This window comes from Glycine soja, chromosome 7 (genome assembly GCF_004193775.1).
Source record: "Glycine soja cultivar W05 chromosome 7, ASM419377v2, whole genome shotgun sequence".
NCBI lineage: Eukaryota > Viridiplantae > Streptophyta > Magnoliopsida > Fabales > Fabaceae > Glycine > Glycine soja.
The window spans coordinates 39,265,182-39,337,270 of NC_041008.1; the positions used below are offsets into that span (position 1 = coordinate 39,265,182).

A 72,089-nucleotide genomic window follows, 5' to 3' on the forward strand; every position below is an offset into this window, starting at 1 on the left:
ACAAATTTGTGCTCTAGAGATATCCAACTTGATGACTCTGAACTCCTTTGTACGTTTTGTCATTTGTAGCAAGAAACAATATCTCGTGTTTTACTCTCTTGTGACAAAGTTTATCCACTTTGGCTACTTGCTTATCGTGGCTGAACATTCACTCGGCCCTCCCCTGCGATCTGGTTCTCCATTTACAGCAACATCTGATTCCGCTGCCAACAAAGTATATAAACAAAGATGGGTTATTGTATGGTGTGCTTGCGACTGGAATATCTGGAGATTTCGTAATAGTTGCATCTTCTCGGATGGGTCTATGGACTCTCAACATCTCCTGCAGGATGTCCAGTTCTCCTTCTGTTCATGGTTGAGGAACCTCTCTAAGGACTTCTCGCTATCGTTCAATCAACGGATATTAAATCCATCTTTGGGCTTTGGCATTTCCCCGGACTAGTAATTTCCTCATTATTTGTGAATCTCACGTGGAACCTATAGGCTGGACACATTCTTCTACTTTGGTCGACAGCTGGGTATTTATGGTTACAAGAATTTATTCTTCAAAGAAGTCCTGGTATCTTTGTATATGCCTCTATCTTATGGGATATAACAGGATTCTAGGAGTTCACTTTCCAGGGATTATGTTATGAGCTGTATCTTGGGTTTTAGTACAAGGTGGTATCTACAGAAAATTGTGGGTTTTGTAAAACTGAATTTACGTTAGGGTCTGTTAGGAGCTAGGATACGAGTATGGAAACATTTGTTTTCATTTGATTGTACCAATTTGACGCATCTTGTGCACTTAACTATATTTTTGCTTATCCAAAAAAAAGATTTGAGAGACTCCACTATGAAATTTTAGTGTCCAGTGCTTATGCAACGTGATTTAGTGGGGTATGTAAAACTATAATCATTATTTTTTATCGCTTATAAAGTCCTGAATTTGAGTTTTGTATTCTATTTTATCATTATTAACGGAGCCCCAAGTCTTAACTTGTAGAATCCTCTGATTTTTGTCTTAGATTTATTTTTCTGAACTTATATGAAGCATTTTGAATTCTGTTATATTATGAACTCTATTTTAAAACTTGGTTAAGCATCTTCTAGTTCTGTTTCGTATTTGGTTTTAAAAATTCTATAGAGTACCTTAATACTGTTCTGGGTCATGTTTTAAAAACCACTGCAATCACACTTTTTTCCCCCCAAAGTAGAGCTTGAATCACACACTAAAACAAAGAAACATCTTATGAACGATCCAAGTCATCCAATCACCTTAGTGCCTCTTGAAAAGAAAGTACCAAGTAGAAGATCAAAACCTCCATGTTGACTTTTGGAATATTCTGGTCAAATGTCATCAGTACCAAGGGATCCACTTTAAACAAACTCCATTCGGAAGGAAACAAAATCATGCTCCTATCACACAACTGTAACTCATTCTTACCCTAACTTTATGTAACATCAAGCTTAATCCATCTCAATATTGTATTGGGATTTAAAATACCTTGAACATTAGGGCATTTTCTTTTGCAAGTACCATCTCATTGGTTCACCGCTTGAAGTCACTATCGAAAAGTTAAATTACCAATTGCAATGATGTACAAGGAAAAAAAAACTTGAAAGACTCAATTGATGTAATTAGAATATAAAAACTCATGATTATAAAATTCTATAATCATGATACATAAAAAACTACAAATACAATTAAGTCATTAAAGTATGAATATATCTATATTTATTTTTCTCATAAGTTAATTTATTTTAACGGAGTCAAATCAAGTGACACATTAGTAGAAATTCTAGCGTATCATTTTTTTTAAAATATATCTTTTGCATATGGATGTATAAAAAAGAAAAAAATAAATAAATAGGCCATAATAAGCTAAATAATATTATTTTTTTATGTTCAAACTTCAAATAATGCAACTGCAACGAAGTACAGTCTTTACAGAATGAGTTCACAAGTGCTTATGTAATAAACTAATGCATAACCCCCCACCCCCATAAAAAAAAAAGAAGTTACATAACCTTTAAAAAAACATGAGGTGTCTTAATCTAATAAAAATAGAACCGGTTAAGAAAATGGTTGTGACTTTTTAAGTTGTGATTTTTCAAACATTCTCTACGTTTAAGAATTATCTTATTAGGGTTGGCCTAATAATGAGTGAGGCTTAACGAAAATTTTAAGGGAATTTTTGTTTACGTTAAATTTTAAGTCTTTATATTAATATATGTGACTTTTTTTACTTCAACAAAACTAAAAAAAAATATTTCACTGATAGACCTAAAACATAAATTTTAATTACTTTATCCTTGCATCATCTTGTGCCACACCTATCGGTAATGCTCTGATAATGTTTTTTTTCCCTTGTTTTTATTTGATAGGCATATACTGTTGACATAAGCTGCAGCTAGATATTCCTTGCTTAAAAGAGATAGTAGTGTATCCCTATGCTGGCTAGTATTGGTCTAAATTAGTGAATTTTCCAGCTGCGTTATTGGTCTAAATTAGTGAATTTTTCAGGTGTTGGTCTAAATTAGTGAATTTTCAAATTCAAGACAAAATTGGGCTGGTCTGATGATAGCTAGTAACAACAACAAAGTCTCCATGTCATTTTGTGAATGCTCAGAAGAGACGGTTCAAAGTTGAAACACAACCATATTAAACCATGCACGCATCATATATTTTGTTTTGGCTTACATGAAATTTTTTGCCCTCGAATTTTGATTTTGTTCTGATTTTTGTTTCCACTTATTTATTTTTGCCAATTTTACTCTCGAAAGTTTCAAAAAGTGACAAATTTTAAATTTTCGTCATATGTTAAATTCATTAGTTGACCATCAAAATATGAGGGCAAACCTTAAGTGCTGAACCTAATTTTTCTTGTAAAACCAAAAGGCTTAATTTTTGTCCCCAAAGATTGACTTGGTTGTGAATTTTGCCCCCACTTTTTTATTTTGTAAATTTTCCCTCCAAAGTTTCAAATTTTAACCTTCATTTAATTATTGCTAAATTCGTTTATTGTTTTCCTCACATTTTATTTCCAATGATGTTACGCATTTTGCCTTCATATTTTGACAGTGTTACACATTTCTCATATTTTCACAACATTACACATTTAAATTATAGTTAAATGTTTTAAATTTCCACTGTATGTATGTTATGTATGTATGATCAAACACAAATTTAACACATTTTGTTCGGTGACCTTTCAAACATAAACTTTTAAACTTAATATTTATTTACATAATTTCAAAATAATTAAGAGACTTGATTCATTACTCAAGAGAAAGAGAATATTATCGGTACCAAAAGCTTTACCCTTATGGCCTTATTCATCCTTTTAAGGGCTTCTTTAACCTGGTCAATTCGAATTCTATGGTAATAATCCAAATTTCTTTCCCCCTCTTTAGTTTCTAGCCTCTCCACATTAATATTTGAACCTTGTCCATCATAGAAAAGCTCACAAAAATAGTTCTCCCACCTTTCTTTGACATTCTCATGTGTGACCAAAACTTTCTTTTCTTTATCCTTAATGCACTTAATTGATCCAAATTCCTTGTCTTCTTTTCTCTATATTTCCCAAGCTTATATATGTTATGTTCTTCATTCTTTGTTTCTAGGTCCTTATAAAACTCTTCAAATACTTTAGATCGTATTTCATGCACCATATTTCTTGTCTTATTCTTAGTATTCCAATACCTTGACCAGTTTTGTCTCTCAACTCAAAACCTTCTAATTTACTAAATAGAGATGAACAGGCAGGAATATTATTTTCATAGGAATTGACACGAAGATGCCCTTAAAATTGACAACTGTTACTAAAAAGAAGCCTCAAATATTATAAAGGCAAACATAGAATAGTATAACATAAAGAGAGTCAAGGGAGCTAGAGTAGGCACATTAATCTTATGCAGGTGAAGAAATGGAGACCCTTCTTCTGAATACCATCCATGTCCAAAACCTATTAGTTATCATCAATAGGTTACACATGCTACTCCACTCCACTGCACTAGCCTTCTTGTTCTATTACAGACTGTGCTTTCTTTTCCAACCCTCAGAAACAATAGAAAGCCACTCGTTACCATGGCTACTTGTTTTTGCTTCAGAGATCATTCTCTCCTTCATTTGGATCCTTGACCAAGCTTATCGTTGGCATCCCGTTTTGCGGTCCATTTTCCAGGAAAGATTGCTGGAGGATCACAAGCTTCCTTCTATTGATGTGTTCATATGCACTGCTGATCCAACCAAGGAGCCCACTTTGGATGTGATGAACACAGTTCTATCAGCCATGGCACTGGATTACCCTCCACAGAAACTTCATATGTATGTTTCGGATGAAGGAGGGTCTCCTTTGACTCTTCATGGGGTGAGGGAGGCTTCGAAGTTTGCTAGGAGTAGTGTGTACATGGAAGATAAGCAAAAGATCAAGGTTGACCATGAGGGAACTTGGTTTCATTGATTTTTCCGGTTATTCAAAGGCTTAATATTTTTTTTGGCTTAAACATGTTTTCAATTTCTCAAATTTGGAGCTTTATTGCTTTTAATCCCATAAATTAAAATTTGTATTTTTTAGTCTCTTAAATTTGCGAAGAATTTTTTTAGTCCCTCTTACAGAAAAAAAAATGCTACAAAGTGTGCATTCAAAGTTTCAAACCAACAAAAGGTTTGAATATTACAAGGATCACAAAGAAAGTTTTTTTTTCTTCTTTCTATAAACAGTTAAACAATAAAAATTAACTAAAGTAATATATTTGTATGGATGAAAAAAGTATTCAAACCTTACAGACATCATTATAGTGGCATCACTATATGCAGGAAAAGTACGAGGCTTTTAAAGAGGAGATAAAGACTTTCAGAAAAGATAGGACATTTTCCAGAGATCACCCTTCTGTCAATGAGGTGTAATAGCGTTAGGCTATTATCACTAGTGCATGGAGTTTAGTTATGCATTTGTCATTTTGGCTTGAAGATTGGACTGGACCAGCTTGACTAGAGGAAACAGAATTCGTGGTTATAAACCATCTTCTATCCTCTAACTCTAACTTATCCAATCTGGCTTGGTACACACGTTATGCTTCTCTAGCATGTTTGATAGAGAATTATTAAACATGATAGGCATAATCTTCTTTGAGCTACTAGTGTTCTCAATAAATTACTATCATATATATGGAAATAAAATCAATCAATACTGATGTGGATTTTCAACTTAGGTGCTAATTCAGTGCCATGAGAAACAATTCATTTAAGCAATTTGTTTAATTAATCGTATTTTTACAGGTGATGCAAGAAACTATCATTGATGATGCAGATAATGTCAAAATGCCTCTCCTTGTCTGTGTTTCTCGCGAGAAAAAGCCTTCTGATCCCCACCATTTCAAGGCTGGAGCATTCAATGTCCTTGTATGACTATACTTTTCTTTTATCTTCCAAACATGTATATACAAAATTTGCTTTAACAACACAATAAATGTAATGTTTTCCCATATTACATAATAATCTTGCAGCTTCGTGCCTCTTCCGTGATGAGTAATTCTCCATACATTCTAGTTCTAGATTGTGACATGTTCTGTAATGATCCAACTTCAGCTTGATATGCATGTGTTTTCACCTCGATCCGAAGATATCATCCTCATTGGCTTTTGTCCAATTTCCTCAGAAATTTCACAGCATTAGCAAGAATGACATCTATGATAGTCAACTGAGATCACTATTTACAGTAAGGACATCAGAACATGCCTTTAGAATTTTTTCACGTCCCCCATTGTATAAGATGGTGTAATGTTTTCTTTGGTATAACTAAATTTGTTTGGACAATTTCGGCTACAATGGCAAGGTATGGATGGGCTTATGGGACCAGTTATTTCAGGTACAGGCTTTTATATAAAAAGGGTATCACTGTTTGGAAACTTGCAAAGGTATTAAACGCTATTTTCTATCTAGTTGCTTGCAAATCACAAGATTTCAATGACATTTACTAATGAGCATTTCCCTTATGTTGAGTCAGGCTTACCATATAACTGTTCTATGTTTTGAATGTTAGGAACTGATCTGCTGCAACTTAAAGAATACTTTGGTTCATCAAATGAATTCATCAGATCACTTGCACAAAACTGTACAAGTGATTTGGTATCTGGTCAGAAATATGCATTGCTAGAAGAACCTCACTTTTTGGCTTCTTGTAACTATGAAATTGGCACTAAATAGGGCCTAGAGGTAAGTAGACTTTTTTATTTTATTTTATTTATTCAGCTATTAATTACATCAAAATTCTTTTAGTAAAAAAAAAATATGTGCATATTTTTTGAACGGTTGCAGGTTGGTTTCTCATATGGTAGTGTAGTAGAATACTACCTCACTGGATTTATGTTGAATTGTAATGGATGGACTTCAGTTTTCTGTGAACCATCTAGGCCACAGTTCCTAGGTTCAGCTACAACAAATTTGAATGGTGTACTAATCCAAGGCCCTAGGTGGTACAGTGGTTTGTTTGAAAATGGTATAAATAGGTTTTGCCCCCTTACATATGGGCTCAGCATCAATCAAAGATATATTTGCTCAGCATCAATCAAAGATTTTCTTTGATTATATTGATTATAAAGATTTTCTTTGGTCATTGAGCAATGGAAAATTTTAATTCCAACGGATTAAAAACAACTAACAACAGTAAAAACTATCCTAAAAGTAAAAACAATACACATGTAAAAGTTTTAATATAGATTCTGTTTCCTTAATTGTTTTGTATTTTTTATCCAATTTGTTTTTATAAAAAAATACGCAACAAGTTGTGCACCGTTTTTTTTACAAATTCAACTCTTTCCAACGTTATTGAATCTTCTACACAGCGGGAAACCATTGTTGAAGGTAAGACACCTTAAAAAAAAATTACTACTACCAAATGCAATTTAAGAATTGTTACACTTAAACTGTTGTTCTTTCTTTGCTTTTGAATCATCTTTCTTGACGTTGTTTTAATTATTTAAACTTGGTTTAAAACTCTTGAGTCCTTTATTTGAACAATAATTTCCGTAAAACATCCTTTATTACATGTTGATTAGTACGTATCATGTTTGATTCTCTTTTTTCCTTTCATTTAAAGAACCTTTCATTAAAAAACTGTTGATAATAGTGAATTACTTGGTTTGTTGAATTATCTTAATGAATTAATTCTTACAAATAATGATATCTCTCACATTCATCGAATTCTGTCTTTTTTTCTTAATTTTCTTTTCTCTCGTGTAAAAAAAATAAGATAAAAAAGTAAAGACCAAGTTCTGTTTTATTGACTAATATAGGACAAAATATTATTGACGTGAAACGAAAAAGAAAGAGAGAATTAAGGAATCGAGATGAGTTTTTTCATTTATATGGTAAAAAGTGAGAAATAATCATTGTAATTCATATATCAGCAATAATTACCTACTACATCAATGATAAGAAATTCAATCGATATTTTATTAGTCATTGTAATTCATGTTTTTTTTTATTGAATCATGATTAAACTAACTAAAAAATTTAATTTGTATTGATTAAAACTCAAATAATTTACATTAATTGATTTGTTATAATGACATATTTGCATTTTAATTTACTTATGGTCAAATTAAAATTAATTTATAGCACTGAATGATTTAATCTCTAGAAAAATAGGTTATATTGGACATCCACCAAGCATTTTCCTGCATATATATTACTTAAGGTTGGGAAAAGAATCTTAAGAGAAGAGAACAATGACCCACTTTTCCTCTCATTTTATCACTCTTTTTTTATTAGGCTCTCCGTTTTCACTTTCTCCTCTTTGTTTATTTTTCTTTTATATGGTGAGTTTATTTAAATCTAAAAAATAAATTTTAAAATAAATATTTTTTATATAAGAAATTTTTTAAGAAACAAATGAGATTTACTTCTTAAAATAAATAAATAAATTGTTTTTTAACCAATAACAATTTAGACAAACATACTACAAAAATTACTTATTTTATTAAAATAAATATTTATTTTAAAAAATAAGTTTAAACAAATCATCTCATAATTTCTATTTTTCTCACACAAAATTATTATTGTTGATTCTTCTGTTGTTTATTAATTTGTATTTTAGAAAATGGATCGTGCAAGAATAACCTTGAAACATATTTCAAATGAGAGATCTCGCAAGACAACTTCCATGCAAAGAGAAGACTAATTAAGAAAATCTCTAAATATTCCACCATGTTTGGAGTTGAAGCCTGTTTGATTGTGTATGATGATGGCAGTGGTGATGTTGGACCAGTGACTAGGCCTTAAGACCCCACAATGGGACACTTCATTCAAAAGTATCATGAACTTCAATTAAATACTCAAATTGGAATTTCTTAAACTCCAAAATATCTCCTAAAAATACTTAATAAAGGATAAAGACTCAAATTCATAATATATGAAATTTCTTAAACATATTTATGGAAATATATTTAAAATAAAGATATTTTTAATAGCTATTTGAATATCATCAAGTTGAATAAATTCATTTTAATATTTAAAAGGGTTGTACTACTATCAATTACATAAAGGGCTTATAAATTAAATTAGATATTTTAAACTTTTTTTTATCAGATTATCCTAACATTTACTTAATACTATCTGAAAATAAAATTAAAACGACTAGAACTGTAAACTCATCCAAATCATTGAATCAAAATATGGATTATAAACCAGATTGATTGAAAAAATGAATTAAGAAATTTAAAATGATTGTATATGATGATAATGTTTCTTTTCGAGACTAATCATTCCATAAAGTTAGGCACACAGAAGCTAAATTTAACTCAAAAAAATAAAAATGAAAATCTAAATTTAGCTCGTCTAATATGCAAACAATGTTAATACAAAAAACAAAACTATACAGATGTATTAAATACAACTGACTCAAGCAATCAACAAATAAAAGACCGGGCCATCAAAATTTTCTATGGCCTGTATGATAATCATTGCTAGTGAACTCAAGCAAACACACAGCAAATGTAAAACCACTCAGAAAGCTACTATCACACAATATTTCTAGTCTCTTGTCAGCAACCATGGAATGAATGAGATTTAGACCAACATGCACCATGCCAATACAAGTGCTTCTCAAAATTTGCTATGACTTGTGAAGAACACATTTCTCATACAGAGCAATGATATCTTTCTTGTTGGGATTCTTCAACCGAAGCAGCTGATCACCATAGTTGTGCTTTGTCAGCTCTTGCTTAAGCCTTTGTACGGTAAATTTTCTATAATCATCCTCACTTGTTCGCTGACTAAGATTTTCTTCAGCACCCTCAAAGATGGAACCACCATCTTCTGGTTGTGTGTATGTACTCCTTGTTCTCTTGGTTCCCTTTACAATTCTCGGGCTTACATCCATGTCATCACCAATGTTGTCATCTACCCTCATTCGTTTACCATGGGAAGCAGTGTTTAGTTTACTGTCCAATGCAGTTTCATTCAGTCGAAATTTAGTCAGTTCTTGATGGAGAGAATCAATTTTGGCTTGTGCAGATTGTAACTGTAGAGAGAGAGCCTCCGCCCGGTTATTTGCCTGTGCATGTGCTTCACGTTCTGTTTCCAGAAGCTGTTCAAGAATCTGGGCACTATTTCGCCTGTGTGTCTTATCTTTGTCCAAAAGGGCTTCTAAATCCTTCTCTCTCTGTTGCACCTTCTCCTCTAGTTTCACAGCTCTGGTAAGTGCATCCTTCTCCGAATCCCTTACTCTCTGTAATTCAGCTTCCAGATTATCTTTCTCCCTCCCCAAATTTTCAATTCTCCTCTCAGCCCTCTCAATCTGTGCCAGCCTTTCCATTGCCAGTCTCTGCATCTCACTCCTCTCCTTCTGAGCCATGCCTGCTTCAGCCCGTGCTTTATCAGCCACTTCAGTAGCCCTTGCAGCTTCTTTTTCAGCAGTTTTACACCTTTCTTGGACCTCATCAAATCTTTTGAACTCAGTATGATACTTCTGTTCTAGATGGTTCTTTTCCTGCTGAAATACTATCGCTTCCCTTTCATATGATTGAGCCTTAGCATTTTCAGCTTTCAACTTCTCAGTCAACTCTTTAATTTCAATCCTCAGTGATGATATTTCTGTATCATAACTCCTTATCTTTGATTCAGCAGCCTGCATGGTCAGATGCAGCACTTAGTCCCAAAATGACAGAACATGCATATAATAGACAAAAAAAATGCAGAGAATTCAAATTGACTTGAGGCATTAAAAGAATTCCTTCTGAATGGTGGGTAAATTGTTTCAACCAATTCCAGTTAAAAAATCCACCACAGCATTTCATAAAATTAAGTTTAGAATTCTAAAGTCTTAACAACCATCTACAATTCACAGTCAAACAATTGGAGCAACACAAGACAAGAAATCAAGAGGGAGAAAAGACAGAAAAGCTACAAAGCAGGAAACATGTATTAGTTCAGGCCTCCATCCAAGTGCATGGCCGGCACCACTATAAAAGACATAAAATAAAATAAGAAATAAACAATATGTATCGAGAATATAAAACAGAATTCATTATACACATGCATAACATAAATCTTGTCTTGCTGAGAGCACTTGATAATAGTGCTCTGTGGAGAACTTCTTAGAAGCCAAGAATCTCACCTTCAACTCTAAATTCAGGGTTGTTAAACACTTCTCAGCATGCTCAATTTTTGCAGTTTTCTCTTTTATTTCATCTTCCTACATAGTTAGGAAGGAGGAACAAATAAGAACCGAAGTTTGAAACTATTACAGATCATAATGTAATAGCAATACTAAGTGAAAGATATTTTTGTAAAAGAAATGAGCAGGAATATCAGGAAGGCAGAGCTCACTTTTTCAGCCAAAGTTCCAGAAAATTCTTCTCTTAAAGCATCTTCCCTCAATTGTGTCTGCTTGTTTGTGCGCTCCTGCACATTAGCTGCTTTCTGCAAAGCAGATTGTGCTTCTCTCCGGGCGATATCATACTTCCGCTTCCACTCCTCTGCCTCCTCTTGAGCAGACTGAGCTTGTTCCTTTGCTGCTGCCAACCTTGCTTCAGCAGCACCACTCCGGGACTTGAGGGCTGCTATTTCAGAACTAGCTTGATCTTCTTCAGCTTTCTGCCTCGATAAGACTTGCTCATATTTTCTTTTCCAATCCATGGATTCCTGCTTGGTAGAGTCAAGTGTTTTCAATAAACTAGAGTACCTCTCGTCCAGTGAGCGACGATTAGCTTGCAGGTCAGTTATGCAATTCTTATATTCATCCATGAGTTTCTTCTTATCATTGATGGCATCCTCGTATCGCTTAATGTAGTTCGATTTTTCACCTTCAGTGGCTTCCAGCCGTTTTGTCAGAAGGTCCACCTTTTCTTCAATGGACCGGCATTGTAAAGCATGAGACCTCTTCTCTGATTCGACGGTTGCTATTAGCCTCTTGACAAGGTCAAGCACAGGGCCTTCAAAACTATTGACAGCAATATGAAATTTAATTTAGAAAAGTCACAAAAAAGATCCCACACACAAAGAAAACTTTGCAGAAAGATATCTTCACAAACCTTTGTTGTAAGAAGACAGCAAGTTTTTGCCACTTCCCTGGACCTTGAATAGTTTTTTCATATTCAGATAAAAGGGCATCAAGAACCTGCATCCGACAGACATAAAGAAACTTATTCCAATAAAGCCACCTTGATTTTTGCACAAGGGAGGACCATGCACTCTCTAAAGGACATATTTGGAATGGGTTTGGGGGAAGTAATTTTGATTTGAAATAATGGTTTAATTACCCATTTAGTCCCTATAATTTCCAAACTATAGTTAAAAAGTGAATTTTTTAGTCCCTGAAGTTTACATTTTAATTCCCAAAAGGTTCCTACCATTAAAATTTTTTAACTTAACAGCAGAGACCTTTTGGGAATTAAAATGTAAACTTCAGGGACTAAAAAATTCACTTATTAAACTTCAGGGACTAAATGAGTAATTAAACCAAAAATAATAATTAAGATATTCTGCTCTCACATGGGAGGGAGGGAGGGGGGGGGGGGGGGGGGGGGGGGACGGTTATTTGGTAAATAAAAGAAGCATTGCAACAGGCATACCATTAGGATCGCAACAATTACCTTAGCGACATTATCAATCTTTGCGTCAGAAGCATTACAAGCTGCCCTCAGCCTCTTTTCCATAGACTGTATAGCATTAGAGCACTGCAGATCTGCTTCCATGAAAGCATCTTTCCTATAATCCTGTCAACCAATACACTAGTAACATCCAACATGACATACTAAAGTAGATAAGCTAGATGGTTCTCTCAACAAGACCAGCGGGATAAAAATATATATATCAGAAGAGGCAAAAATTATCTTACAAAATCCTCCAAGCACTTACTCATAAGCAAATGACATCGTAAGTGAACACATGCGTCAAATAATAGCAAAAAAAAAAAACTTCATTGCAAGTAATATTACTAAACTGCCACCAACCAACTACCACCAGGCTATCAACCCAACCGGGGGGGGGGGGGAGACAAAGCCAACAAATAAATGTTTTTTATACTTACTAACATGCACATAACTTTTTCATATTAAGTTTTATCAGTTAATCCCACTGAATTGAAATATACAATACCTCAAATGCCTTTTTGAAGAATTTAAGAAGGAGGGCCTCATATGTCTTCCTGGCTGAACCAACTCCTATGGCAATAGCATTAAAAGCAGCCATTGATTTTTGTTTTGCTTGTTCATGTGCTTCCCTCAAAGCAACCTACAAGCATTGCAATTAGAAAGGAAAAGAATTATAATCATCATCTACTTCAAGCAGATAGGATTACTCACTTCCTCAGGTGGCGATGAGCGGTCAAAAGAAGACATATAAACATCAGTAGCAGAATCATATGCCCGATGACACTCAGCTTCTTCAACACTCTGCAAGCAAACAAAATAAAACCAGTACTGAGCAAACAAAAAAGTCAAGCACAAATGACATGCTATAATATTATCAAATTTCTTTCCCATATTCTAGCAAACTATTTGACAAAAAACCTGCATAACACCATGTTTCTGTAGATGCAATTGGCTTTGATGTTTTGATGATGATCATGATGATGTGTTGCAATTGATGCAAATGGGCTTTTCAAGATTAAAATTCAAGACAATACTTCAAGATTACAAGGCACAACATCAAGATGATCACTAGAAGATTAGGAAGGGAATTCCTAATTGAATTAGCAAAGGTTTGGCCAAGTGATTTAAAATAAAAAGTGTTTTTCAAAGGTTTTACTCTCTGGTAATCGATTACCAGAGGATGTAATCGATTACCAGTGGCCAAATACGTTTTATAACAGCTATAAAAATTTGAATTCGAAATTTTAGACTGTGTAATCGATTACACAATTTTGGTAATCGATTACCAGCAGTTAGTAAACGTTTTAATTCAAATTTTAAAAGCTGTAATCGATTACACAATTACTGTAATCGATTACCAGACAGGAATTTCAGAAAAATAATTTCAAGAGTCACAACTTTTCAAAGGCTTTACTCATGACCACCAATGGTCTATATATATGTGACTTAAACACGAAATTGCTCAGAGATTTTTTTTGTACAACAAAGTGTTTATCCTCTCAAAGAGCAAATTCATTTTATCCTCTTAAGAATTCCTTGGCCAACTTGATTGCAATTCTTTAAGGAATTATTTGAGTGCTCAATCTGTAAAATCCATCTCTTTCAAGAGAGATTTGTTCCTCTTCTACTTCTCATTCTCTAAGGGATTAAGAGACTGTGAGTCTCTTGTTGTAAAGGATCTCTAAACACAAAGGAAGGATTGTCCTTGTGTGTTTAGAACTTGTAAAAGGAATTTACAAGTTAGTGGAACTCTCAAGCGGGTTGCTTGGGGACTGGACGTAGGCACAAGGGTGTGGCCGAACCAGTATAAAACTGAGTTTGCATTTTCTCTTCCCTTAATCTCTTTTATTTATTATTGCTTTATATTCATATTCAAGTTGCTTCGTTTGAATTAATATTTAAGAAGATTGTCATTAAGGGAATTCATAACTTGAGTAAAAAGTGAAATAGATTTTTAATTAGGGGAAACAGTTTGGAATATCTTAATTCAACCCCCCCTTCTTAAGATATCTGAGGCCACTTGTCTAACAGTTTCTCCTTTCATTAATAGATAAAGTATACTTGGTAAGAACAACAAATGGCATTCTTGTGTATAAACTATAAAATAACTTCCAAGTGTCACAAAAGAAGTAATCATTCATATTAAAAAAGAGAATCAAAGCAGCATACAATTTAGAACAATTAATAAAAAGAAATTTCCTTCAACTGCTAATTGAACATCGACTTCTGGATACTGCCAATTATGACAAGCAACATCAATAATCAGTGTTTTATCAGTCATCTTATTGCCTTGATAGGCTAAATCTTTAAAAAAAATAATCTCAAGCATAATTCAAGGGAAGTAAAATGCAAAATAGGACATTGGATGGCTGAAAATTATATTATGCAATTGCAACAAGCCACGAAAATGACATTTTATTACCACATATGGCCAAAACTAAAATCTTAAAACATGTCTAAAGAATTCTTTAAAGTTAAATCCATTCCTCTCTCACTCAAGTCAGAGTCATAATTTAATGATTTAATATTAACCTGCCAGGAGGAAGAAATTGTAGGCACGGCACCTTCGTTGAGCGCTTTCAGATAAGATTCAGTTATACCAACCAATACAGGTCCAGTCATCATAGTTGCACCAACTTGTTTTGGCCTAGTTCTCTCGAAAACAAACTTTGTCAAAGCATCAAGGCCCTCTCGAAATCCAGTTCTTAATTTATCCATCTGCATATTTAAGATAAAATATCAAAAAGTTAAGGGACAACAAAATGACTACAAAAGAATATGCCAGCTGATAGGTTACTTACTGATATCTGGTCCAGTCGCTGTAGATCATTTTCGTTGTTCAAAGGTCGCACAAGAGTGAAGCATTCCCTGTCTGGGAATAAAGCCCGAATGGAATCTCGAATCTATAGTATAATTTTGTCCAAAAATTAATGAATCTGGATAGAAAATGAAGTTCATATTTGCCACTTTTCAATGTGTCATAAAAGCTTGCAAAATGTATTTTCAAAAACGTTTGCAACTCATGATGACAGGAAGTAAAAGCTGCAGAAAGCAATCAGAGCACAACATATCTTGTTGGACAACATTTCAAATATGGAAGCACGCCAAATTAATTGAATTTGTAGCATAGGTTCAAGAGTAAAAGATTACGAATATCCTAAATGATCAAAGTGAAGAAATTACTTTCAAGGTCCAAGAACGTATCAAATATTCCATATTCAGTTGTCAATTTTACAGGGTTTGATATGTTGTGCTCAGATTTTGTTTAGGATTTATTATTATTAAAGCAAATTAAATCAAACTGGCCAATCAGAGCCAATCTTAATTACTCAAAATTTGTTGAAGTCAGTAAAGAATTTCAAGATCGTCATATATTCAGGCATTGGAGAGGCTCTAAATGTAAATTTGAAAGAGGTTATGTCTATATTAACTCACTAATTGGACCATGAGCATACTAGAGAAGAACACCTTTTGATGAACATGCTGTCAATTAAGCGTTGACAACGCCAAAAACAGTAAGCACACACAAGTATAAGAATTGATGGAGTTTCTGACTAATACGCATTAATCACTGGAATCATAGTTTAAAAACCCAATCTGACCGGGATCCGGTGGCATAACCGGACCGGTCTGGTTATTGGACCAGCCATGAATCTGGCCCAGGATAACCCGGCCAGACCCAAGCCGGTTTTTAAAACTCGTTTCGCATAAAAAAAAGAAAACAAAAAAAAACACTCAAAAAAAAACTCGGGACTTGTGTAATTGTGTTATTGAATTATTATTTGTGGACTTGTGTTATCAACTTTAGTACTTCAATTGTTATTTTTGATTTTGGAGTATGAATGAACTTTTCTTAATCAAATAATGTTAGTTATATACTTATATATAATAGATACATATATAATTTTGAATTTTTTAATATATACCGGGCCAATTACCGACCCACCGGTTGGACCATTGACCCACTACCTCAACTAGGTCAATGACCAGACCGGGTTTCATAACTTTGAATGGAATCAACATGAAAAATGTGGGTATATCTAAATGATACAGAAGCATTCTGCACTGCATGCATTAGCAACACCATACTATAGCAAACTCACTCAGATCTTGACATCTTTTGACAGTTGGACTTCAAATCTTTCCCTAGATATCTCTTTCTCCAAGAAATTGGGACTTAAGGAACTTCAATCTTTATTTCTTGTTGCTTGCTTGTATCTGAATCTAATGCCTCTCAATGAGCTTACCACTTATAGTAGATACTATCAGACTACGGCATTATGTTTCTAATGACAATATGAAGATTGTGTTCGGCATTGAAATGAAACAAAGTAACATAATTACTCTTGGATCCAACTTTTATTAAGGTTAAAACCTAATTTAAAATTAAAACTCAAAATAAGAGCTTTAAAAATAGAGAAGCTATTCAGCAGTTATCATTTCTTTTAGCATAAAAAAGAATAGGAGAGAGGGAAGTTAGTTTTTCCTAAAAGCTTCTTCACCTGAGAGAAAGAGAGAGAGAGAAGAATAGTTAGCTTTTTTCCTAAAAGTTCCTTCACCTAACATTTTTAAATAGCTATCTGTTTCCCTTTTCCTTCATAAAAATTAAGCCACTTAATTTTTAAGAGCTTTTCAAAAAAAGTGTTTGGCACATTTTCTACTTTAAGGAGAAGAAAAACTCAAAAAAGTAGAGCAAAACACTACCTAGGACTGAGATTAACAATTATAAGATTTTAGGAATTCTTGAACATAATGCTTGCTCTAATAGGGAATTCTAAGGAATTAGGGTTTCTAATGGAAAAGGGTTGATTTGTCAAGGAATTAAATCAAACTTTAATCATAATTATGAATCTATTCTTCAATCATATTTCTAGGACTTTGAATTAGAATGAAACTGAGGGTTATATAGGGTAAAAGCTTAGGAGAACTCATACACTGTAACCCTAACACTTCTTACACACAGAAAATATCCACTCATTACAATCTTTCTTTAAAATTCTGTGATTTTTTAATTGTTTTGTTTATTTTTTTATTTGGCATTCATAATTGACCGTAATCCTATTTCTTAACTCAAATAGAGATAAATCCCCTAAGACAACACTCTTTACTATGTACAATTTTGTATACTTGCCCGTCTCTTATCAGTCTTATTCCTTTGATCTGCCCTGTTTAATAATGTTATTATAAAGGGAACTATAGAAAGAAGACAGGACAAGTCATGCAAGGAGAATGAGTATACTACCACTGAAGGCCAAGCACATGACACTACTAACCTAATCAATAAGATCCTAACATTCTCACATTAGTGATATATCTCAATTGCTTCTTGGAGGTACAAAAATAGGGAGCAGAATAATACCTCATTTTTAGCCTTTATATCTTTTCCACTCCCTTGGACAGGCCTCAAGGCAATTTCCAGATAATCACGGGGTGTTATTTTTCTGTTATCTTCTGTTAGGTCCAAATAAAAGTCCTGCAAGCAAGAGGAATTGACGAATGAAGTAAAAAAAAGAGAATAAACAATACAGTCAAAGTATGCTAAGATACCATCACTACAATTATGACATTTTTGTCCAAAGAGTGCAATTGTACACAACCTACCCTTAAGAGCCAGACAAAAATTGGGGAAAACTGTCCTAGCTCAGACGCAGAAGTCTTTCCTCCTGATGCTCTAACACGGATGTGCTTTGTCATTTGGGTGACAAGAGAAAGGCGATCGAGGGAAGCCTCATCGATACCACCCATCTGAGCAAAAGAAATAGCATCAGCATTCCAATTGCAGCAAGAAATTCACAAAAGTTGCGAGAAGAAGAAGGAATAAAGTTTCACGCTTGCTCTATAACAGACTCGCAAATAAATCATGAGATGTAAAAACCAAGAAACAAAAAGTAAAAATACAAGCAATTATACAACGAAAATATAGACTTGAATAGGCTGTGCCAACCTGGTTATAAATGAACATGCTAGACAAAAGAACTGCCAATGAGAATATCTGGGTGCTGTATGTTCCCTGTATAGTAAAACAAATTGCAGAGCCAGACAAGATAGCGATGATTAGAAATTGACTACATACTTGTGCACAAGAAAATAAGGCATATATCTTAACACTTGGAAAACTTAAAAACTGACCGTTTGATCATAAGCATCTATTCCTTCACTGTCTAATAGCAGGAGACTGTACTCTGTTCCATCAAGAGCGGTCTTCTTCAAAGGTGCACTCCACAACCAAAGCCCTTTGGTGCATGGCCGATGTGTTGAGGCTACTTGAAATCCGCTACTCTTTCCTAAGAGCTGAAATGCAAAAAGCCACAATACAGATTATAATAACAATCTAACAAAGTCTCACTTATTTAGTAATTGTATTTCAACACCAGCAGAAAGTCAGTGGAAAAGTTACAACAAAAGTAAAGATTACAGAAGAATAACGTTCTCAGTGACTCAGTCAAGTATCAAGTAAATCGAACAAAAAGAAGCCCCAAAGCACTTCTCTTCCACAAGTGCTAGAAACTAGCAACAGAACTTGGCACCCAAATTTCCAACTCAAACTAAAAGAAAACAAAAATCCACAAACTAATTGTTGAACACAGATAAGCAAACGATAGTTATCACAAAGCCACTAGCCTATTAGACAGTCAAGAACAGCCCCCAAACCTTCCAATTAGGTTTCGAATTTCACGTTCAAACCATAGTTATAACCAAAATCACACCGAGTAAAAAAATTCACAATAACAGCAAAAAAAAGACGTTTGTCGCAAAATTTAATCAAAACCAGTGGCACATTAGTCACAGAAAGCCACATTACCACTTAACAAACCATCCACGTAACAAAACCCTAGTTACCAAACCCAACACTAAACTCCAAAACCCTAAACTCCCCAAAAAAAAACGAAGGAATTTCCAATCCAATTGCGAAAATCACCTGGTTGAGGATGAAACTCTTGCCCTGGCGCGCGCGGCCGCAGACGGAGACGACGCCGATGGGCTCCTTGACGAGTTGGAGCGTTGCAACGGCTTCCGGATCCATCTGGAACTTTCCCTTCTCGTCGCAGTAGACTAGGCGAATGGGCCTCGCGGGGCCGGTCACCGGAGACGCCGACGGCAACGAAGACGACGGCGTCGCAGGCGCGTGGGAGGGCGGTGACGCGTCGGCGGCGGGGCTGTCCCGACCTCGGTTGAAATACTTGAGCATCTTTCGCTGTTTTCTCTGGGAGTTTGCTTTTTTTTTCCCTCTTTTCTCTTTTTTCTTTCAGTTCAGTGCTTCTTCCCTTTATGCCTGGGTATTATTATTGTATTGATAATTTGATATAACTTTTTTCTTTTGAGGCGGTTTAAAATTGGCGAGGGAAAACAAAAGGAAAGATCACAGAGGTGTGCTTTGTTTCTTCACTTCTCTCTCTATTTCAGTATTTCTAGTTTGCTTCCTCGGGACCACAGCGTCGTTATAAAGCAAGCAATTAAAAAAACAAATTAACGGGTTTAACTTTGACCTTTGAATAATTTTTTATCCATTTAAATTATTTAATAAAAGTTATATACAGAATATCTTTTAAAATAATTTTTATAAAAACTTATATAATATATATAATAATTTATAATTGAAGTATAAAAATATTTATCCTATCAGTAAATATATTATTTATTTATACTATAACCAATCAAAATTTATATTTAGAATATCTTTTAAAATAATTGTTATAAAAAATTATAATATATATAATAATAATATTTTACAATTAAAGTATAAAAATTATTTATCCTATCAGTAAATATTTGTTTATCCTATCAAATATCAATTTTTTAAAATTATCACTTTTGTCCTTTAAATTTATAATAATTTCCACTTGATCTTTTATATATTTTTTAAAATCACATTTTAGTCTATTAAGTATGCAACAATACCTAAAATGGTCATTCTATCAATTTAAGCCTAACGTCATTAGTCATTATTGGTTTAAATTTTAAAAGTTAACTTTAACGTAGTGGCGCAAAATCATCTCTCCTTCCTCGGCAATTCACTTTCAAGAAAGAATTTTCCATCTTTGGGATTGGCTCACTTCCTACAGAATGATCCTCACACGATAATTTATTTTCACGATATAATTTTATACCTAAGATATCAAACATACTAATATCATGATTATGCACTTCACTTTTATTTCCTCCCTGAAGTGTAGAATCAACATAAAAAAAATATGCTCATTAAATGTCACATCCATAGAGATATAAAATTTCTTTGACAGTGGTGGTAAACACGATAACCTTTTTGAGTTGATCCATACCCAACAAAAACACATTTGATAGCTCATTCTTCAAGCTTTGTACGTTGACGTAGGTGTAAGTGAACAAATATAACACATCCCAAAACATGAGGTGGTAAATAAACCCTGGAAGGAAGGATACAATGACCAGACAATACATCTAGAGGCCTTCTAAAGTTAAGCATACTAGAAGGGGTTCAATTAATCAAATAAACTGCAGATCTCACAGCCTCACCCCATAAATGAGATGGGACATTACCATCTATCAAAAGTGATCTTGTCACCTCTAATATATGTCTAATTTTCCTCTCAGTCACTCCATTTTTTTGTGGTGAATAAGGACATGTGGTTTGATGCAAGATTCCATTAGAGTTCATAAACTCTATTAATTCAGTCTTGAAATATTCCCCTTCATTATCTGATCTAATGACCTTAGTATATGTGTTAAATTATATAGCTATCATCTGATGAAAGGAACGAAACACATCACACACATCACTTTTATGTTTAAGCAAATACACCCAGGTTACCCAAGTACAATCATCAACAAAACTAATAAACCATTTTTTCCCATTATGCGTAGATTGTGGGGAATGTTGGACCTTGTGGCCTCAATAATCTTAAGAGGGATAGGCTTAGAATATAGAAGAAGCAACAACAATCAATTTAACAATGTTCTTTAAACATGCAAGACACAATTGATTGCAACAAAATAAATAAGATAAGGGAAGAGAGAATGCAAACACAGTTTTATACTGGTTCGGCCACAACCCGTGCCTACGTCCAGTACTCAAGCAACCCACTTGAGATTTCCACTATCTTTGTAAAATCCTTTACAAAGTCTGAACCACACAGGGACAACCCATCCCTTGTGTTCAGATGCTTTACAACAAGAGACTCACAGTCTCTTAACCAATCTCATTGAATAAGAAGAATAGAAGAAGAATTCTCTCTTCAAGAGAAGAATATTACAATGAAAATCATGTAAGAATCCTTATAGATTTTGCAAGTGTTTGGTCAAGGATTTCTTTTGAGAGAGCATTTGACAATGAAGTTCTTTTGGAATCTCTCTCATTGTCTTTTGAGAGGATAAGACATTTTGGACCAAAAATACTCTCTCTCTCTAAAATTCGTGCCCAAGTCACCTATTTATAGGCCTTTGATGGCCATTCACAAATCTAATGAAAATATGTGACTGTTGGCAAATTTTCTGAAAACTTTCCACTGGTAATCGATTACAATGTTTGTGTAATCGATTACACAGTTATAATTTGAAGGGTTATGACTTTTGAATTTGAATTTCCAAAGTTTCGTTGCTGGTAATCGATTACAGACATATGGTAATCGATTACATGTTGAAAATTCAAATTCAAAACCTTTTTCAACAGCTATTTCTCAACCCTGTCTTCTGGTAATCGATTACACTTCCTGGTAATCGATTACCAGAGCCTTGCATGTCTTGAAAGCACTTTGTTTTAAGGCAAGGCTTGGTCTTTAGTGAATCTTGAAACAAGGCTTTGTTTGTTGAAGCAATCTTGAATTATTCTTGAAGCAAATGCTTATCATTTGAAACAGCCTTGTTAGATTCTTCTTTGACATCATCAAAATCATGTATACATACATTCACATTCTCCCCCTTTTTGATGATGACAAACATGTGATTTCTTCTTGACACCATCAAAGCTTGCATGATTTACATCTCCCCCTTTCTCAAGAAAATTCTTCTTGATATCATCAAAATCTTCATGATTTACATTCTCCCCCTTTTTTATGATGACAACCACCTGTAGGTTAGGAGCAACAACAAAGAAAATATCTATTTGCATATAGTTTACTCCCCCTTGGTTTTACAATGATTGCTTATATGAGACAATTGAAGATTTCATATTTTTCATATATAAAAAGTTGTCTCATAAAACAATAGATAATTTTTCTTACTATTTTATCTTTTATCTTTCTCTCCCCCTTTGTCAACATCAAAAACAAATCATGAATAGAAAGGAGAAAGATGTTACCACTTGTTGCAATGTATGAGAATAAATGATACCAAAAGGCATTAAAACAATCATTCAATATTAATCAAGCAAAAACAAGTACAATAACACATCAATCAAACACAATCAAACACAATCAATCATCAAATATTTCAAATCAAATTAATTAAATTAACAATCAACTAACTATACACAATAATTTCTATTATTAAAAAAAATTCAAAATTCAAAATTCAAATTTCAAATTTCAAATTTCAAATTTCAAATTTCAAATTTTTAAAATTTAAATTTTAAATTTTAAATTTTAAATTCCAACTTCCAATTTCAACTTTTAGTAACTTCCCCTTCCAACTTCCAACCTCCATTTTCAACTTTCAACTTCTAATAACTTTCATTTCCAACTTCCAACTTCCAGTAACTTCCACTTCCAACTTCCAATAACTACTTCCAACTTCCAACTTCCAACTTTCAAATTTTAATTTCAAATTTCAAATTTTTATTTTCAATTTTCAAATTTAACTTTTCAAATTTCAATTTTCAATTTCAAATTTCAATTTCAAAATTTCCTTTTCTAAATTAAATAGTTTTCTTAAAACATGAAACTAATTTGAAAAGTTTAATAGATTCTTTAAAAACAATCAAAAACTCAATCAGGAACAAACATCAAAGACAATCAAACACACAATAAAAAATACAATCAATCAATCATCAAACACAGTCAATCAAATTCAATCACAATCATCAAGGACAGTCTAAACTCAAGTAGAAAACAAGCATCAAAAGTAATCAATCAAAGACAAGTGACCTGTTGGTATCATTTGATATTACTTGTTGGGGTTGTTGATCAAGTGGCCTTTGTTTGTTGTCTCCATAAATCGCATATTCACTTTTCTTGGGGAGAAATGTGGCATTCGTTTGTTGTCTCCATAAATCACATATTCATTTATCTTGGGGAGACATATGAATAAACTTTGATGCATGCCATGTGTTTGGAGAAATTGCTATCAATGTATCGACTTTGTTCTTCTCCATTTTCATAGTCTTTCATCATGATACCCAAACTTATGATTTTCTTCTCTGAATCACTTGAATAATTTATGACATTATCTTCCCAAGTGATATATCCTTTCTTTTCTTTCTTCTCTTTGAAATTCATCTTGTCGGATTTTTCCATTCTTCTTTTAAACACAGGACAATTGAATCTCATGTGCTCAAGTTGATCGCACTTAGCATTTTGGGGCTAAAGAGGAATCTTCTTCTTTCTTCTTTCATCATCATCTTCTTTCTTCTCTAGTTTTTTTTTTATATAGTTGCATTTCTCTCTACCATTGTAGGAATAAAGGAATCAAATTCAATGGCTTCCCATATCTTTAGATCTATGGCTTCTATAAAGATCTGCATTCGGGTTTTCCAATAATGATAACCCTCACCATTGAACATAAGAGCCTATTGATAGAATTTCCCTCAGAAAATGGAAATTTGGATGATGCCATATCTATTCTTGAAGTTTTTAAACTTTATACAAGAATCCTGCTCTGATACCACTTGTTGGACCTTGTGGCCTCAATAATCTTAAGAGGGATAGGCTTAGAATATAGAAGAAGCAACAACAATCAATTTAACAATGTTCTTTAAACATGCAAGACACAATTGATTGCAACAAAATAAATAAGATAAGGGAAGAGAGAATGCAAACACAGTTTTATACTGGTTCGGCCACAACCCGTGCCTACGTCCAGTACTCAAGCAACCCACTTGAGATTTCCACTATCTTTGTAAAATCCTTTACAAAGTCTGAACCACACAGGGACAACCCATCCCTTGTGTTCAGATGCTTTACAACAAGAGACTCACAGTCTCTTAACCAATCTCATTGAATAAGAAGAATAGAAGAAGAATTCTCTCTTCAAGAGAAGAATATTACAATGAAAATCATGTAAGAATCCTTATAGATTTTGCAAGTGTTTGGTCAAGGATTTCTTTTGAGAGAGCATTTGACAATGAAGTTCTTTTGGAATCTCTCTCATTGTCTTTTGAGAGGATAAGACATTTTGGACCAAAAATACTCTCTCTCTCTAAAATTCGTGCCCAAGTCACCTATTTATAGGCCTTTGATGGCCATTCACAAATCTAATGAAAATATGTGACTGTTGGCAGATTTTCTGAAAACTTTCCACTGGTAATCGATTACAATGTTTGTGTAATCGATTACACAGTTATAATTTGAAGGGTTATGACTTTTGAATTTGAATTTCCAAAGTTTCGTTGCTGGTAATCGATTACAGACATATGGTAATCGATTACATGTTGAAAATTCAAATTCAAAACCTTTTTCAACAGCTATTTCTCAACCCTGTCTTCTGGTAATCGATTACACTTCCTGGTAATCGATTACCAGAGCCTTGCATGTCTTGAAAGCACTTTGTTTTAAGGCAAGGCTTGGTCTTTAGTGAATCTTGAAACAAGGCTTTGTTTGTTGAAGCAATCTTGAATTATTCTTGAAGCAAATGCTTATCATTTGAAACAGCCTTGTTAGATTCTTCTTTGACATCATCAAAATCATGTATACATACATTCACAGGGAAGGGCCCCAAAAATCTGTGTGAATTAATGAAAAAGGAAAATCAATTTTTTTATTGTTTAAAGGAAACACAGCACGATGACTTTTTGCCTTTACACAAGTTTCACAAAGAAAATAAAAAATATTGCATTTATGAAATAGCGATGGAAACAATTTTTTTAGATAACCAAAAGAGGGATGTCCCAATCGTCTATGCCATAGCCATATTTCCTTTTTGTTTTTATCTTGTATGTGTTCATTCGCAAGACAAGCCAATGCTCCTTTATGGGTTTGTTGTGAGACATTTTTCAAATAATACAGTCCTTCACTCTCTCTACCACTGTCAATCTTCTCCTTGTAATGGATGGTCTAGAAACAAATAAAACATCAAAAATCGATAAGGAGGGCGAGAGGCATACAGTACCTACACCTTCAATAGGTGATAAGACCCCATTGGCATTAATAATAAAAGTTTTAGAACAATTAGAGGAAAAACTAGTAAATTTATAAGGATCACAAGTCATATGATTAGTAGCACCTGAATCAATTATCCACTCACTACCCCTAGTAACAACAGAAAGATTAAGAGCAGAGTTAGATATACCTAACTTGGCCATAAATCCAGCAGCAGTAGAAATATGGCTCTTGGAAGTAGCGTCTACCTTGGTATTTGGAGTAGTTTTGCCTTTTGGATGCTAATCCGAATATCCATGGAGTTTAAAACATGTCTCCACGACATGATTATCCCCATTGCAGTGTGGGTACACTAGCGGATTCCTTTCTTAGAATACTTCTTAACAGCAAAGGCAGTCCTCATAATAGACTCACTATCAAGCATAGCCTGGCAGTTTGCCTCGGCACAAACAGTTGCATAAACTAATTGACTTTTATCAGAAGGAGCCATCAGAAATATTCAAAGAAATAAAGAAGCACCATTCCTATATTGGAGAGGATGTCGATGTTCAACTTTGATACCATATAAAAAGGTTTAAAGAATAAGTCTGATGTATTTTATTCATAGAATAGTGTTGTGTGTGTGTGTGTGTATATATATATATATATAAGGATCCTATAATTCCTCATCTATTAAAGGAATGACAGCTACACAAATTAACAAATAGTGGCGAGCCTAATAATAGCTAATAGAATATTTGACATATCTTAACAATGATTACTGGTGTGTTTGTTAGAAAATATCCGATAGGTATTCTTAAAGTCTGATCTTTTATGTAAGATGTAATCTTGTTAAGATTTATTATTAAAGTAAGAAGATTGATCTCCACCATAGAGATTCAATAAATAAGATCTTTTGTGATGATTACTTAAAAGTTACCAATTAACAAATAGTTTATGTAATTAAAAACAAACTTCAACATTTAATTAATTGAAAATGTCTTATAACATAATTATTGATAACTTAACACAAACAAACTACTAAAATAATAGGAAAAAAAACTAATTAAAAACAAACTTAAACACACAAATAATTAACGATAAAAACTAATTACTAAACTTCTTTAAATTTACAAGTGATTTCGTGTTTCCTACGTTGATTTTTAGTCATGTTAGTTATGTCCTTCATAAGAATATCATACATCTTCACAACGCTATCAGACGCCACTGCCTTTGTTATTTGTTTTTGGACAATATTTTTTTCCTTCATTTATTTTTCAAAGTCAAGCAAGTCTACAATCGATGTAAAAGAATATGTTTTTTTCCCTTTGATCTTTTGTTGGTTGTCTTTTGTCTCATTGGGTGAGCAAGTGGTGTAGGAGTATCACTTTTGGAAAACATCAATCGATGCCTCTAGATTCGATGACGATGAGTAATTCCAATTTTCATTCATCTTTGTTCTTTTGGAAGGAACTTCATTGCATTCATCTTTTTCATTTTTTGTAGAACTCTCTCCCCTTTTCTCTAGCCCAATTTGGGTAAAAAATTGTCAAAATTGTGTATCAACTTCCTAAATTAAAGGAGTTTGTGTATACTAGAACTATTGGGAGGCTTACTAAACATGGTGGAGGTGTTTTGTGGCATTGAAGGAAAGATTTGAGAACTTTTAGAATTTTTCGTAAAAAGAGATTGATTATAAGTTACTGGTGGTGGGGTGGTGGTAGTGGCAAATAGCTAGGGAATGAAATGAGCAAGGAATTGAGATTTTTCATTCATTGATGGTGGTGGTCATGGCAAGAAAGGAATCAAAGGAGAAGGATGTTGCGAACTTTTATTTGAATGAGACATTTGGTAATTTTGCAACAAATTGATATAAATTTACTAATTAAATTGATTTGGATTCATTATGTAAGTAAGAAGGAGAGTAGGTGATCAATGACTGAATTTATAGGAAAAGAGAAGTCCAATTTTATATTATTTTTTTCTTTCATCGGTATGCAAAATTTGTAGGAAATAGTTCAAATTGCAACTACATTTGTAGCAAGCGGTAAAAAATACACCGACTTCATAGGCAACAATTTAATTGTGTTAAAAACAAATAAAAAATTAAAACACCGTTTTTTCTTCACTTTCCTCGACCCCTTCTCCTCCCTCCCTATTTCTCTCTTTTTTCTTTGCCAACTCGTCCTTCCCTTATGCCTCTCCTCCCTCCCCTCTTTCTTTGCTCTCTATCGCGTCCCCCACCCCCATCCTTTCCTCCCTCCACCCCTAATTCCCCTTCCACTAAAACCCACACAAGGACACGATTTGTCCCTTTCCTCTCCTTCTCAAATGTGCCACGTCTAAAGGCATTGCCTCCACCAACACTGATGCCTCCGTAGCGGCATCTGGCAGCACGTTCCTATTGTCAACATCATAACCTAGATCTTCCTTCAAAATGTTTAAAGAATACAACCGAAAGCATGAACATGGAGCAAATCTTAGATCTGCAATTTTTTGTTTTTTCATTTTTATTGTTTGTGATTTTTTAGACAAGTTGTTGATGTTGAATATGTTGTTGTTGTTCATTTTCTTCTCCTCCCTTCTTCATTTTTCTCTTCCTCAATTCTATTGCTTCCTACGACTTGTGGAGAAAGACATTAAAATATTATCTTCTTAAAACACATGCAAATCTTACTTGTTCTTGTATAAGAACATATCTTCATGATAGAGATTAACCCTTTTGCTTCAACAACAGATCTTAGCAAGATCAAATCTTGCATGGAATATCAGGTTGTAAGGATACCAATTGGAGATGCTCTTAAGAGGGAAATAGGATGGATGAGGAGAAAAATAGAAGGGAAATTATGTGAAACTTATACTTTCTACACTTTATCTTAATTAAAAAATCTTCATTTTATTTTTATCTTCTCTACCAAAGGGAGGGTATATGGAGTAATATATATCGTTGTGTAACTTAATTCCACATTTAGTCCTTCACAATTACAATACTATAAGTATCAAAAGTGTAATTAAATCTTGTCAATATATGTATATGACAATACCTCATGTTATGCCATTATCGAGTGTCACGTAAATAAACTTTATTAAATACTTAACAAAAGATTAAAAGAAGGATCAAAATAATAGAATTGGGATATTTAATGGACTTAATTCACACAAATGGAAAGCATGGATCAAAATTACATATGTACGAAAGACCAAAAGTATAATCAAGTTTTTATCTCTTTTTTTTCTACCACATTATATTATCAAGAAATATATATTATCTATACAACAAATTTTGCAATTGAGAAAAGAAAAGAGAAGCTTGACTAACAAATATTTCTCATTAACAATGTTGGATACTTCACACATATAATATAATAACAAAAACTTAAATAAAATTAATTAGGGAACATGGAGTTCTAAGCATATCTTTACCATATTGATCGAGAAAATGAATATAAATAATTAAATGGAAAAATATTAAATGTTTATAATGTATTTAATATTTAATTAATTAATAAAACTTATTTAAAAATATTGATTAAATATTTAAGGTATTAAATATTTTATATTCAACTTCAACTATGAATAAAAAAAATTATTCAACTTCTTTTTATATTTACAAAATATGACAGTTCTAAAGATATTTTTTCATAAATATTCAAGGTAAGATATTAAATATTTTATTGATAATTGGTTATATATTTTAAAGTTTTAAACATTTATTGTGAAGCAAACAACACATTTTTTTATGAATCAAAGAGAATTGGAACATCTTCATTGTATAAAATGAGAATAACTATTTTGAATGATAATATTTGTAATATTATTCTTCAAGGAGAGTGTTATTAAGTGTTTTCTTAAATAGCAATGTTTTTAGGATTGTTATCACTTTCAGTGAGACACATGTTTCATTCTAATACCATATATTGGGTATTTAATTTAATTTTTTAAATTTTCATTTATTTGAAATATCTTTTTAATCTTACTTTTAAATTTATTTTGATCTAAAAGCTAGCTCAATTTTTATTTCCAAATTGAATTTCAATATTTAAAAAATAAAAAATAGTTAAAATCTTCCTGTCACGATAATTTAAATTATTTATTGTAAATATAATATATAATTTATATGTTAAAAATAATTATTCTTAATTATAATATAATTTATATATTCTAAAATATTTATTGTAAGTGAAATTGTCCAACAGGACTACCAGTGATAGTGTATTATTAGAAATAATACTTATGTTTTGACAAAGTCACAAAGATATTTAAAAAAATTGATTTAATTTTTGAAAGTTTAATTATAATTACATTGTCATAGTAGAGATTATAATTAGAAATTACCATAATTATAGATTTAAAACAATTAATATAAAAACTAATAACTTTCATACAATTACATAATCATTTATGACTGAATGAGAGTAAAAAAAGTGCATTGCAATTAAATTCTGATTTCTGTGTTATATTTTACTATCGAGATAAATAATTTATTTTATTTAAAATGTGTTGCATCCGAAATGTAAAATTTATTTATTCTTTTTAACCAATATTTGATGTGTAACAATTGAATTTAAAAGACAAACATATCTATCCGACATTAGTAATGAACTTAAAGTTCAGATAACTTACCCCACAGACAAGTGTTGATTCCCAAATAAATTCTACAAGAAGTCGAAGGGAATTTTGAAGGGTGTATAAAGTATTTGTAGAAAAACAATAACAACGAGCAAACAATTCTTACACGAGATTCAATAGATAGAAAGGCTTTGGGTTGTAGCTTCAAATGTACCTTCAAGTTTCTCCCAATCCCTACTTCAATTGAATCCTAGATTAATCTTCTATTGCTAATCAACCCTCTCAAAATTACCAGCAGACATTGACCATGGGCTATCAGTAGTTCATCCTCTAATTCAATTCTTGTTTGTTTGTCCATATAGGGTTTAAATTAAGGGAAAGATAAATTGCAGAGGTTGGTCCAATATTATTAACTGGATTAGAAATCTAGATGACAAGAGTGATCATGCAATGGCACCATAGACCAATTATTTACAGTTTGGTTAAGAGTAGTACATTTGCCAACAAATAACTAGGGTACAATATGATGAATTAGTCATGGCAACGGGCGGGTTGGGGTCGGGTTTTGCTTACCCTGCCCTCGCCCCCGACTTTTCATTTTCCTCCCCGCCCCGCCTCCAAAACCCAACGGGAGTGTATATTTATCCCATCCCCGTTCTCAACAGGGTTGGGTTTTTCCCGCTCCGCCCTACCCCCAACATATTTATAAAATTTTATTAAAAAATATAATTTTTCATAAAATGAAAAATATAATTTTAAATAATAACCATAACATATTTTTATATTGTACATGACAACATAAAATCCAATCCAACACTAACATAAAATTCAATCTAATAGTTTCATGTTTTAATGTGTTATATATATGTAATGATATTTTTGTAAATTAATTATTAACGGAATGGTTTGGGGCGAATTCAGGACGAGTATTAATAATCACATCCCCGACTCCGAACCCAATTTTGGCTATCGGGGAAACCTGACCCCGGTCAACTCGGATTTTTCCCGTCAAAATCGGGATGAGTCCGGGGTGGACCCCACGGGTTCGGACCCGTTGTCATGCCTAAATGCAATGAACCAAATAATTTAATTATCCGGATAAAAAGAGTATTTCAATCAAAATAGAGAATTATGCTATTCACAGGTACATTTTACATCGCAACTCCAACATAGGAATTATATTTCGAGTTATACTATTAATTTTTTATTGAGTAAAATTATACAAATGATCACAAAGCTTAATGGATATTCTCTTCCAATCGGTAATTTTTTCTGTTCACAAAACTTAAGCATGAGACATCCACTTAGATACTTCACCTTAGAGTCATCCATGGTCGGTAAAAAACTAAGTATAATATTTCCACACGTATCCTTAGAAACATAAGGTCACAAGAATATGAAGCCCACGACCTTTGGAAAAGTTGAGATAACACAGAAGGTATAATCTATTTAGTCTAAAGTAGCTGCCATATATGAATTCTACATACATACAATATTTTCGTGTTTGATCAAATATAATTACACGCACTGTCCTTGTGAGTTGTGGAGACCTACCTTCCAGCATTTTAATGACACTTTCTTTACTCTTTACGACAATCAATTAATTTCATGACTTTGTTACACGGTAGCTACATAGTACATACTCTTTTCTTAGCAAATGATTCTGAAAGAAAACCTTTTTTTTCTTCTTTGTATTGTTTTGACAATTAAGGATTCACAAAACTGACTCGGTTCGATTTTCAAGTACTTTTTAAACGTCATCTTCATGAAAACATCTTTTGACTATTGGCTCACAAAATTTCTAATTAGCACGTAATAATGATCCTATTTCTGTTACTGGTATGTCCTTCCTAAATAACTAATTGAATTTCTTTTTTGGAAACGGCATTGTCTTTCTAACATTTTGTCAAGCGGCTATGTATATAGGAACTTAACAAATCTACATGAATGTGGTTTCATCATTTGTGATGTATTATTCTCACCATCCCAACCACAATATTTGCTCCATGTGAAATGTATCCCATTTGTGTACTTTTGGGATACATTTTACCATAAACACTTATTAAAAAATCAATATTCTTTCACAAGTTAAAACAACTTAGAATTATTAAATAAAAAGGAAACAGTGCAACTTTAAAGTATACACAAGTTTTTTTTTTTTTAAATCAAATGAAAACGTCGTGGTGATAGAATTTCAAAATAAAAAATCACATAAATTAAACATGTGATGAAGCTTTCGTGATTATACTATTACATATCGCATCTTCACCTGTGATCTATGCAGTTTGCATATAATGTGTAAAGTTACGGTTTTATCTTATACCCGAGTTCGCAAAGCATAAAGAGGTAGAGTGGCAAAGTCACATAGGATTTCTGCAGCAACCCTTAAGGTCCTAATAAGATTCTCGATGACACGCATATTGTATGCATAACAAATTTCTGATTGAAAGAATTTTCGTATGGCACAAAACCTTCATTTATTAAAATAAAAAAAAAAACATGTTTTGAATAATAAGAACCGGAGTAATGCTAGTTTTAGTGTTTGTTTAGAGTGCCAACTAGACTTGAAAAATCTGATTGAGTCTTTTTCTCACACTAGTTGTAACTTAGGTTCAATTTTTAGATTTTATGCCTGAATAGACAAAATGTAAATTTTATTATAAATTTGTCTTCTCTAACCTTATAAGAGGGATTCTTTCCCTAATCTAAACTTTACACCTATAAAACCATAATGTTTGTTTTGAACCGGTGTCATAGATTTCTCTAGGACATTAATTATGGGGTAGTCTTTGTCTGCAGCATCTACTTTTATTTTTTGCTGCTATGAGTTAAAAGTCCATTGGAGGGTGGATTTACTCTGAACCATTAAATGGGCTTCAGCAAGCAAGTGTATTTTTCTTTGCCTACTACACCTTATGCTGAAATGTAGGGCATTTTTTTATTATCAAGATTTCTTTGTTTAAAAAACATGTTTGTTTGAAAACATGTTTACATCTTTAGAATCACGTTGAATGGATGTAAACTGCTTTAATTATTGTATCAACATGTTTAGTTAGTTTAAAATTGATTTTGCCTTTAAACTCAAATTTTAGTAGACTTGATCAATTGCAACTTTTTTGCGTTCAAGTTAAAAAACTTACATTAAATTTTATTATAAACTCACTTTTAAAAGAAAAGTTTCCAAAGATAAATTACATCATTTTAAACTCACTTTAAAGAAAAACAGTTTTAAAAAATCAAATCCATTCAACTAATCCAAGTTCACAAGTCAAACATTCACCCACAAAATACACACTTAAAGATTAACAGGGTTAACAAAATCAATGAAGATTAACAGGTTAAGAGCAACTCCAAACAGTGGTTTCTCTACTGACGGAATTGACGGGCACAGTAAAAAACTCCAAGAAACAAATTTCAACCGTCGGAGACAAACCATACGGGTTCTACTTTTAAGATTGTGTTGCTTTGCAAAGAATCCGTTTCTCTTCTGATTTTGTGGGTCCATGCTACAAAAGTAATATTAAAATATTGTGTATTTTGGAAAATTGTGTTTTTATCCTTTGTAATGCGTAAATGTGGGATCTATTTCAGAAATTTTAGTGAGCTTTTTGATTGGAATAAAAAGTTGATCGAGTTGTTTAAAGTAAGAAATATAACGAGACATAGGAAAGTAAGAAAGAAATATAACGTCATATAGGAAAATATTATTAAACAAGTAAAAGAGAAACTTTTATGAATTGTTGGTTGGAAATACTCTAATAACATCTTTATAGATTTATCTTAAAATGTCATTTTAAATTATTTTTATAGGTCTCGCAATGTTATATGTGATTTAAGATTTCTCTTATTTTGTGTTCTATTAATAAAATTTATTTTAGGATCTTAAATTATTTTTTTAGGTCTCATAATAGATCTCACTTTTAAAAAAAATGAAAGAGATGACCATTAAAAATGATCCCACCTTTAAAGAATGAGATTCTTAACATAGTTACATAAGAATTAGGGTTAAGATCCAAGCAATAAAGATTTGTAATAAGAGACTTGATCTTTAATACAGGTATACATTTTAGTATTGATTAAAATTTATTTAAAATTACAAAATTATGAAAGAACATGTATTAAATGAAAAGATTAATTAAAATTTATAATTTCTAATAAATTTTAGTTAATATGAAAAAGTGTATATAAAAGAGTATGTTAGTGAATATATAATTAAACTAGAATAAAATAAGCTCATCCAAAAGAAGAAGAAAAGTACTCTAAGATGAAATACAGTGGCGAGAGTCTCGTGACTGTCCAATCTGCTGCTATTATGCCTTGTAGCCTTGTTCACGTCAAGCACAGTATCCGAAGAACTTGAAATAAAATAACACCTGCACATTTATTCAATCTTGTAGCTCATTTCAAGTGTATCAATGCAAAGGCACTTTAAGGCTATGACCAGCAACAAAAAAAGCAAAAGTGCAAGCAGCTTTTTAATCCTGCAGAAGGAAAGAGGAAAAAATAAATAAATGAAACTTAAGGTAATTTTATGCCATCTTTAGATTGGTGAGAAGTGATGAAATTAAATTTTAATGTTTCATTATTAGGATATATTAAATTACACTATAAAATAATAATTTTATTATGTCATTTAATTATAAATTATTATGTACAATAAATTTGTTATTTTATATAATTATTATTTAAAAGTTATATTAATAATGATTTATAATTAAATAATATCATAAAATTATGATGTACCTAAATAACCATTAAACTCTAAATTAAAACTGAATGATGAATATTAGAATGAACAACATTTCATTTCATCCTTAATATACTTTGGTATTAAGTTTATTTCTCCTTGTTGGATCTACTTCATATCATTTTCCATTTGCATTGAATCAGAACAATCTGTAGGTTATAGAGAGGATCCGTTATATACTCTCCAGGCTGCTACAATATACCCAGTAAATATTTTTCTGATAAATTACAAAAGAAAAAATACAATGAAAAAGACAACTGGTAAAAGGTTCAGTTGCGTTTAAAATCTCATTATTTACCTTATTTTTAGGACCACTTCAACATTTTTCACTAGTTTCCCATCTTACATATGATATTTCTGGGACTTCCTTCTAAGAAAAAAAAGAAAGAACCAGAACGACAACGGCACTAATACCCCAAAAGACAAGTAATAACGTAAATTTATTATCAAGAAAAATTGCGTAATGAATCCACATCTAAGAATGACACCATCAGCTTTTGGAAACAATTTTTTAAAAAAATTCTTTATAAAAAGAGAACAAGGAGAAAAGAGTAACAACACATTTTTTTTTTAATATTTTGAAAGGGAGAGTAACAATTAGGTGAAGTTTATAATTATAATAAAAGTGCTATTATTTACCCATATCAACATACAGAAAGCAATGAGACAAGGGAGGAAAGAATATAACAAGTAAAAATGAGTAAAATTGGAGACAACATTAAGGACATGAAACATGAAGCGTTATTGCTCTCTAATGTAATCAAATGCCCAATTCAAGATAAATGAAGGGTTATGCACAACCACCTGGCTTACTTCGTTCAGCATATGGCCAAAACGGTGGATAAACATGCATCGTTTAGAGGTTTTTCCCCATACAAGCCAGCCAATAAAGAGAACATAAAAGATTAATACAAGAACTAGAATGTGGTCATAGCCTAATTAAAAAGTATCTAAATTAGGCAAATAGTTACAATATTTTTGTCTCCAATACTCCAAGTTACTAGAGCAAAGCACACAAGTACAACAACTGTGGACATTGTATTCTGCTACCTTATGCCAGCATCAGTACTAGCGTACATCGTGATTTCATAGTCAATATTGCAGCACACCCTGCATACAATAAGCAAATTATTTAATAACACCCGAGTCAAAAGAAAAAAACAAATAATCAAGTAAATCAAAGAAGTCAAAGAAGTCAAATCCGTTGGCTACTTCAATGGATGGCTATTTCTTAACATTTTCATGCTTCTAATTGCAGTATTAGAACCAAGACCAAAGAAGTCAAATCTCGTCTATCAATTTTCCAGCTACTGAACATGCAGATTCTATTCAAGAGAATTGCACTAGAATACTCTAACAGATACCATGTGTCTTAAAGGATAAAGATTGCTTACCTTGGTGCAATAACTTGCCACTGCCTTGCTCCTAAGTGAATGCCCTGGATGGAAATCATCATCAACGTGTCTTGTAAAGGAAGGTCCAGAACATGCTACAGAAGATGAGTCAGCAGCCTCTTTATTTGCAATGGGAGCAACCTCAGTTAATGAAAAACCAAAGACTCTGCAACTACTTTTACACGAGGGAACCAACTCTTGATTAGCTCTCAGTACTGATATGGAATCGTGTGAACGTGAACTATCCAGCTGATTATGAAAGTTTGAAAGACCAAAAGAATTTGTGCCTTCCTTAGCTAGTCCACAGAGAAGAGGCTCATAGGGGGTTGATACAAATTTTCCACCTTTAACATCAGAAGCATATGGAACTCGTTGATGGAACTTACCTCCCATCACCTGACTAATTTTGTTGTTATAATCGGAGTTTGAAACTAGATTGACTGCTTGCTGGAACATTAACACAGATGATGGAGATGAAACTTGCCCAGATGGAACAGGAGGATGCAAATTTGAGGAATTGTTACTCATGTCGGAACACCATCCATTTCTGGATCTCATCACCTGGTAACCATCAAAGAGTCCACAGCGACTATTTCCACAAGCCTCATCAACAGACAGGGCCCTTCCATATGGTTGGCTTGGAAATATTTCTTGACCTTGCAAGACCTTCTGGAATCTGAAAGATTCACTAAAGCCTATGCCATTGCTGGAAACATTGGAACTCACTTGTGGGATTCCAATGTTATTTCCTGTTGCAGCAATCCTAGGATAGTTTGAGACAGGATAGCACCTCCTCAAATCAGATACCTGGTGACTCTGAGCATTAATACTATCATAAGTAGGATTAACACCCAACATTTCTTGACCTTGCAAGACCTTCTGGAACCTTAGTGATTCCCCAAAGTCTGATGTTCCAATCACATCTGTCAAAAGAACGGAACAACTCATCAACAATGTTGCATTTGGTAGGACAGCTCAAAAATAAAACTAGAAAAAAATGAGACATACTGGAAACTGGAAATTCTAGCTTGGCTGAAGGCAATCCAATCTTGGTCCTCTTCAAACCAGCTGACATCAAGTTATTTGCAGTAGAAGCAGAACCAGATGGCTCAATCTCCCATGGGGAAACCCTATTATGCCTTGTGACTTCTAAGTCATCCCACCTTACCTGCAAATATGAGAGCGAACTTATGGTCATTATCAATTAAGTTACTCTAGAAATGGCATCATATAATAAGCCATAATTATGAGGATAATAAGTTGACCAGATATCTATAAAAACAATTGTAGTTTCCATTAAGAAAATATGCAATAAATCTTTTGAAGTTATGAGCTGAAAACCAAAAAGTATTCATACTACTTTAGCAGAATTCTCCAAATAAACCAAGTAAAAATACCAGAACAATGATAATCATTGATCTGTTATACCAATGAATTCAATTCCAGAAGTATTTGTACTACTTAACCAGATAATTCAATTCAATCATAGAATTATGTGACTATACACCGGTTGGATAAAAATTGCATACAAATCAAGAAAGAACCTGACAGTTTGAAAGCATGCCCCTGAAATGTGAAGTTAGATGTTATGCATTAAGGTTTATGCCATAAAACAAGCATGAATTCACCAAAAAACCTTCTGACACAATTTGTTAAAAGAAAAGAGTAGCAGGAAAAAATGTCATATGCCAGGTAGATATAAAAATGAGGAGCCACAACATTAATAAAACAGCTAAGGCATAAAAAAAGCCAAAATAATCACGCCTCAAGTGTGAGAAAAGCCATCTACCGCCACACTTCAGGCTTGCAAATGATAACTACATTAGGGAAAGTTAAAAAGAGCCCAGCAATATACCATTAGGCATCTCCATTTAGATCCAGGCCATCTAACAGGATCCACATCAGCAATTCCAACAATTAATCCTGTAAATCTGCCCCAAAAGAAAATTGACTAAGATTTTCTATAATAGAGTTATCTAAATGGAACAAGCATAAGCGCGAACAAACCTTCGCTCTGCAGCATCTTCGGTTTCGAAGCGCATCCTGAACCTCATTCCAGCTGAATAAGAATAATCAAGGCTCTTTAAGAATCTGTGGATAGGTATGATGAACTCAGATGTACTGACCCTACAAAGACAGTGGAATATCAAAGACACTGATCAGATGCCATACTTTGTAAGAAGGAAAGAAGAAAAAAAAAACAGGTATTACAAAAAAAACCATGAAAACTTAGACCACAATAGTACATACATGTAAAATCATCAACTGAAGAAAACCATTTCAAGATTCATACGTTGTGCTAGAATAAAAGAACAATGTAGTCTAATTCTAGATTTATTGTCATCAAGAATCTGTTTGTTTGAAAAAGTAACCCAACTATTGGTACACTCAAGTATTAGCAATAACAGGAGCAATAGTCATTGCACTGCAGATTTGCGTGTAGGGCTGTCTGGGGATAATGAGTTCAAATGGAAGAAAAGAAGTAACTATATGTTGCTAGGATATTTACATAATAATGTATTTAAGAAGTTGAAAGGGGCAATTATTCACCTAGGTACAAATATTTGTCTGCTATTGTCTAAGAAAATACGATGATGATTAATAATTGCATTTGACATTTAGGTCCAAACACATGTAAACCTCTTGTAAAACAATAAAAAAAAAAAAACGAAAGATAGTCACAAAGGATATTAGCTTGACTTGTGTGTGCCTATTCTTAGTAAAACATACTATAAAGCATGTGGAGCAACTGGAAGCATTCAATAACTTGCGGGAAGTAGCTAGGAAACTGTTGCAGTTTTGCTTTCTTCAAACTAAATCTCATGTCCAGCATGTCAAACAAGAATGGTTAGCCTAGAATAATGGGGACATGCAGATAGAGTGATTTTTTACTTCATGTATAACTGAATAAACATCCTTTTGAATAGCATAAGGAGTATTGCATCTTATCTTACACAAAAATAACAGTCCTTGAATTGTAGATAGAGACTGACAGTTTCTCTTTCATTAACTAATAAGGAAAGTAGAAGAGAATAACTAGAAAAAAACACCTCGGATTATAGTGAATGCTAAAGGCACATCTTGCAGACAAAGCATTAACCACATCCATAAGACTGGTAGGACTCAATTGCTGGCCAGAAAGAGCTGAAAAGGTACTGCCACTTTTCAATTGAGCCGCCCTACGAATTCCCAATCTCAATTCTCCATCCTCACCCCTGCCATTAAGTACAAAATGTTGGCCCTCTCGGTGTCACGTTTACTAGCTAAATATTTCACATAGAATCCAGGTCTTCATACAATCATACCTAAGAAACAGAACAGCATCTCCAGATACAAGTTTCTTCTTGTTCACAAATGCACTCCAACCGGTAGTAAGCAAGTGTCTTCGTGGCTGCCCTGCTCATGAGAAACAGGAAATAGAAACCCAAACAGTTAAGTGGTACTCTAATTAGTTTGTCCTTCTAACTTACAAAGGTAAGACACAAGACACATACCCCTATAAATATGTCGAAACCTCCATTCCTGGCCATGGAGATCCTTCGCCACAAGCTCCTGTGAAGGCCTCTGTTGACTGTAATCCTAAAGTAACAGCAAGACTTAAATTCAAAATGCAATGGAGGAACTATCCAGTATAAAGATAACTTTCAGATTGGACTGTCTCATTTCAAAACATTTAATAAGGGCTAACTTAACTATAGCATATAAAAAATAAAAATGAAAAAAACACATTAGAACAATTAAGGAACCACTCTAACAGTCTTACTTTCCCACTAGAGAAAAGGAATGGATCACCATTCATAATTATTACCAGGGGAGGGAAGCAATCTTCCGCAGCGCGACGAGGCACGGAGAATCCACCATGAGTGCTGGTATCAGAAGCAGTCAAAGTCTTGCAGAACATGTGGGGCGTCGTGGACTTCATCACAGCTTCAGCATCCTCCTCTTCACCATCAGCATCAAATTCCCCCTCCCGCAGCTTCTGATGTACTTGCTACAAACAATGACAAAGTTAATCACTTCATCAAAAAACACTAACCAAGTACCATTTCCATCTTTTCACTTCCACACAACCAAGTACCATTTTCTAGTACCCTTTTTCCTCTGAAAACAAAACCTACAGCTACATTATGTCCTTTTTGAGTTTTGACACTTTCACTTAAGCTCAATTAAGCAGTTTCTCTATACTAAACAATTATCTCAATTGGTCAAATTTCACTTAACCCCTAAGACTTAGGTGCTAAAGAGGCCAAGTTTCTGAAGTTGAGATAAATTAGTTTCCTTTTTTTACCACTTTCACCAAAGTGAAAACGTGAAATAAAAAAATAAAAAAAAAATCCTCACCTCAGTTTCGGGAACCAGCACCACCTGGCAATGAACTTCATCACTCCCTTCCTCAGCCTGCACAAAACAAAACAAACACATTTAAGGTAAGGAACCAAACAAACACAAACAACAACAAGAAAAACAACAAAAGCAGAGACAGCATTTGGATTTGTAGGGTGAAAAGAGAACACCCCACATGAAGCTTGACATCGAGGACGCGACAGAAGACATGGGAGGGGATGTTGGCAGAGGCAGGGAGCGGAAAATCGTGAAGGTGTTGCTCCAAGTGTCCCTGAGGGAAGTACACGACAACACTCCCTTTCTTGGGCAAGGAAATCAATGGACCCGCGCAGGCGTGCCAGAGCTCGAGGCACACGGTGGAGGAGGAGCCAGACGACGGCATTTCATCGTCTTCGGTTGCGTTGTTGAGATCGATGAGACCAGCCATGAGGAGAAGAATGAGAAAGGAGAGGGAAGAAGAGAGAGAAGCAAAGAAGAAAGTGAAGTAACGAGTGAGAAATGATGATATTTGAAGGAGTGGTGAGGTTGTTGTTCTTCATGCCTCCTGCTGCTGCAGCTGCTGCATTTTCAGAGAGCGTGACCAACTTTGGCATTGCCAAAAGAAGCTGACCCAATACTCCAAAAAGAAACTGACCCGCTTTCTCTCTCTGTCTTTCTCTCCCCACTCACCTATCACTCTCTCTTCATTTTTTCTTTCCCACCCTTTGGAGAGAACTCTTCAATTATGGCCCTTCGCTTTTTGGGAAAACCATCAATTCATCATTCATCATTCATTCATTCGGATTTATTAACCTCCACTACCATCATTCATATATAATTACGTCTCTTAAGTATTTTATAAAAAAAAATTGATTTTTAGACATGTGTAGCTTTTCATAGATCTCCCTAATTTATATTTCTCTTAGTCAATTTTGTATAAGTTCTTCTTTTTTTCAAAAAAATATAAGAAATTCTTCTTCTTCTTCTAAAAAATGAAATAAAAGATTTTCGTATCTCAAACCTAAATCGTTACTTTGAAATTCAAATTTGAGCATGTAGTTTCCATAAATACATTATACTTAAAAAAATATCTGACATCTACAACGATTTTATACAACTCAAACATCAAGTAAAAAATACCTCTATTTTTAAAAAAAAATAATAATATGATTGAAAAATCGTTTTATATTTTAAATATGTATTCAGATATTCAATTCTCAAATTTATATGTAGTATGTACAAATATATAATATTTATTAAAAGAGATGTTATATGGTTACTATTTACCAAAGAGATAAATTTTTGGCTAACTTTGATTCATCTGAAAAAAAAAAGCATGGACCTTTATTTTATTTTATTTCTATTAATTAAATGTCATTATTGATATGATATTATATTTTTGCCCTTTTGCTTGTCTGCTGGCTGAGGCGGGAGCAGTGGTTGCAGCTGCTGCAATGCTGAGACGGTTGGGTGTGATGTGTGGCAGAGAGAGAGAGAGAGAAAGCTATAACAAGAAAGACTGTAGTGCAGTAGTAGGAGTGACTCACTTTTGTTTGTGGAGGTTATTTTGCTGTCTTGGACTGTACGGTCTCCCTGTATTTCCGGGCGGATGTCTATTCTGTCCCCTTCTATTTCACCAAATCTCACACCTATCCTTCTGCATATTAAATAATAATCCACTTTACACATTAGTTTTTTTAGTATTATTATTAATAAGTTATTAATGCTTGAACTTTGAAATTGAGGTCATTCATTCTATTCTCACTTGTTGATTAGATCTCATTTTCTAATTCTATGTCGGTTCTGTGATGATTTTGTTTTGCTGACCATGCCATTAATTGAAGGTTCTATGTAGAATGTAGATATTAGATTAGATTCTCCCTCCACTTCAGTGAGCTGTTCCTGGTACCAAGTTTGGAGGTCAATACACTAGTAGTTCACTATTTTCAGCATTATGATCATGCATCTTACCCTCCACTAGTTAACTATTTTCCCACTTATATTATATTTTAAGTATAGTTAATAGTTATAGTTAAAGTAGTTAATAACATACATTTTCGTAACCTTAAAAAAACATACATTTTAGTACATTCTTTTGTTATTGATTAAAATTTTAAAAAATGAATAAAATTCATTGAATAAAACAAAATTTTATAATTTTTAATAAATTTCAACTAATAATAAAAACATATTACTAATATTTATCTTGTATTTTTTTTAAAAGAAATAGATATTAAGTGGATATTTTTTAAATGTTGACAACATTCGTATATTATTATTTAGTTTGAAAATTTAATGGAAAAATATAATGAACTTGAGCCAAAATTTGTCCATTATATAAGCTAATGTAAAGTGTCCGACCTTGATATGTCATTAGTGTAGAAAAGTATGCTTCCAGATGAGGGGGTTTCAATCAAAATCCTGTTGAACCTGAATCATTGAGGCCACACCTTATTACCTATTACCCTCGTATCGGGAAAGCAATGGGGGTTAATGTAGACAATTAACCAAAAAATTGAGACAGATGAGGTTGGAGATAGAAAGTTGCATGCTGTTTTTAAGCATTTCTCTTTTCACATTAGAAATGGCCAAACTACTTTGCCTACCAAAGTTTTGACTTTATTGTTAGGGTCCTATCATAAGTATTAGCTGTCTTCTTAGACAAAAAGTAATGAATAATTCGGGTCACCGTGCCTAACCAACTAGGGAACTGGTATATTAATGCATATCTTTATACTACTTTACTAGCGGCAAATTTACCTAAGGGGGCTTATTTTAAAAACTATTTACGGATTGGGGTTTGTTTTAAAAGTAATGACGGAGGGGGTCTGTTCTTGGGTGTAACCCGCCATTGCCACTGGCGGCAAAGGTGGAGAGAGGCTGGTATCGTTACTGGTAGTGGCGATATAGGTGGAGAGAGGCTGGTATCGTTACTGGTAGTGGCGATATAGGCCACGTAGGAGGGAGAAAGAACAGTGTCGCCAATGGGAATGGCGACACCCAAGCTGGGACTCGCCGACCGTGATGGCGAGATAGGGCAAGGGCAATCTCGCCGTTAGCATTGGCGAGATGCTCCCTGTTCATGACTGGTGCCGCTAGCCCTTCTGGCGGGATTGGCGCTGTTCATTTCAGGTGTTCAGAGGCACATGCATTGCTTTGTTGTTGTAAATTTTGTTTAAATAAAGCAGTTGCATGATACTCAACGTATGAAGTTGCAGATGCTCTCCTTGTTCATGATGAGACTAAACATAAGGTCTGAAATAGGGTTCAAAGCTAGCTGTAGATGTTCACAGGTTGCGCATGCTGCTTGTTCATGATGAGACTAAACATAAGGTCTGAAATAGGGTTCAAAGCTAGCTGTAGATGTTCACAGGTTGCGCATGCTCTCCTTGTTCATGATGAGACTAAACATAAGGTCTGAAATAGGGCTTATAACTAGCTGTAAATGTTCACAGGTTAGGGGTTCAGAGATGCTACACCATATTCACATGCATACAGTTTAATGGCGTGTAAATTAAGAGATAGCTTCAGCTTTCTTCTTGTAAATTTTGTTTAAATAGAACACTTGCAATGATATTGAATACTTGCAAAATTTCATACTGAAAGAGAGTAAGAAACTGAAGAGAGGAAGAAAGAGGTTCGTTTGAAGTTTGAAATTTGCTGATTGTATAGTAAGTATTTTATATTTATTTAAATAAGTCTTATTTAGTTTTGTTTATTTGTCATGTATAAATTTTTTATTTTGAAGTAATAAAATTTGGAGGTCAAATTGCATTAATTTTGTAAATTAGATTTTTAATTTAGAAATTATTAGCAGTAATTATTTGTAAGCCTTTTTTTAACTGTTTTTGTGAATGAATTTAATTTCCGTATTTGACATATAGAATTGTTTTGGTATTATTTGAAATATAATTTAATTTAAGACAAAAACTAATTAGATGCTATTTCTTAACTATTTTCTGGTTTGTTTAGAGTTAAAAACGAAGTTTCATTTTACTTGTGATAAAATATAGTATAAGTTAACAACAAAAAAATTGTAATTTTAATTATAAAATATAGTATAAGTTAATAAAAAATTTGTAATTTTAATTATGTTCCGTGTAAAAAATTGTAATTTTAATTATGTTCCGTCTAAAATTTTTTTAAGTGTAATCCTTTCATTTATAATCCTTTTATTTTGTGTCTGAAATTTTTGGTAAAGTTGAAGAATTTTTCATAAATTATTTAATTAGATTAATTTTTTTTAGAATAAAGTATGAATGTGTAGTTTAAGTTTAATAGAGCAAGCAAATAAATAGTTTATATTTGTATCATTGACAAATATTTAATTGAAATAATAATTTGATTTGTTAGACTAAAATTTGAAGGTAAAGTTTAAGTGAATTTTTTTTAATTAGAATTTTTTTTTTAAAATTAGTATGACTAATTATTTGTAATCCTCTTTGTTCATGGTTTTTGTGGCTTAGAAGAAATTTGACTTGTGACCCTTCCGGTTATAAATATTATATGTGAGTCTTTAAGTTTTTGAAGAAATTTTTTTTGAATTATTTAATTTGACGTATGAGTAATTTTGTTTTTTTTTTTTGTTAGAATGACGTCTCAATGTTTATTTAAGTTTACTAGAAGAAGCAAATAATTTTTTTTATTTTTATGATTCACAAAATAGTTAATTGAAGTAATAATTGTTTTATTTAGAAACAAATTTTAACACGTGAAGTTTAAGCCAATTTGTAATTAGGTTTTTTACGTTGAAGTAATTTTTTAATAATGTTTACTTATTTTAATTTGTATCCCAAGTTTAAGTTTAAATTTAATTTAGTAGATGCAGCAAGCAGATACACTTATTTATTTTAAAAAGACTGTTGTTATGATTAATTATTTTTAATTTTGTTGATGTAGGTATATCATGAATTCAATTATTACAGTGTTGTATTTCAACGGAAGAGTATATGAAGACAATGATGGTGTAATATTTGAAGGCAGTAAAAAGGCCATTCAGATTAAACGCGGAATTAGTTTCAATGCTTTGAAAAAAAAAATTGGAGATAAGGTAAAGTTAGAAAATAATGAAATTATTTCTACTATAAATTGTAGATTTTTAGTTTCAGGAAAATATGTTGCGTTGCAAATTTGTGATGACGAAGATGTTGAAACTATGATCGAAAGTTTTCAACAACAACAACAAATGTCAGTTCTAGAGTTGTACGTAGAAAAGGATGTTGCTGGTGGTTCTATGTTTCATGCTGCAAATTCTGTTACGTCATGTGGACGTAATGTATCTCATTATGAGTCGGAACTGCCAAAAAATATAAGCAATTTACATGTTGATGAAGATGATGATGATGATGATGATGATGATGATTATCTTGCATCTAACTCATACGTTGAAGAGTCTTTCGATGAAGATGATAGTGATGATGGAATATCTCATACAGACGATGAAGTCACTGACATCGTTGAACCAGTTTCAATTGTTCACCCAAGCGAAGGTAAATGTTTGTGAAATACAAAATTAGTTGAATACATCTATCTTTTTATGAGAATTGTATTTAATGGTAATTAAATAGGAGTAGTTTGTTGACGTGATTTTATTTTATAAATTATTAGGTGTACCAGAAATTCAAAATCCATTTTGGAATGATGCTAACCATTATAATAATATCAACTGGAGTCATCCGGACGAGGAGGACATTTGTGGTCTAGACATGCCAACGACTTTTAATGTTGGACAAGAATTATATGTTGGCATGGATTTTGACAGTAAAGATGCAGTCAAAAATGCACTCAAACAATATGTGATGAAGGTGCATCAAAGTTTTAAGGTTGTTGAAACGAAATCACACAAATATATCGTTTGTTGCCCCAACAACACCGAAGAGTCTCCTTGCCCTTTTTATATGAGGGCAATTTTATCCAAAAAAACTGATGCATGGAAAGTGACACAATGGGGTGGACCGCACACATGTCTAAATATGACTATGACACAAGACCATGAGAAGCTTGATTCAAATTTAATTGCGACTTGCGTAGTAGGTACGTTTTTTATGTTCATATTATCCTACTTTTGTGTTATTTGTTATTTTAATTTGTAATTTTATTTACTTATTTGAATTACAGGCATGATCAGAGAAGATCCATCAATAAAAATTTCTTTGATTCAAGAAAGGATAAATAGTGAATTTTCCTATAAGGTTTCATACAGAAAAGCATGGATGGCCAAACAAAAGGCGTTTGCAATTGAATATGGCGATTGGGAAGAGTCGTATGCGAAACTCTCGTCATGGCTAACACACATGCAAAATCATTCTCCTGGCTCTTACTTTCAAATACTACATGACGATTTTATTGTTGGCAATAGGGTGAGTCGCGAACATCGTCAATTTCATAGAGTATTTTGGACATTTGGTCAATGCAAGGAGGCTTTTAAGTACTGTAAGCCAATCATACAAGTTGACGGCACACATTTATACGGTAAATACCGTGGGACCCTATTAATGGCCACATCGCAAGATGGAAATGGTGGTGTTCTTCCTCTAGCATTCGCCGTGGTCGAAGGCGAGACGCTAACAGCATGGTCATGGTTTTTGGCCCACTTGCGTGAACACGTCACAGATAAGAATGGAATTTGTCTAATATCTGATCGTCACGCGAGTATAAAGTCTGTTGTCGCTAATGAAGCACTTGGTTGGCAACCTCCCCACGGTTATCATGTGTACTGCGTCCGACACATAGCCAGCAATTTCAATCGCAAATTCAACAACGCGAAACAAAAAGAGATGTTCAAGAAATTGGGTAAGGTTTATTTTATACATTAATTTAATTTGAGTTTCATGTCTACGTACAACTGTTGATGATAACAAATTTGATGCAGCGTACACTCCTTGCAAGCATGTGTTTGATCAAAACTTAGAAAAATTTCGTCAATTGAGTCCAACTATAGCAAGATGGATTGATCGAATCTCAAAGGAAAAATGGAGCATGGCTTACGATACATCTGGACGACGATATGGTCACATGACAACCAACTTATCAGAATGTGTGAATAAGGTGTTGAAAGATTGTCGCAGCATTCCAATAACAGCGTTGGTGAAGTCAACATATAGTAGGTGCCGAAAGTACTTTATTGATCGTGGTCGCCAAGCCCAAAGACAATTAAGAGAAGGCCAAGTTTATTGTTCTAAGCTTGTTACAGAACTTAGGAAAAATCAAGAACAAACTTGTTCGCACATCGTTCGCGTGTATGATATCCACTCGACAAGGTTTGAAGTAGAGGAGACCTTCAATCCTATAACGCAACGTGGCGGACAAAAATGGGCAGTTAACTTGAATGGTCATTACTGTCAATGCGGAAGGTATTCTGCGCTTCACTATCCATGTTCACACATTATTGCAGCTTGTGGTTACGTGAGCATGAACTACTACCAATATATAGATGTTGTTTACACCAATGAGCACATCTTAAAAGCATACTCCGCACAGTGGTGGCCTCTTGGGAATGAAGCGGCAATTCCTCCTTCTGATGAGGCATGGACACTAATCCCTGACCCAACTACAATTCGTGCGAAAGGTCGGCCAAAATCAACAAGGATAAGGAATGAGATGGATTGGGTCGAACCATCTGACCACCGACAAAAATGTAGTAGATGTGGAGCTGAAGGGCACAATAGGCGTCGATGTCCAATGCAATCTGACCGTGGGAGTAATTCATTTAATTGATTTATGTATGTTACATGCCTGACTTGTATTGCTTTAGGTTTTGTTCAATGTATTTACTTGTTGGTCTTCAATGAAATCGTCAGTTACTTTTTGTTGAATGTGTGCTTCTAATGAAATAAAATTACATTTAGAAGTTGAAATAAATGGAGTGGATCAATCGAGGTTGAGTGACATTGGTGTTGATCGTTAGTTAGAAACGTTAGTGTCTAAGTATTTTGTCTTAGTTTTTTATTTGAAGGGTGAGGGCTAAGTTCTTTTTATTTTATGGTTAGGGCTAAGTTTTTTATTTTAGGGTTAGGGTTAATTTTATAATTGTATGGGGTAGGGTTAGGCCTTATTTTTTATTTGTTGGGGTTAGGGCTAAGGTTGTTTATTTTTGGGTTTAGGGGGAATTTTTTTATTTTAGTGGTTAGAGTTAATTTTTTTATTTGAAGGGTTAGGGTGTAGTTCTTATTTTTGAGGGGTTAGGGCTAAGTTTTTTTATGATTTAGGGGTTAGGGTTAAGTTTTTTATTTGAAGGGTTAGGGTTTAGTTCTAATTTTTAGGTGTTAGAGTTTAGTTCTTAATTTTTAGGGGTTAGGGCTAAGTTTTTCTTATTTTATGGTGTAGGGTTAATTTTTTTATTTGAGGGGTTAGGGTTAGTTCTTATTTTGGAGGGGTTAGGCTTATTTTTTTTATTTAGGGTTAGGGTGTATTTCTGAACATTATAGGGTTAGGGCTAAGTTTTCTTATTTTAGGGTTTAGGGTTAATTTTTTTAATGTGTACTTCTAATGAGATAAAATTACATTTAGAAGTTGAAATAAAATTTGTTTTTTTTTAATGTGTACTTCTAATGAAATAAAATTACATTTAGAAGTTGAAATAAAATTTCGTTTTTTTAATGTGTACTTCTAATGAAATAAAATTACATTTAGAAGTTGAAATAAAATTTGTTTTTTTTAATGTGTACTTCTAATGAGATAAAATTACATTTAGAAGTTGAAATAAAATTTGTTTTTTTTTAATGTGTACTTCTAATGAAATAAAATTACATTTAGAAGTTGAAATAAAATTTCGTTTTTTTAATGTGTACTTCTAATGAAATAAAATTACATTTAGAAGTTGAAATAAACTTTATTTTTTTAAACGGTAAGGGTTTAGTTCTTATTTTTTAGGGTTAGGCTTAGTTCTTATTTTAGGGGTTAGGGTTAAGTCATTTTATTTTAGGGTGTATGGTTATTTTTTTTATTTTAGGGGTTAGTTCTTATTTTTGAGGGGGTAGGGGGTAGGGAAGGATAGAGGGTTGAATGAGGAATCTGTGCATGAAAATGCAAAAGGAAGTGTCTGGAGAAAAGGAGAAGGATAAAGTGGAGTACTGAAATGTGAAAACAGGAGGTAAAACTGGATTCGCGAAGTACGAGGAAGAGAATTCGAAACGTTCATACTATTATACTTCCGCCATTACAATGTATTGGCATTAAAGAAAAATTACTAAAATATATTTTCGATCTCAATGAATATTTAATTTTTTATTTGTTTTATAATAATTTTTTTTGTTGTGTCTTTAATCAAATAATATATTTTTTTCTTTGACATTTTTTAACTCATAATAAATTATTAAATTTTGTGTTTATTTTTTGATAATTTTTTCATTTATTATTAATTTTTTTTTAAAAAAAAATAATAACAAATGAATTTCTTTTACTAGAAAGTAAAAATAAAATTTGTTAGTTTATAAGGAACTAAAAAAAAGTGTATAGGACCACAATAAAATTTTTGTTTTATTGTAGAAAAAAATAAAAATAAATAAATTATAGAAAACATAAAATTAAGGTATTTATTAAGAATTATAAATTGTTTTTCCCTTTAAATATATTTTCAGGTTTGGAGTCCAACAAATCTAACTTCAGATAAAAAAAGGAGCAATGTTATAATTTTATAGAAAAACAAAACAAATGAAATTTTTTACAAGAACAAACAACAAACTTTGGATATATATAAGAAAAATATATTTTAATCTTTTAATTAAGTATCACATCTTAAGTTTTTCAACCATTAATAATCGGTTAATATTTATAAATGATACATTAATAGAGTAATTAATTTCCATTATACACGGGTTAGGGTTAGTTCTTATTTGTTAGGGATAGGGCTATGTTTTTTATTTTAGGGTTAGGGTTTAGTTCTGAACATGTTAGGGGTTAGGGTTATATTTTTATTTTAGGGGTTAGGGTTAGATCTTATTTTTTAGGGTTAGGGTTAGGTTTTTTATTTTATGGTTAGGGTTTAGTTCTGAACATGTTAGGGGTTAGGGTTATATTTTTATTTTAGGGGTTAGGGTTAGATCTTATTTTTTAGTGTTAGGGTTAGGTTTTTTTATTTTAGGGTTAGGGTTTAGTTCTGAACATGTTAGGGGTTAGGGTTAGTTTTTTATTTTAGGGGTTAGGGTTAGTTCTTATTTGTTAGGGTTAGGGCTAGGTTTTTTATTTTAGGGTTAGGGTTTAGTTCTGAACATGTTAGGGGTTAGGGTTAGTTTTTTATTTTAGGGGTTAGGGTTAGTTCTTATTTGTTAGGGTTAGGGCTAGGTTTTTTATTTTAGGGTTAGGGTTTAGTTCTGAACATGTTAGGGGTTAGGGTTAGTTTTTTATTTTAGGGGTTAGGGTTACTTCTTATTTTTTAGGGTTAGGGTTAGGTTTTTTTATTTTAGGGGTTAGTTTTTGAGTTTTATTTGGTTTACGGTTCATTGATTATTATAGTTTGATACGCGACATAAATATTATCCATAAGTAAGCCTTAATAAACTGAATATCATACATTACGCCATGAATGTCAAATTACAAATATACAACAAAGGCTTAATAAACGAAGACATGCAAATCATTCATTTTGGTGTCCGTGATGTCGTGAGGATGTGCCACATGGTCGATCCCATCTTCGTGCTTGGCGATCAGGATTTCTTCTGCCCCGATGCCTCCCCGCTTCTTCTTCGTCAGCCTCCGCAGAAAATGCGTGCCGCAAATCAACACCGAATAAGTCACCCGTATTAGGTATTTGTCCCGGTACATTCCATTGTGTTCCTAACGGGGCATTAGGTGTTGGAATTGGGCCATGATATTGCTGTGAAGGGGTCATTGTGGGCCATGAAAAATGAGCTTGTGTTTCCGCAACACCACCGAACGATTGCTGGCTTGCAGAAGTATCAGTGTGATGACCCTGAAAAGGATATTGATACATCTGGGTCGGATACTCAGCAAATGTTTGTGGCGTGTAATACATTCCATGGCCACGCTCCGCCATTTGTTGGGAATATTCTTCCGCTTCAACAATGTCCCTTCTTCTGTCTATCCCCTGAGTTTCAATACTTGACTGAAGCATGTGAAACTGTTGTGCAGGAAATTGACGCTCTGATGCGGGACCATGTGACACTGGCTCAGTGACTCTCTCTTGTTCTTCGGATAAAATTGTAATTTTTTCCACATAAGGCACGAGATCATCAAATGTGCATGTATTCCTCCCTTGAGGAGACACCATGTATTGTAATGCCTCCGCAACTTCACCCTGCATTTATAAGGGTAAGAAAATTAATGGCCATCATTAAATAAAAGTTCAAGTTAAAATTTGAAAAATTTTAAAAATACCAATGTAGCCGTCTTTGCATTTGCTGGGTCAACAAACATCTTTGTCTTTCGCCTATACCAGACCATGTAGTCCGAGTTAAAACTCAATAGGCCTTCTTGTCGGGGATAAGCGTCGACCCTAAATGCATGGCGATTATTCCACTGATCAATCATTGGGGCGAACAATTGCCCCCAATTTTCGTCATGTTTCCCTTTCAATGTTATGCCATGAATGTTTAAGGGTTGTGAAGGAGACTCTGGAATTGGCTGTTGCATCCCAAATTGTCTCAATACTCTGTCCGGTTGGTGCCACTCAATAACTTGGAAACAAATTAGTGGCACCACCGCGTACCACGCGAGACTTCCGACTAAACAAACGGGAGGCAACAGTGATATTACGGTTGATGGGTACGGCTCCCACACAAACTGCATATAACAACATAGTTATGAACATTTTAGTAAAATAACACATATAATTTTTTATTTTACAAATAGAATAACATCTTCTTACCTCATGACGTTTCATAATATCTAACTTGCGACGAAAAACTCTCACATCATCATTGCCGATATGTTGGTTTCCACGTCGCAGCCACCTACAAAGATTAAAATTTAATATATGCTAAAACCATTTATTCTATTGAAATGAAAGACGCTGCTAAAAATTACTAACCTATGCCCCAGTGGTGTATTTTCTACTTGGGAAGGAGTCCTCTTTAGAGCCAAGGTTGGACATCGTTCCCATGCCCACATTTGTAGTAAGATGCACATACCTCCGATTGATTTAGTTTTATAATCGGTGGCATTGCACATCTCTCTGTATAGAAAACCAAGTACGGCAGCTCCCCATGCATATCTGCCACATTCTTCAAAGTCACGTAAAAATTGAAGGTATCTTAGCGAAACTTTGTTACTGCTTTTATCAACGAACAAGACACTTCCAATGAATCTCAATATCCATGCACGGGCAAACCTTCGTACTTGTTCTTCGTCGTCGCCATTATTTATTTGGGCAAAATGGTGAGCCAGCCAACTTAATTTAACCACACTACCTCTAATTTCATCTTCTTGTGGTCTGACTCCCAATAATTCCTCACATAAATCAGCCCAATCAAGATTTGTTGGACCGATTAATGGTAAACCATCCACACTTATACCTAACAATACAGAGACGTCTTGGAGAGTAATAGTACATTCTCCGCATCTCATGTGAAAGGTATGTGTTTCTGGCCTCCATCTTTCAATCAGAGCACTAATTAATGAGGCATTTATTTTTAAGTACCCCATCTTGATAATCCAGGCGAAACCAGATTGTAGAAGAAAAGGAAAAATTTGCTCAGGAATTTGTTCTTCCCCTTGATACGTGGGGACAGCTCGTCTGATATGTAATTTCCTATCTTCTTCCCCATTCCAAACATGTTCTGAAACATGTTTAGGTTGCATCCATAATACATCAGCATCGATGGGACCAGACTTAATGTTAACATGTGATGAAGATGATGATGAAGATGCCATTGCTACTACAAAAAAAAAAAATATAATACATTATTTGTAGATAATATAAATTAAATTAAACTACACACATTTATAAAAACATTATTAAATATCTAACAATAAATTTGAAAAAAATCAAACTGGCCAATTTTTAATATATTCTATACATAAATTAAAATACATGTGAACAAAACTTTAAATAAATAATTTTTTTTCTACAATTAAAAAAAATAATTGAATAAAATATGGACTAACAAATTATTTATAATACAAACAAATATTGAAATGCAAAAAATTATTTAAAAATATATATACAAAAATTATAATAATGTACAATCTATCATATATTTAATAACATAAATTTTCTAAAACAATTAATATTAACCTACAAACTAAAACTAACAGTGATCATATATATATATATATATAACTAAAAACTAAAAACTAAAAATTATTAACTCAAACAATATTAACTTATTAATTCATTTATTTAAAACTATACTATCTATATATAACATACAAAAATATATAAGACACAAAAATATAACACTAATAAAACAAATTTACGCATCTCTAATATTAGAATTATTTATTTACGTGTAACATGCTTAATATTATAAAAACTAAAAATTTATGTCTACCTAAAATTTATAAATATGTATGCTAATATTAATTTATACATAATATTTCTACCTTATCTAATTTTAAGTGTGTGCCTAATATTTCTAAGGCTAATATTAAGTGTGTCGGAACGTTTGGCTGTGGCTTACTAAAATATCATATATATACTACAAACTAACCTTCAAATATATACTACAAACTAATAACAACATACTTATTTTTATACAAACTAACCTTCAAATATATATTACAAATCTAAAAATATATACTACAAACTAAATAATATTTTTATACTAACTAACCTAACCTACTCTTCAAATATCTGTTACTACATAAAAATTAATAACAAATAACAGCATACTTATTAATTTATTAATAATACTAACTAACCTAACCTTACAATACCTATTAATCTTAATTAACCTAAACTTACAATACTTATCTAGCTAACCTATTATTTTAAAAATATTAACAAACAGAATATATAAATCACTTATCTAGCTAACCTGTTATTTAAGAAAATCACTTACCAGCCAATTAGGAATTATGAACTATGGAAGAAAAAAACTCAGCAAGAGCAAGCACCAACAGCAAGCACGCAGAACACTCAAGAAATTCAAGAATGGAGAAAAGAAAGGTAGTAGAAGAAAAGAAATGTGAATCCAAAGTTTACGTTCAACTTATTTTATAGGAAAAAAGCGTATACAATGGTCAAAAGCTCTCTGCATCCCTAAACGCTATGCTGCATCCCTAAACAATGGAGAGCAGAAACAAGCCCTGCAAGCCTGAAAAGTTGAAGCCCTGCAAGGTTCACGTGAACCATGGCTGTCTCGCCAGCACCCTGGGCGAGTCCCACTTCCCACAGCTTGGGTGTCGCCAGTGAGAATGGCGATTTACACTGCCAATCCCGCCAGACCTTCTGGCGGCAAGCCCTAGCCCTATCTAGCCATTACGATGGGCGAGTCCCACTTCTCACTCCTACGTGGCCTATGTCGCCACTAGCAGGGGCGATACACCCCTCTCTCCTGCTTTGCCGCCACTGGCAATGGCGGGTTGAGCCTTGCCGCCAGTGACAATGGCGTTTTCCGCCTAAAAACCGACCCCCTCCGTCATTAGTTTTAAAACAAACCCTTATACGTAAATAGTTTTTAAAATAAGACCCCCTTGGTAAATTTGCCCTTTACTAGCCTGCACCATAAGCTCTTTTGGCCAACCTTGGCAAATCTGAAGATGTCGGTTGCTTTAAATGTGAGACGTTAGTTAATCATTCATGCCCATGCCCTCCACTTTGCCTATTCCTCCCTAGGAAGACTACTTTTTCATTTTCTGTCGAGTTCATTTACAAGTTCTAATAAGGTTAAATTAAGGGTATATATTGAAAAATTGTTCTTGAAAATATGATAGTGACAATTGGGGAGTGAAAGATAAAATACAAAATATAAATTTAATTTTTAAATGTAAAAAAATATATGATAAATTAATTTTATTGTTAATTTTATGAAATTATTTTATTATTAAACTGTAATATTTAATAATCAATTTGATATTAAATTATATTTTTTGAGGATTATTTTATATTAAATCATAAAATTTAGAAACTAATTTATTATTAAATTATCTGTAAGATTAATTTATTATATTTTTTGCATATTTAATAGCTAAATTGAAAATTTCATCTGGACCAATTGATCATCTCACCCTTTACACAAATTTGACTATTTATTCTTAAAAAAATTGAAAAAGATTTACCCTTAAATTAATTGGTAGGTTTTTAAATTTTTTAAGAATATTTAATGAGGTTCCTAAATTGAAAAGTTTAGACTTTAGATTTTTTATCCTGTAATTTTTTTGTTGAGTCTTTAGGGTTTAGAATCATCATAAATTGTTGTTTGTTTAGTAATTCTAAGTCACTATAAACTAGTTACAAAAATTCATTTACAATTTTTTTTAGTTGAGTCTTTAGGGTTTAGAATCATCATAAATAAATAACAATACAATGCGAACGAGAAAAAAAGAAATATATAACAAAAACAAGAGAACAAACTATTAATACAATGTTGTGGGAAATAAAGAATAATAAAATAAAGAATGAGATTATCCTTGTTCAACAATGGTAATGGGTGCCAAAGTGAAACCACGACGAAAACATTGGAATGGTTGAGAATGGAGGGGCAAAAAGACTCTAAATGGTTTAATAGTGAAAGATGCTAATTAAGTAAAAATGTTGTAAAATTTAAGAGTGAAAGAGTTCTAGAGGGAAAAAAATGGGGTTTCAAAAGATTCTCTGTGTCAGTTTTATGAGAGACTAGTTTAATAAAACTTTATGAATTGATTCTTCCTACAATTACCGATATAGAAAGATAAGTTTAAAAATTAAAAATTGAAAATATGTTAATATTTTAGATTAGTTGAATGAGAATCGATGTAGAAAATATAAAATATAAGATGAATTGAATGATTAAAAAAAAACTTCACATTTTATATTGGTTATTAAGGAATAAAAAAAAACTCTTTAAAATGGTTCTCTTTATAACTAATTAAGGTAAAAAGTATTTTTTTTAACATCAATTCTAGCCGGTGGCCACAATTGGGTTAGTCTAGTTTGAATTCAAAAATAATTTCAATAAATTTGAAGTATACCAACTTGATAAAGGAATTGATTCTGTTTAAGTCGTGAAATTATAATTTTTAAAATCTTAATTGAAAAATGGATTTTTTTTTGAGAAAGTTTATCATAAAAAACTAATAACAACAGTAGAATTTAGAATGAATGAACAAAAATCGAAAAATATATCAATGTAGTAGGAGAGGAAAATAGGAATCTAAAAACCATTCCTAATTCCGGGGCTATTTTGTGTAGTATATACACCACGCAATCAAATAAGAGATGCTTTAATTTATTAATTGTTAGTACTTCAGAAAAATTTAACTAATAAGAATCACATAACAGATTTTAGCTGCGTTCGAACGAAACAAAGATGGGAACAGGCAAGGAATATCACAGGAACAAACAAGACAAACACAAAATGACCACAAGGCCACGGGGGAGGCAATTCAGGCCAATGATTTAAAACTTAGAAAGTATTTGAGATGACACTGCAAGGAAAGGCTTTACTTTTTCTCTTTTTCTTAAGTCTCAATAATCACCCATGTTGAATCCATAGAATGAATGGGGAAGAGACAACTGTAGAAGGATAGCATATAAACAAAAAAATGCAAATCAGATTCTTCTTCTACACTGCACACAATTAAGGTAGCGGATATCTAGCTAGTACTTGCATATTCCTTAGTAAGATAATTTCTCTCATGTTACAACAAATTTTGATTATAAAAAAATTATACAGCTAGCAAATTAAAGTCCGGAAAAAGAGCCTTCAATTTTCTCTCATGTAAATATGTTGTGGTGAGAATTGGTTAGAAATTACTAGTGATTTAGAAACTTCCGAATCCGTTCAATTAACAATCAATATAGAAAGGGATTTTTTTTTATATTAATTTCAAAAGCAATTTAAATAATGTTCTTGTAACTAAGTTTCATTTAGGGTTTATGAGACTTAGTTCAAAAGCATTCAATTAAAACTAATATAATTTGTCCTTCTAGCTCTGGTGGAGGAGCTTTTATTAGTAGGGCTCCCCTCTCCTCTGATAACGGTTGCCCCCTCTTCTTTATTGCTCATTAATTTCATTATTACGATTGTCTTATAATAACACTTCTTTACTGATTATTATGACCTCAGGTGTAAAGGTTTAAGAAGTGTTGTAATAAAGTTTCTTTATCATAATAGGTGACATCTAACTGTTAGCTATAATTAGCTCATAAACGTTGAACGGTCGGTGGACAATAATAACAATTAATATAGAGTCCTTCAACATCGAGTGTTTAAGCATTAAGAAATTAAAGATATAAAACAATTGGTGTATGACTATAACATAGTAGTCTTCTAGTCTTGAGTACTTAAACACAAAAAGATTTAAAGACATAAGACGATCAATGAACGATTATCATAACGATACATAATTCTTCAACCTCGAATGCTTGAGAACAAAAATGCTTAAAGGCATAAAATTGTTCACGACCATATCAATACAAATAATATTCATTTTTACATTAATTTATTCTACATGTTCTCTTGGATAGGATATAAAAAGTTTAAAGAAAACACACATAATCTTAAAAGTCTGATTTTACACTAATTAATTAGAAAGCAACAGTTCTAACTTCTTCCTTCGTAATTCGCTCACATTTATAGCATTGACCAATGGTTCAATGCATTCATAATTTTGCAATAATGGCCAGGCTATCCAAAATAGCTTCTTTGTAAGTTATCCATTATATTGCCATCGTTAAGATGCTGGAACTGAAGACTTTTCATAGTGGAACTAAGCAAAACGTACGACCTTTGTAAAAACAAACTAATTAAGCAAAATGACTTTTATACATGGAACTAAACAATGCAGCTAGAATAATTAATTCAAGTTAAGCATAGGTTTAATTTTATTTTCTATTGTTACAACTATTACAATTACAAAGATAAAGGAGGTCTTCTAAGGTCATAATTTATTATGTATGTTTAAACAAAAGATTTTGATACTAAAAATCAACAATCAGCATAAATCAAACAAACCTAAAACGAGTTAACTAATGTGGAAGCTGAGCTAAATTATAAACTTTACGTCTCATATTAAAAAAAAGAGAAAAAAAAATACATACTTCAAGGTCGTCAATTTTTTTTGAAAATGCTATAAATGTTAGTAGAGAAACTGGAAATGGGGTTGTACCTAGTGACCAGCAGGAAGTGAAAGTAACCTAGAAGGCAAATTTCAGTACAGGCAAAGACCAACAACATCTCCATTCCCCTTACTTTTATGGAAAAAAAGGGGCACATTTGTGAATTCAATCTCAGTGGGTTAACATCACAATAGTAACCAATCTCAGTAGTAATGAAAATTGAAAAAGGAGCAGATCTTTATTAGAGACATCAATTGCAAAGGACCCAGAACCCAGCCACAGCCAGGTCTAACACCCTAGGACCCCTCCTAGTTTCTGCCCCTAGTTGTATAACCCGGGTTACCACTAGGTGCACAATTGGTTAAAGCCCTACCCCATGCTTTTATCCCCTTGTGGAAACCCTCACTCCACGCCCCTTTTGTGAGCGTATTTCAAATCCCTTATTATTTTTAATCAAAGATATACTCTGCCCAAAAATCAACATCTAATATCTCAAATTGAAATATTAAAATCTATTTAATGAATTCATTTTTTTAATAACTATTTTTTCATATACAGACTTAATACATGTTTGATTTTATATTAAAAAAATTGATCTTTAGTTTAGAATTAATTTGGACGAATTTTAATATATTTAATTTTATGTTAGAAAAATTTTGAATTAATTATAAATTTAGAATTAATTCTAAAAATAATTTTGAGTAATTTTTACATTAGATTCAAAATGTTACTTCTAACTTAATTTTATAATAAAAAAACAGAACACAAATAATATTACTTTAAAATTAATTTTAATTAATCCAAACACATACTTAAATGTCGAATTGATCACCTATTTATAAGACAAAATAATTTATTAATTATGTCACACTATCTTCATCTTCTTGTGTGATTTTAACTTTGTATGATGCTTTATGGTGAAAAAGATTGGATTGGGTTGGACAAAAGCTACCGAGCCATGTTACGGGTTATGTGCTCCATGATGGATTCTCGTAAAAGGGACGTGAACAATGCCTTAGATTCAATTATTATGCAGCGTTATATAGGTAGCATGATGAAACCTTTTTTTTTTCAGAGTATCGACCTCTCGATTTACATGGTGAAAGAGGATAGCTTTTAACAAATTAAAGTACAACACCATGATGGAATGTAATGATTTGATTCCTATTTCAAGTTTCAACAACATCTGATTCAGTTTTCCATGTAGACGAGGCACGTATAAGGTACTCTACTGCAAAATAATGTTGGTATGCAACACCAGTTTGTATCCGGATGGCCCTGCTGTCTAAAATTACACACATTCATGCTATCAACATCGTATATAACTGATTTTATTTAATTATCATAATATTAGTATAAAATTTTGCTAATAATTAAATTTCGTTCCGGAGTTAGTTATCTTTAATATGATCTTTTTTCAATGACATTTTTTATTTATAAAATTTGAATATGATATTAGTTATCTTAAATAAAATTTCGTTCCAGAGTTAGTTATCTTTAATAAAATTTTGTTAATAATTACATTTTTTCAATATGATCATTTTGCTAATAATTACATTTTGTTCAATACCTTACTTAACAAAAAGTTGAGTTTTATTTCACTTATATTAATAATTTATTGATTATTTTCATCAAATCTATGGGTCAAACATGATTTCGAGCCAGTTTACTAGGTTAAATTTTTGTTTTGTTAAATTATTTAATTGGATCCAACTTTTTAAAAATAAAGTTATTAAAATTAGAATTGGTAAATGGTTTCCAATATTTGAACTTTTTAATAGTGTTTTTTTCCCTTTATAATGTACTTGTGTTACTGTGTTAGTTGGACGGAGTTGGCGAGGATACGAAGTTGATGTTGGCTACAGTGGATTTGATGTCTATTTTTATGTTGAAGGAAATTTAAGAACTATAATTTTTTGTACTAGCTGCCGACTATTGTGCTTTGTCCTCTGCACTTGATCTTTGTCACTGCTGACTGCTTGATATTTTCGTGACTAATAATGTGACCATTTGATACCCCACTATTCTCCATGCCATGTCAGATTTGATTTGTAGTTGTAATAAGCAAATTCCATTTTTTTCCCTTTGTTCTCTAGTAAATGTTACTTACAATCAACCAGTTCTTTAGTAAATGATTGAATATTTTTCCTTTCGAGAATTGGTTCAATCATATCATGTCTCATGCTTGCAAAGCTCCTTTTACTTTGTCTAGGCAAAAAGTCCCATATACTCATTTATTTGTGCCTAATCAAGAATGATCAAGGTTCATTCGGAAGTACATGCCACGTAAATTCATTTTCATTGCCATTTCTTTTGATTAATTAGTTTTGAGTTTTATTTATGTTAATTAGAGTCAATGGTTATTTTTTTCCCTTCCCATGGCATTTGTTACTTGTAATTTCACTTTGACAAGTTATATGGCTATCCTTGAAATTATGCACAGAGAGGACCGTAGCTAATATAACTATGCTGCATGATTAAACTAGGAAAGTGTGTTCTTCTGAATCATGTATTGGGATTGAGTGGTTAAGAAACAGTGGAAGGTTTCATACTACACCAAAGTTATTTTTATGGCAATTTTATGCCTTTTATATGTTAATGTTTATTTGCCACCAAAGTTATAGTTTAAGATAAGTTTTACTGGCCATTACTTTATTGTCAGTTAGTCACTATATAATTATTGCTAAAAGTAAGTTTTATTATAGTGTTGGATAATAAGTCAAGGTAATTTTAGTTGATGGATATAGCAACTTGATAACTAGGTTTGCCTCAAGAATATGCTAAAAAAATAGAGGTTATAACTAGAGATAGTGGGGTAGGATTTTAGCGGGGTGTCCATAATACTTGCCTTCATGTCCACATTTAAAAATAAAAAATAAAAAATACTCGCATCCAAATTTATATATGGGTATTTGCTATATTTAATACTTGTACCCAATTAGAAATCTAATTTGATAAGTTTAAGTAGTAAAAAAATGTTTGGCTGAGTAAAGAGACAAATTAATAAAGGACAATTTAGATAACAAAAAATATATTATAAGCTATTAAGAAGTACTAGTAGTAGTACTATTGGAAGACGCCTCTTAATTATTACAAGAATATAAGAATCAAGATTTTTCATACAAACACAATATGAAGAAAAAAAAAAGATAATATCATCTTTAAATAATAGGTTGAGAGAAGGTAAAAATAAAAGCTCAACAATGATATTTAATATTCCTCGAATGAGCATGATAAATAATTTCCAGTTACTAAAGACATCTATTTTGTATATGTCATGGCATAAATCTTTTGTTTCCTCTATGCTTTGTGTATGGAATTAATTAACTACGCGATAAAATTCTACAATTAATGGCCCGATATTAGAATAATTATTTGTCTAATTAGCAAATATTCACCGGTGGAAAAGAGTATGCCCTTTATATTTCTCTAATTCCTTTTCCATGACAGTTAACTAAACAAAGAGAAAAAGGGTTAATCAAAGTTATCTTATTTTCATCATTAAAAAGCTCACCCAACTGATAATCAAAATAGGATAGCTTTAGTAAGCTAGATATGCTTTAGTGACGTAGCTTCCACTAGTGTGAGAACAACAAGTTATTGAATCCCAATTAATAAAAATTGGATTAGCCTATGAAGAAATAAACAAGTAGAGTAGATTACACGGTGTATCTCTCTTTAGTAAGAGTAACACATATTTGGTCCCTAGCCTTCCATAGTTTAATTAGTATTTTTTTTTATTTTTTTGAAAAGCCCTAGCCATTCATTAGTATATATACATGAATGATTATACACTCAATATCGATTATGTCATGCCCCATTCTTAACGTAGGGTACTTCGTTTCGATTGTGTCATGCTCAAAATAGAATGAACTACACAACATAGGCAATACTTAATGAGATTGGACATTACTGACCTTTAAAAGAAAGAGAAAAATGGTTTTTGATCATAAATGAATATTTAAATGAAGCATCAACGTCAAACCATCAATTCCATTCGAAACAAAATTCCTCAAGTTATTACAATAAAAAGAGTTAATAACGATTGGTTCGTTTAACATTAATGTTCATCTTCCCTTCTCAAAGACATGACAATACAGAAGAGATATCATATATACTAACCAAAAAATAGCGGCTACCGTGAGTATATACTACGTGTAGCAAAAATTGAATTCTTAGTATAGATTATCAGTATGATAAGTTATACTAACAGATATAGCGTTGTTAATATAAAAAGTTAACCAATAGTATTGATATATGAAACTATTAATTAGTATAATGCATAATATTATTAGCGTGAACTCATAACATAATATTTATTCTAATTAGTTCAATTTCTATCATGTAAGAATATATACTCATGGAAGTAATAAAGTTAATGAGTTTTTTTAAGAGTATACGACAAACTAATTTTAAAATAGAATATATAAATTAATAATTGGAGTTAAATCCACCTTTTAAACTCGAGCATTCAATTCTTAAAAAATTCAACTCAATTTAATTTTTAAAGGAAAAAAGTCTCCAAATATTTCTTAAGCTTTACAAATATGAGATATTTTAGCCTTTTATCCATTTAAATTAATTACTTTCAAGACTAATTTTGGTTATTAATAATTTCAGGACCAATTTAGGTTATTAATAATTTTGTCATGAACTAAATTAGTATACGAATTGTTTTTTTACAAACTAATTATATATACATTAAAAGTGAAAGAAATAATCTTATAACATATTTTTTCTCTAGAAATTAAATTGAATAGGTAGATGTTTACTATTTAAAATCTAAGTGCTTACTTCTAATTAATTATGATAAATTAATTAGCCACAGGTTACATACAAAACAAAATTAAAATGTTTGTGATAGAAATCTGTACACAAAAAAGAGTGAAGAGCCTATGAAAGGCGCATCAATTTCTAGTTATCCTTAATAGGATAGATAATCTTTGATCCAGAATTATTAGTTCAGATACCAACACAATTAGGGACAATTAGGGGTACACCGGTTTTGGTAAAAAAAAAATGATTAACCATTTTAACTAGTTCGATTTTATATTCAAATAAATAAATTTAATAGTGAATTCATAAATTTTTCTTAATAAGTACAAGAAATAATTTTTAATATTTAAAAAAAAAATATCACAAGGTAACGGCAAAATATATAATATCATGATAAAAGAAATCTAAAATAGTTAAACTTCTACCAATTATAATTATTTTTTACGCATTTTGATATTTTGAAAATGTTTTATGATTTTTTTATTATCAATACTAATTTAGTGTGTGAAATGTAATGTGCTTCATTAAAATAATAAACACTAAAACATCATTAATCCTGATTTTTTTATATCAACAACACAATAAAAGAAAAACTTTCTTAAAAGAATTATACCATGAAAGTTTTGGAAAGGTACCTCTTGAAATAAGTAATTTGAGTTTTTTTGTTATCTTTGTCTTAACAGAATTTCTATGCTTTCTTTCCTCTTTTAGAAAAAAAAAAAAGAACGTTTATCCTTATATAAGTGTTATATGTATTTAAAATTATATTTTTAGATTTGTTTAACTAATCTTTCTTTATCTTTTATTTTTATTATCTTTATCCAATCTAATATATTAGTATACTAATATTTTTTTTTTAAATATAACAATCTTGAAACAATTTAATCTATTTTTTCCTTTACTAAAAAATATATTTAGACAATCTTTATATAACTAATTATTGAATTATTTTTGAAATGTTACATGAAACGGTATGCTTTATGCATTGTGTGGTGTTTTTTTATTCTTTTGTTATTGAAAATTGAGCTAAATGATTTGGGCTTGAACATGTAATTTTTATATTGAATGTCTTATGTTTGTTTGAACTTTTGAGTTAAAAAAATTCAATGAGAATAATATATAATTTTTTATGGGAGCAATTTTTTATATATACATTAACAAATAAAAAAAAAATTGGTGGGACAATTGCCTCCGCAACAAATAAGGTGCATCCACCAATGGGCCAATTGGTTTAGAAAATCGATTCATAATCAAATTGATTTAAGAAATTCAGTTGTGCATCAAACTAATTTTGATTGGTTTTAAACCAATTTTAAGAACAAAATTGATTATCGAATTGTTTTTTTCAAATAAAAAACTTAATTTAGGTGAAAACCAACCAAATCGATTAACTGGACTGATTTTATAAAACAACATAGTTATTTTTTGTTCAAACCACTGGGTAAAAATCGGTAATCTAATTCTATCCGAATATGGATTTATTCTCACACCCCTAAATACAACCATGCATTATCCCAACATGTGATGATGAGCCAAAACCAAAGGCTTCTTCTATAGATGCCCAAAGGCCCTGAATCATGATAGCACTTTCAGTGAGTCTAGGCCAAAGTGACCTATACATTCCAAATACATAACACCCTCATCCTTCCAATCAATGCAAGAGGCACCATACTACAACACAAACACGTCAAAGAACAGCCCCCTACCACTATAATTTTTTTCTCTCTTCACCAACCAATAAGTCACCACCACCCTCTCTAATATAGGCACTGTGGAATATTCATCTTCTTACCCAAACAAGAACCTGCACGCTCCCATCAACCTTCACCGCCCCAAGTGCTTGTCCCACAAAATTAGAGGTAGCTTAGTCTCCCCATGACCCAAGAAAAACCCAGGCCCACTTTGGGTTCCATAAAAGTACAGAACTTATTCTGGCAGGGCCCATTGGATAGGGTAGGGTGGAGTAGGGTACAAAACTAACATTACTCACTGCCAAACATAGAGCGCGTAGAATGCACGCGCTAGTGTGAATAGTGAATAGTGAATAGTGAATAGTGAAAATTTAAAAAAAAAAAAAGGGTTATGCAGAATGCAAGTTGCAGAGATGAGATAACCCTCGAGTTTTACGCGGGGCTGGTGGCTCAACCTTTCATTTCATCGTACTTTTGGTCATCTTCCCTGCTGCTGCCTGTACCCTCTACAACGAACTACTTACTTTCTTCCACCAATTCGTACCATACCAACACATTTGCATTTAATTATTACCAAATTGTTATATTATAGTATGAGTTTAATGATCGACAAACTTTTAGAGTGTTGGATCTCATAATTTGTTGTTAACATAATTATTAAATTAATTATCATAAAAATTAATAAATTTATTATATATAATAAGTTTTATTTCAATAATAATGTAATTTCTTTTTATTAGTTTATAGTTATTTTTTTTTCTTATATTATATGCTCTTTTAAATGGTAGTATTATAACAAAATATCTTTTATTTCTGGTTTGACTAAAGGTAAAAAGATCTATATATTTTTTCATCATTTAGTAAAAAATAAAACAAATCGTAAGATTTATTTTAGAAAAACTCCTTCAAATTTGGAAGGAAAACATTATCACTCGTGATAATATTTACCCATATTGATTATAATTTTGTTGTATGCTTATGCTTTTTTTTTTATAAACTTTATTACTTAAATTTGATCTGCTTTTTTTTTTTATAAACTTTATTACTTAAATTTGATCTGTGATTTTGGATCCTAAACTCAATATGTCAAATTAAAGATATGCAGTATATATTTAAATAAAGTGAATTTTAAGATTATAATTAATAGTTTTATTCAATCAGAATTTTAATTTGACTTCTAAATTTTTATACACAATTTTAAAAAGAATAAATTTATTTAAATAACTTATTTTCCTATTTTCTTCTCAATTTTAACATTTTTATCTTTTTATTTTATTAGTATTTAATAAAAAAGAGTATTTAACTACAATTATAATGATAAATTTTTAACTATTGTTTGAACTTATTTTTTATATAATTTTCAATCAAATTTAAAAGTACTCCTTTGATGAAAAAATATTAATTTTATCATTACTACTTAATCTTATCCTTTTCAAAAAAATTTCTTGAATTAATTTCTTTTGTATTAATTTTTCTTTAAATATCAAATTTGATTAGTTAAAGTTTTATATTATAAGTAATTGAAAACAAGTCATTGATTCAAATTCATTTTTTTTTTAAATTTAAATCTTAGCATTGTGAATGTAATAAATGTAATTGAAAAAAAAATCCTACTAAAAGATGATCGAGAGCATGTACATATGACATTGTAACAAAAATAATATTATAAGTTCATCGTTTACTTTAAATTTCAATTAAAAGGAAAAAAATGGAAAAGAAAAATACTGTACTGTTTTCGTATATACGAATTAGTTTCGGTTGTGTTTGATCATGGCCATCCACGTGTCAGCTATGATATCGAGGACGGTGAGAACACGTGGCGCATGCTTGTGGTAGCTTTCGAGAGTTGCCAAAAGGAACTAGACTGGTCTTTGTCTCGCACCAGAGGCTGTCAACTACTGCCTAGCTTTAGTGGGTCTTCCATAGTTTGTTTCAACGGCTAAAAACCCACTTAAAGCATCGAATCCTATTCTTGACACTAATAATGAATAATGATAAAAAAAAAATTAATGGTTCGCTCGGTAAAAAATGTAAAAAAAATAAATTAAGATTAAAATTTTTAATTAAAATATGATGTAAAAGTATGAGTTTATTTTTCTTCCTTATCATTCTCTTTCTCTATAAACAAATCCACCCTAAAACATATTTTGGTTTGTTTATGAGATTATCAAATGGGAGTATTAATTGAGAAGAGACTATGTTATTTTATTAAAGTATAATTAAGTGTTGACTATAAAATTATATATTAATAATGTTCAATTTAATGTTTAATAAAAATAATCAAGTTTTAACCATAAGTTTGGACACATAATTATTGAACTGATATCAAGTAATTTAACGACTATATTTGCCAATTTAATGTTCAATAAAAATAATTAAAGAAAATAAATATAAAAAAAAATTCCTTAAGAAATTAATAACTAATGTTTGCTTTTTCTCATTTTCACATTTTATTCTTTAACTCTGTAATATCATCTTTTTTTTTAGACTAGATAGTTGTCCCTATCGAAACACGAGTTAATTGGGATGATAATAATGTTGAAGTATCGGTAGAATGAAAACATTAAATACAACATGAATATGAAACTAACCTCATATAATTGTAAATAGTTTAGAATGGTATTGTTGTCATTATCATGAGATACAACTTGTTGTAGTGAATGAGGAGTTGACCATGTTATTGTCTGGCCGTCGACCTTAGTCTGCACAATCAACAAAAATGAATGTATTGATAGCATATATATAGACGTAGGCACGAATTGTGTCCGAACCAGTATAAATTCGATTTTGCATTCTCTCTTTCCTTAATCTCTTTTACTTTTTGTTGTGTTTGTATTTCTTTAAGTTTACTTCTCCTTAATTGTTATTTGAGTAACTTACAATTAAAGAAATAATTGAATGTAGGGAATATCGAAGAAAGAGAAATTTTCAATTAGAAATAGTCAACAAAATCTTAATTCAACCACCCTTCTTAAAATTTCTGAGGTCACGTGTCCAACAGAATGGAATGTGATGGAACCAAAACAAAATCAACGTTGACAATGTATTTTCATATAATGTAGCGCTAAATGCAATAAATGATAATGATGATCAAAAGTAAGTCAGTAAATAATTGTAGATAAAGAAATGATTGACCAAAATAGAAAGACTTAATTAATGCAAAATTAGACTCATGTCCTAAAGCAAATAATTTTTGGACATGTAATCTATACAGTGGAAGATGTAAAATATAATTATGTTTTTGAACATGTAGTCCATATTCATCTGAAAATGAAAATTTTGGATATGCAATCCATATAAAATTAGTTAGGTTTTTGGAGCTGCAGTCCATATACTTAAAGATATAAAACCTATTATATTTTTGGACTCGTTGTTTATACACTTCAAGATGTTAAACTAGTTGTATTTAAATAGATTTTTGTGCAACAATAAAATGAGAACAGTGAATTTGAGAGATAGAAAACATGACCTGACATTAATTTTGAAGACACAAATTCACCTGTAGTGGATGTGAGTCATTTTGATACTTAATTACTTTAGTAGCACATGAAAGACTTAATTTACATATAATGAATGTTGTTACAACTTACTTTTATCAGTTATATGACTCTCTTGATAATGATATTTGCATGAAACTCCTTAAATGATATGATTTGTCCAATAATGCATATTCTTTATAAGAATATTCTCTATGGACTAAAACAATCAAGTCGCATGAGGTATAATCAACTTAGTGAGTACTTGCTATTTATTTTCATGAAAATTTGAAAATAGATTTTTTCATAATTGTTTGTTTATGTAGATGGTGTAAATATTATTGGAACTCTTGAAGAACTTCCAAAAACTCTAGATTGATTAAAGAAATAATTTGAGATGAAGGACCTATGAACCATCAATTTTTGTTTGGGAAATTGAATATTTAAAGAATAAAGTTTTTGTGTACCAAGAAGCTTATATAATATAGGTGCTTAAATGGTTATATATGGGAAATCACATTTATTCTACATTCCAATGCTTGAAGGTCTCTAGATGTGAACTAAGATCCTCATAGATTTTGAGAAAAGGATGAAGAAGTACTTGATCTTGAAGTACCATGTCTTATTTTATTGAAATATTAATGTATCTTAATGTGTGTACACAACCTAATATATCATTTCCCACTAATTTAGTAGCAAAATATAATTCTTCACCAATACGAAGACATTTTTAAGCATGTACTTTGTTATTTTAGAGGTTTCTTGTTAGATCCTCATAATGATATGATATAAGTTTACATAAGATGATACAACAATTTCATGCTAATATGTGAAATAATCCAAAATAGGCACATAAGCTAATCATGTAGAAATTTTAGCTCAACATGAGGAAAAATGAGATTGACGATCATATATGAAAACAATGTTACATGTATTTCTTGGTTTAAAGAATGATACATCAAAGGAGAAAGAGCAAAACATATTTGACCAAAGTCCTTTTTAACTTTGATCTCCAAAAGAATGGTGATATAAATGTTCAAAAAATTCATTCGTGTGAGAAACTAGAGGATTCTTTAGAAAGTCATTATCAAGGAAGACTTTTGAGCAACTGACTCACAAGATTGAACAACTGACTTTTGAGAAAATAAATATGTTCTCCACTTTTTTTTTTCACATTGGATTTTCCTAATAAGATTTGTAATGAGGTAGGTGATTAAGTATAAAAGAATGATATACTTTTTCTCCTTTATTAGATCACTACTAAAAAAATAAGTTTTAACATTGTCCTATTAACATCGGTTATTTGAAAAGCGATGTCGTTAAACACTTACAACATCAATTTTCAAATAACCGATGTTAACAGCTCGATTTAGTGCGATATTAACATCGATTATTTTAAAACCGATGTTGTAAGTGCTTAACGACATCGATTTCCGAATAATCGATGTTAACAACTCAATTTCTTCAACTTACAGACATGATCTTCCTTGGCTTTTGCTTCATATCCTTCAGAGTGTCTCATGTAGATAACCTCTTCCAGCTCTCCATACAAAAAGTTGTCTTCACATCCATTTGTTCTAGCTCCAAATCAAACTTTGCAACCATAGCTAGGAGTATCCTTATAGACTTGTGCTTTACAACTGGTGAGAAAACATCATTGTAATCAATGCCTTCTCTCTGTGTGAAGCCTCTAGCAACTTGCCTTGCCTTAAATCTTCCCTGTTCAACTCCTGGAATCCCCTCTTTCATCTTATAGACCCATTTACAACTTACTAACTTGGCACCAACTAGTTTCTTCACTAGCTCCCATGTGTGGTTGTCATGGAGTGATTTCATTTCCTCATCCATAGCTTTTCCCCATTTCAATTTTTCCTTACTCGCCATTGCAGCTTTGTAGCTTTTTGGCTCATCATCCCAAACTTCAATAGCAGCTACAAGGGAGAAAGCCATCAGATCAGCATAACCAAATTTTTCTGGTGGTTTTATTTGTCTCCTGGTCCTATCTCGAGCCAGCAAGTAATTAGTTGTCTAATCTTTAACATCAGGTTGAGTTCCTTCTAGACACTCTTCCTCAGGTGGTATGTTGTCATCTTGTTTACTCTGAGCTATATAAATAGGCTCCACCTCAAACATTGTTTTTTCTGGGGCTGGATCCAATTGTCCTTTTTTAGTATTTGATGTTGTTTTATAGGCCATTTCAGACTCATTGAACACCACATCTCTAATTATAATGCATTTCTTATATCCATCTTCCAGACACCACAACTTATAGCCTTTGACACCTTATGGATACCCTATAAACATGCACTTCAAGGCCCTGGGTTCCAACTTGTCTCACCTTATGTGCGCATAGGCAACACAACCAAACACTTTAAGTCTGTCAAAGATTAATTGAGTAAATATAATTAGGTGGAATTGTTTGTAGTTTGATTTTGTTCAATGATATTTTATATGGAACTCTGCTAGCCATCATAATATATCTCATTAATACCCTGTCCGATAGTATTGAAATTGTTAATGAAAAAAAGAAATACGATGCAGAATTACATGAAAGCATAAGTTATGAAAAGAAGCCCTCCCAAATTACATTCTCATGTCCCACCCAACACAATCCCCACATGCAACCAATCACCGAATGAAGATGCCAGTCCATAGATGATCAACAACTGTCAAAATTGTTACATCCAATTTGAAGTTACCTCTCTCATAATACCTCTCACATCAAAAAACACATCCACCATCCCACAAACTAAACTCTTATTTGAACCTTCAATTATCCTCTGTTTCACCAAACCAAGAAATCCCACAACCTCTTCAAAACCAACTAATGAAAAAATACTATGTTTTTCAAATATGACTGACTGACTTATTTATGTATTTTTTTTAAAATTTATCCATTCTATTAATTTTTTAAAAGTTAGTTGCTTTATTTTGCTGAATAGTTAATTGACTTTTAACGTATTTTTTGTTACGTATGAGAAAATTATGGGTAAATAGTCACTTTTGTCTCCCAATGTGTAATTCACAGACAAATGCGTCCCTGAAAGGTGAAAATACAAAATTTAGTCCGTGAAAATGTAAAAAGTGTGACAAATATATTGGACCGTTAACTTCCGTTCATCACCGTTAATAAAATAGCCTATGTGGCATGAAGAGACAAATTTGTAACTGAAATGATTGTCAATGTGGATTGCCAACACAAGGGCATATTTGTCATAATATTTTTTTTTACTTTTCTTCTTCCCACTGAAATGACAAATGCCGCTGAAAGATGAAAATACAAAATTTAGTCCCCAAAAGTATAAAAAGTGCGACAAATATATCCGGACGTTAATAATGAATTGTATAGGAGAGAAATTAGGGAAAAATGGATAAAAAAACAGTAAAATATAACTTAAGATTTGAACTCTTATACTTTGATTATTTATCTATTTATTGATCTATCAAATTGTTAATTAGTTTTTTAATTAATCAATATAACTACTTATTTTCCAAAATAAAATAAATTTCTTTAGTTTTATGATATAAAAAAAATTGAGTTACCATTTAAAAAAATTAAAACCTTTTATTTCATGAAATTTTTTGTTTCTTCAATTAATTATTAATCTTTATTACGTACTTTGCCACAGTATGTCAAATGGAATGCAAAGTCGCTGTAATCCCTAAATCAGCG

General features: G+C 32.0%; 4 protein-coding genes and 1 long non-coding RNA gene across 5 annotated transcripts; 2 read left to right on the top strand and 3 right to left on the bottom strand.

Moving 5' to 3' along the window:
- Positions 1-3,884: 3,884 nt before the first annotated feature.
- On the top strand, positions 3,885-4,488 carry LOC114417762 (cellulose synthase-like protein E1). Its single transcript, XM_028382829.1, has one exon. It carries the CDS (start codon positions 3,909-3,911, stop codon positions 4,443-4,445), a length of 537 nt encoding a protein of 178 aa, XP_028238630.1. The 5' UTR covers positions 3,885-3,908; the 3' UTR covers positions 4,446-4,488.
- A 211-nt stretch (positions 4,489-4,699) lies between these two features.
- Positions 4,700-6,540, top strand: LOC114417763. The gene is made up of 3 exons (XR_003667910.1): positions 4,700-5,386; positions 5,491-6,199; positions 6,302-6,540. It is a non-coding gene; the product is annotated as an uncharacterized LOC114417763 (long non-coding RNA).
- Positions 6,541-8,793: 2,253 nt separating this feature from the next.
- LOC114419592 (guanylate-binding protein 1-like) lies at positions 8,794-19,477 on the bottom strand. The gene is made up of 14 exons (XM_028385308.1): positions 18,998-19,477; positions 18,208-18,369; positions 18,023-18,088; positions 17,680-17,823; positions 17,438-17,551; positions 14,880-14,981; positions 14,611-14,796; positions 12,790-12,879; positions 12,584-12,718; positions 12,079-12,201; positions 11,518-11,603; positions 10,814-11,426; positions 10,602-10,679; positions 8,794-10,112 (listed from the first exon to the last, which is right to left on the bottom strand). Exons 1-14 carry the CDS (start codon positions 19,265-19,267, stop codon positions 9,099-9,101), a joined length of 3,183 nt encoding a protein of 1,060 aa, XP_028241109.1. The 5' UTR covers positions 19,268-19,477; the 3' UTR covers positions 8,794-9,098.
- Positions 19,478-35,317: 15,840 nt separating this feature from the next.
- LOC114419593 (auxin response factor 3-like) lies at positions 35,318-41,110 on the bottom strand. The gene is made up of 11 exons (XM_028385309.1): positions 40,513-41,110; positions 40,335-40,391; positions 39,802-39,984; positions 39,488-39,572; positions 39,299-39,389; positions 39,044-39,208; positions 38,001-38,120; positions 37,849-37,924; positions 37,002-37,161; positions 35,994-36,916; positions 35,318-35,709 (listed from the first exon to the last, which is right to left on the bottom strand). Exons 1-11 carry the CDS (start codon positions 40,762-40,764, stop codon positions 35,692-35,694), a joined length of 2,130 nt encoding a protein of 709 aa, XP_028241110.1. The 5' UTR covers positions 40,765-41,110; the 3' UTR covers positions 35,318-35,691.
- A 9,617-nt stretch (positions 41,111-50,727) lies between these two features.
- Positions 50,728-52,560, bottom strand: LOC114420010. The gene is made up of 4 exons (XM_028385848.1): positions 52,303-52,560; positions 52,141-52,225; positions 51,651-52,055; positions 50,728-51,570 (listed from the first exon to the last, which is right to left on the bottom strand). The coding sequence occupies exons 1-4, from the start codon at positions 52,440-52,442 to the stop codon at positions 50,890-50,892; spliced, it is 1,311 nt and encodes a 436-aa protein (XP_028241649.1). The 5' UTR covers positions 52,443-52,560; the 3' UTR covers positions 50,728-50,889.
- Positions 52,561-72,089: the final 19,529 nt, after the last annotated feature.

Bases quoted from the DNA above. Each gene is read 5' to 3' on its own strand.
- LOC114417762 (XM_028382829.1), top strand. From the start codon at position 3,909: ATGGAGACCCTTCTTCTGAATACCATCCATGTCCAAAACCTATTAGTT.
- LOC114419592 (XM_028385308.1), bottom strand. From the start codon at position 19,267: ATGCTCAAGTATTTCAACCGAGGTCGGGACAGCCCCGCCGCCGACGCG. The intron at 14,982-17,437 runs GTATTATTCTGC...ATTATACTATAG, and splicing joins ATATAAAGGCTAAAAATGAG to ATTCGAGATTCCATTCGGGC. The intron at 10,680-10,813 runs GTGAGCTCTGCC...CTAACTATGTAG, and splicing joins CTGGAACTTTGGCTGAAAAA to GAAGATGAAATAAAAGAGAA.
- LOC114419593 (XM_028385309.1), bottom strand. From the start codon at position 40,764: ATGGCTGGTCTCATCGATCTCAACAACGCAACCGAAGACGATGAAATG. The intron at 39,985-40,334 runs GTGAGGATTTTT...CATTGTTTGTAG, and splicing joins TGCTGGTTCCCGAAACTGAG to CAAGTACATCAGAAGCTGCG. The intron at 37,925-38,000 runs GTTTGTTCGCGC...CTTTTGGGGCAG, and splicing joins GAAGATGCTGCAGAGCGAAG to ATTTACAGGATTAATTGTTG.
- LOC114420010 (XM_028385848.1), bottom strand. From the start codon at position 52,442: ATGTGCAATGCCACCGATTATAAAACTAAATCAATCGGAGGTATGTGC. The intron at 52,226-52,302 runs GTTAGTAATTTT...TAATCTTTGTAG, and splicing joins AATACACCACTGGGGCATAG to GTGGCTGCGACGTGGAAACC. The intron at 52,056-52,140 runs GTAAGAAGATGT...TGTTATATGCAG, and splicing joins ATATTATGAAACGTCATGAG to TTTGTGTGGGAGCCGTACCC.